The 72,089-nt window shown below is 42.6% G+C and overlaps 1 protein-coding gene across 4 annotated transcripts; it reads left to right on the top strand.

Annotated features, from left to right (window-relative positions):
* The first annotated feature begins 7,697 nt into the window (after nt 1-7,697).
* On the top strand, nt 7,698-42,529 carry spata17 (spermatogenesis associated 17). Of its 4 annotated transcripts, none has more exons than XM_062387595.1 (10): nt 7,698-7,856; nt 8,233-8,322; nt 9,459-9,540; nt 11,032-11,082; nt 13,828-13,931; nt 20,006-20,129; nt 23,531-23,770; nt 27,360-27,508; nt 28,237-28,333; nt 42,387-42,529. In XM_062387595.1, exons 1-9 carry the CDS (start codon nt 7,789-7,791, stop codon nt 28,319-28,321), a joined length of 993 nt encoding a protein of 330 aa, XP_062243579.1. In that variant the 5' UTR covers nt 7,698-7,788; the 3' UTR covers nt 28,322-28,333; nt 42,387-42,529. The 4 variants fall into 4 exon arrangements, with proteins under 4 accessions (XP_062243579.1, XP_062243588.1, XP_062243570.1 ...); XM_062387604.1 differs by lacking the exon at nt 7,698-7,856 and adding an exon at nt 7,882-7,981; XM_062387586.1 differs by lacking the exon at nt 7,698-7,856 and adding an exon at nt 7,994-8,127.
* The last annotated feature ends 29,560 nt before the right edge of the window (nt 42,530-72,089 follow it).

Here is a 72,089-nt window from a genome sequence, read left to right on the forward strand (position 1 = left end):
CTCTACTGACAATGGGATAGAAGTCAATCGTCTTCTTGTGTTGTGTTTTTGTGCATTTAAACAACCCGTGTAAACCTGCTAATATTTCTGTAAAAGAGTTATCAAACTGATGGGATCCCTTTGGTCACACTCAATATTAAACGACATACAGAGACAAACAACCACTCACTTTTACACTGACCATCAATTTAGAGTCTAATATTGACTGCAAGTCTTTCGACTTTGGGAGGGAGCCGAAGTTCTCCTCCTACTATAACACGGGAAGAACATGCAGACTCCACACCAACCAGGATTTAAAGCAGGACAGTGCTCACCGCCCTCTATCCATTGTGCATCAGCCAAAGTATTACATTAAATATATGAAAAAAGAAAACAGAGTCAACATGTCCTGTATCAGATGTCCTTCAACCCAGCATAATAGTATTTACTGTAGACATGATGAAAACCTGTGCATTTCTCTGTATAGTATTCTTCAGTCCTCGGGGAACTACACATCCCCAGAGGAGGCTGAACACAAGTTTAGAAGCGTGTGTAAAAGGAACTTTGACAATAGCGACATATGTAGGTACAGATGTTCACACAAGAAGATATTCAATGAATCATTAAGTCGCTCCACATGTCACTGCCTCAAATAAACAAGGTCCAATGTATCCGAGCCAGTGCACGTTCCTGTGTGTGCGTGCATGTATGTGAGTGTGTGTGTCCCTGTTTGTGTGTCAGGGCTGATTGCTCTTGACTTCATTAATCTCTGCAGTGTGGTTATGATTAGTTCTCTGAGGCATGCCAAAGGACATCTGACACACAAGCGCGTGCTCCACACTCACTGTCAGGTCCGGCCGCCTCTCCAGCCGATCTCTCTCACGGTCCAATTAGCTGCGAGCAAAGAGACATGGACCGGCTCCTGTGGTTTACAGGTCACACACACCACACAAACACGCATGCTAAAGGTTTGTTACGCTACACGCAGGAGCAACACATACGTATGTGTGTGTGAGCCAAAAAAAATGGGTGGTTTATGCAAAGTTGTGCTCCAGGAATGAGCCATCAGGAGTGAGCCAACTGTGGCTACAATGTAACACAAACTAACCAATGGAGTTAACACACACACACGCACACACACACACACAGTCAATTAAAGTTTAGGTAACCAGTTTAAAGGTGCTAGTTGGAGTGAGTGCAGATATAACAGCAAATATAGGATTACTTTTTCCTCTTTGAATACTAATGATTACTATTTATCCAAACATTTTCACCCATCTTGCATGTCTCATTGCTTAGACTTACATATGTGTTATTATATATATTACTAAATTATTTATTGATGTTTTTAGGAATTATCTCATTATATCACATTTGATTTGGTTTTATTACATCAAGCAGAACAATATTTTTTTCATGGATAAAAGGAACAATGCTGATGTTGGTTAAACATGGGAAATGAACATAAGTGAAAGTCCTGCGTTTCATCAACCCTTCCCCCTATCCCATGTCTTTGTATTCAGTCGCATGATAGTGCTCTCTTCATAATTACAGTGGTTGCTAGAGGTGGCCCTAAAAATAAAATTGTAACTATATGATAGGCTGCACACACGATCTTTATAGTTGTTTTCCACAGGAGGACAGACCCACCTGAAACAAAGAGACTGAGGTTCCAGGTTCAAAGAAAAAGAGAGAGAGATGGTGCCAAACATTGAAAAGCCTGGGAAGACAGAGATAAAGCTGGTGTGCAATGCAAACCAGACAGGAAAAACTATCTTTTTCCTATCTGACAGGAAAAACTATCTTTTTCCTGTCTGAAAGGAAAAACTATCTTTTTCCTGTCTACAAAAGATAGACAGGAATCAGAACAAGAGAGCAAGAGATGAACGTATTAGCAGATGGGTGTGGGGTAGATGAAAAGAACAACTGAAGTGTAAGTGGTGAAGTGCTACAGAGACAGAGAAGATGGGAAATCCTCAGATGCATGCCTACTCCCTGCCATGATCAGAGTGTGCTCTGGATGATTTATTTTCCCCCTGCAATATCGAGTCCATGGAGGAAAAAAAAATCTACATTCCATTAAACTACTGAGGATTTTATTTTGAAAGGAGTAACGTGATCGCTGGTGTGGATGTGTGGGGTGAAGGAATGGACAAATGATGTGGCGATCGTGCTACAAGAACAATCGACCCTCTTTCTTCTCTTCTCCTTTTTGGTTTCTATTGTATTCTTCTCTTGTCCCTCATTTGTGTAGAGAATAATAATAATAAAAATAAAGAAAGTGACAAAAAATTCCTGTATCCTTCTTTGTTGTCTGGATTCACCCTGAAATGTTTTGGTTTCTCTTCTGACACATTCAGCATCCTTCCACCAAGTTGGGTTTAAATCCGCTCAGATGTTATTGTGTAATCTTGCTAACAAACCAACAAACGGACGGGGCAGAGGAATTCTTCAGAGGAATTATTGACAGAGAGAGAGTCTTATTTACTAATCATTCAGTACTGATGCTAACTGCACAGTTGCTCGTGTTACAAAGCAAACTTTCACATCATCCTTAAAATTCTCGGATTTGGGATATTTGAGAGAGTTTATGGTGCAAAAAAACTCAGGTGGTTTGCAGGTTGCAATGTTTCATGGTCACACAATTTGTGAGATGGTGTGCGATACTGGAGACTTTGTAATTTCATCTGTTGATGATCCCTATTTTCATATCACTACAATTAGATTTTTTTCAAATCCAATTCATTTTGGTAATTATCGTTTTGACCCTCTACACAGAAAGCACATTGCTACGGATGGATCTGTGTGTGTGTCAACACAGACAAAAAATGACAAATTGTTGAGAGCAAGAATGAGAAGAGTAATGATGGAACAATGATGCCACATGTGTACTGTAGCCTGCGCGTTTGTTTCAGTGTGCGTGTATATTTGTGTGTGTGTGTGTGTGTGTGTGTGTGTGCGTGTGTGTGGTGATGAATCTCTCATTGTGACAGTGGGGCCGGCAGCAGCGAATGTCCTTCTGGGTGGGACACACACACACACGCGCACACACAGACACACGGACACACACACACACATACACACACACACACACTGAGACGCGCATACACAGATGGAAACGACCACACTAATGGATCACCCCTGTCTGCACGCAATCCGCCACAAATAATGATGAACCACCCCTGCATTAAACTATTTTACACAATGCTCAATTCATTATTCTCTCTCTCTCTCTCTCTCTCTCTCTCTCTCTCTCTCTCTCTCTCTCTCTCTCTCTCTCTCTCTCTCTCTCCCTCTCCCTCTCCCTCTCTCTCTGTGGGTAAAGGTGAGCTAATAAAGGTATGATATTTCTCCTCTACTGGCACAATCATAGTTTTTATCCATTAGTAGGATATTAGGGTGGGGAATGAGGAAGGGAGGGGATGGGATGGAGAGGAGAAAAAAGAGATGGCTTCAATTGGTTTAAAAGCATTGCCACTGTAAAAAGTAACAGCAGCCCCAGGTGGGAAATATGAAGGAGCAATTTGCATAGTTTTGGTAAGAAGAGCGGGACTAAACCCTCAGGCCTTTCCGAGCTCTAGGTGAGCCTCTCATTCTGGTTCTATCCATATTCTCTCTAACGTTTTTGTCCCACACAGATGACATCAGGTCCGATTGGAAGAGTTTTAATGTGCAAGGGGAATTGGAAATGTCTGTGAAAAACAAATGCATGTATCTTAAAGTAATTCAGTAACAATTGGTTGAAATGGTTGCAGCAGACTCTAAACTAAATTTAGAGAAACACAGAAGGTGCAACCAGCATTTGCATTTGTTCCTGTTGTTAAGTTTAAAATAATAATTAAGGTAATTTTTATATATAAAATGAATGCGACCTTCCAGGAGGTGCTCTTTTATAGAAATTTGTGAATCAACAGAGAATTTTTTTTTTTGCCATTTAAGATTTCTTCTCAATTGATATCTGTATAAATTCTCTTAAAATGTAAAAAATTTAGTCAGTTACTGAGATAGGAGTTTAAACTGGCATAATTTGGGCATATTTACATTAAAATTATGGAATAAGATGAGAATTAGAAGACAGGCCAAAATGTTTGGGTTTTATTTGATTTGGATTTTTTTATTTGGAGATGAGCAGAGAGACATAAGTATAAAAGATGAATATGTAGGTTTTTGCTCACCTTTAATCTAATAGATTCTTATACAAAATGTATAATGTAACCTGTCAACTATGTCCTTCACAACTCTTTTTTTTCTATTCGTTTCTTCACTTATCGAAAGGACAGAAATAAACATCATTCATTTTGTACTAAATCTAAATACTGTTTGTGTTTCATAGTGTGTAGTGTATCAGGCTGTTAAACGGTACAACAATAGGTTAGAAAATAGTTTGACAATAGCTGGTACAAACCTCCTTTTTTGCTGCTTCACTTTGCTCAGTGTGGGAGAGAAGAGAAGAAAGAGTCATTATGGATTTCAATTAAGTGATCCCTGGGCAAAGAGGGATGCGTCAGAGTGGGGGAATTAATGTGCTGCGGACAGATGTTTAATAATAATGGCCGAACTGGCCCTGCCGAGGAACACACATTCCATCCGCCGCACCCCACTGTGGCTGTGTAGGAACACACACACACACACTCACACACACACACACACACAGGCCCACATACGCAGACACTAACATCTAATCACTCATACACTGACACACACAATAATGATTTATACACAGACACAGAGCGACACACACACATACTCAGGCGCACACACACACACACGCACACACACGCACACACACGCACACGCACACACACACACACACACACACACACACTGGTATCACCATTGGCACTGGCAAGTGTATCTGTGTGTGTGTGTGTCTGTGTGGGAGTGCGTGTGTGTGTGTCTTTATGACCAGTGCTGGCCACAGCGCATATGGCCCTCATTTAGGAACAATGGGCATTGAGAATGACTGGTTGGATGAGCTTCCTGACTGTGAGAGGTGACTGAAAGCATGTTAAATGACATGCCCCGTATGGAGAGATGGAACGAGAGAGAGAGAGAGAGAGAGAGAGAGAGAGAGAGAGAGAGAGAGAGAGAGAGAGAGAGAGAGAGAGAGACAGACAGAGAGACAGAGAGGTTTACATGAATAATCTCGGTTAAGGAATCATTGCCTCACTGAGCAGCAAAAATGTTTTGATTGAGGAGGGGATGGGGAAAAGGGAGAGGGAAAAGTAGAGTGACAGAAGAAGAAGGTATCAGAAGAAGTGACCTGATGAAGGAGTGTACAGGTGTGGAGGGATGTGCAGAAGTTGATGGCCAGGCTGGGTCTAGAAGTGGGTCATTAGACAGAGTGTAAACAGCGTGTCGTTTTATAAAGTGCTCTCACTCGCTGTTCTGTGTTGTTCTCGCACAGACACACACCTGGTGACACCTAATCAGTGTTGTGGCAGGACGAATGGCTTCCAGCCGTCCTTATACTGTCTTGTCAAAAACAACACTTCCCTAAGAATCTCTCCGTCTCTCTCTATCTCTCACTCACACACACGCCTGTCACAACAACATTTCTCCGGTAATTACCAGGGTGGCCTCTCTCCTGCTGGCCCTCGATGGATGGGCAGAGCCACCACGGGTTCACCCCTCCAGCCATAACTCTACCGAGGACGTCTGCCTGCCGCTCCTCGCCACTGTGGTGGCCCTCAGACGGCAAATTGGCCTCAGAGAAAGACAAAATATGATTTTCGACAAACGCAGAGGCTTACAGAGGAGCAGGCAAACCTGCATCCAGACATGAAAGCGCACGGAGACAGATACACACTCACAGGGAAACACTCATTCACTTTCGTTTTTCTGTCTCGAGGGAGTAATCTATAATACAGAGAGACTTTTCCTCTGACCATTGGCCAGACAGATACACACACACACACACACACACACACACAGACAAACACACACCCTGATGGAGCAATCATTTTGACAGGTGAATATGGCTGACGAGGAGCAGAGGAGTGGTGAAGAAGAGGGGGAAATGGGGAAGGAAGAGTGGGGAGAAATAAACTGATAACTGTTTGATGAAAGGCGATAACGTCAGGTAAAGGGGGAAATAGATGGAGGGATGGATGGAACGAGTGAAGGCAGCTGGCAGATCAATACCCAGATCCACATCTGCATCCAGAGTGCAGGTATTTCTTTAGGTGTCTTTTCTGGGGTATTTTTTCCTTCTATCTTTTTACGATTAGCAATGTATTCCTGCCTCAGTGTGATGGAGGAAGAATCTAAGGTCAAAATAAAATAAAATTTGTGTTTCTTGCAGCAATAAATTCATTTGAACTTGTAAGGACACTAAAAACCTTTTTTTTATCTTTTAATTTTGGTGTTTACTGTTGAAATTCATCATCATAAATGAAATAAAGGCCCTTTTGTACAATTTTATAGTTACAATATTCGTGACCCAGTGTTTTAACATTTAAGAACTACTACATTTGTGTTTTGTGCATTTTTTTAAGTAGATTTATTATTATTATCATTAATATTGAAGAGAAAAGAAACCATCAATCAGATGAAATATAATAAATAATTTACAGAAAAATAACTGGTGGAGGATCAACATCAAATGCTTGTAGACCAACAAAAGACAACACCAACAAACCAAGGGAACATTGCACAACACTGCATGATGGTTGTTTTAAGTTTTTCTAAAACCTCAAGATACACATTGTTGAGGATCTAAACATGCAAGTTAAATAGTTTGACATATCAATGGTGTGTGTACACGTCTATGATGTCATCGAGGACAACGTACATGAATAAGCCATTGTCATTGTTTTGTTGTAAATAAAGTTATTGTTTCCTAAATGACAGGGAATGCGTCTCGGAAGTGTTACCAAGACAACAGGTAAACTCACGACTGACAACAGACGGAAGCTCTCGTCGTGGCAGCTCGTAGAGCCACTTCCGGTGGCAACAGACTGCCACAGATTTGTAAAGGCAGTTGCCAAGATTTGAGGCAGCTGTCAGTTGCCAGCAGCTGAGACCATGGAAACTCAGCGACACAGAATCAATTACATCATTATATTTTTGTCAAAGCCAAAGAAATCCAGTCTCCATGAAGTTGACCAGTCAGCACTTAATGCAGATGAGAACACTAGGTTTCCCTAAAGATCAAGGAGAACAAGTTAAATATGTTCTTTTTGTGCTCTTAAGTAATGTGACCTCATATTGCTTAGTAATTGTGCATTTTGAATATGCATTTAAAATTAAGTTATATTACTGTTACATGACATGTTCTGCTGTTAAAACATTTTGGAGGACATATTTTTTACTTTGCAGTGTAATAATGTGAAACAAGTGACATATGAGATGTGTGACGTGATTTAGGTGAGACTATCGGTACAGGAGAAAAATCCATGCATATTTTTAAAATGTCCCAAAATTGTATTAAATCATATTTTCCCCAAACTAAGTATTGTTATATAGCCAACAGGAGACCCCGGATGTGTGATTTTTGTGAGAATGCACAGTATTAGTGTGAAGTTATTGAATATTTGTTTTATTTCTCTTTTCTTTGTTGAACTGGTTCCTGCGCACTCATCTCACGGTCGCTCATGAGTCTGATCCGGGAAGTTCGAATCTGTGAATATGTTTCCAACTTTACGGAACTCTTCCAAACAGCGTGGCCCAAAGGGCAGCTGCCCTTAAACAGTGTCGCATCAGAGGCAGCTGCTTTTACATCAGTGGCAGTAGCTGTTGCCACCGGAAGTGCCTCTTCGAGCTACCGCTGCCTGCCACGACCTGAGCCTGTGTCCTCACCGTGAAGACATGGCGCAGCTGGTGAAAGCAAAGAGTGACGCTGAGGAGTTTCAACGGGACTTGTTCTGCAGAATAAGGCACGTGTCTCATGTGGTAGCACAGCGCGGGTAGATCACGTCAGCGGAATCGAACCATCACGTTACCTGAGGCGTCAGACGTGCGTTGGGTTCACGTCAGGTGACCTGCCATAGGGCATGTTAACGTGAGCGCTGCTGCTCTCCGCTGTACAACCCTGCTCGCTGTGTATTTTATGACACTGTTGTATTTTAGAAGTTCACAAGGTAACTCAACTGTAGCTCTAACACCACTTTGGAGCCACGCTGCGTGTAACCGTTGGCAGTGCAGATGGTATTGTTGTGTGTGTGGATGGGGTCTGAACGGACATATAATACACAACAGTGACACAACGCAGCTCTGGTGCACAGTTTTATTGTTGCGCCTGGTGTGTTTCAGCCAAGCGGAGGAGAACAGGCAGAGGGAGAACCAGGCGGCCACCAGGATCCAGAGCTGGTTCCGAGCCTGTAAGGTGCAGGCGTATGTCAGGTACAAGATGTGTGGGGGGTGGTGGGGGTGTATTAGCCTAATGACACTTTGGTTCTGTGTGCCTCAGGCTAAATTAAAAAAAAGAAGAATACAAGCCATAATAAACAAGTTACATATACCAGTTTAATGTTTGCTTTTCCCGCTGGGAGTTGGACAAAATTCCGGCCCGGACTTAAAGAGTTCATTTTAAGGGAACCCCTGGTACTTGCTCACTCCCATAATCATCCCACTTGAAGAGCTTTGCAAATGGCCTGGAGGAATAAGTGTCGCTTGCACTCTGTGCTCCTTTCACACACACACAGAGAAATAAATGTCTCTATCTCCGCGCCTGTTCCTACACTGTGACCCCGGCACCATTCTGCAGGGTCCGCAGACAAACGTCCAGACAGTAGGTTAATTCAGATTACTTTAGTTAATTGATCAATGCGTTAAGTGGATAATTAGCAACAATTTTAGCTGCCTAAGTGCAACTCCAGGGTTGTGCTATACCCACTATAAGCATTGATTTCCTGGGCATATAAATGGCCTTTTGGAAATTGATGGCCTCACTGGAGGCCGGGGATCGCAGTGGACTTGCATTTAGAGTATGTTTGAGGATGAATACAAATTCGCGCCACCCACTAAACGGGGTGAAAGGCTCAGTGGACATGATCGAAAAGCCTGGAGGATCAGGAACGTTCTCTGTGTGTGTGTTTGTGTGTCTGTGCGTTTGTGTGAGAGGGTGTATTTGTAAGCATAATGTTTCCCTGATCTTTTAATTGAGGTCCTTTACAACCTATTCATTGTTTATAGAAATCACTCCTTTCTCCATTGTTTCCACCCTTGTAAAGAGATCACTTTTTTTTCTTTTTTTTTTACAGCTGTAGTATTCTTTTGGTTATATTTTGCTTGAATTAATTCAACTGTATATCCTATTATAAAGAGGAATTTAGTTCTTTTAGCCTTTGAATTTTAACAGGTTCAAATTTTTAGGTTTTTCTTAGTTTCTTAGCATAAACTCCCAAATGTTCAAATAAAGAAACACACAGTTAAATTTACATCCATCTGCTTCTAAATAACTTTCTCCAGTGTTTTGCTCCATTTAAACCACAGAAAAATAACCATCCAATCATCTCCCCAATATGACTTTATTACAGCCATCTGCACAAGAAAGCAATCATTATCCAGAAGATGTGGTGGGGCTTCACAGCAAGGGCACGTTTCAGACAAATGGTGAAGGTAAGCCAGAGCCTGGAACGGCTATAGATATATTGATTTTGTTATGATAGCATGCATTAGAATTCAATTGCTGTATTCCTAAGTCCCTGCATCTGACCTTAAGAAAATATAATTCACTCATTACACATTGGGAAATTAGCACTTAGGAAATATGATGCAATATGATAAGGAATCCCATCTATATGGCAACCGCTGGGGTTCATATATAAAAATTGTGGAAAAGAAAGAGGGCAGGAAAGAGCGGGAGAGTTTGTGTGTGTAATGCATGTGTATGTTTGTGTGTGTGTGTGCTTTAGTAAAACCCCAGTTTTTTTTGTTTTGCATATTGCCTCCAACTGCTTCTTAATTGAACAGATTGTTGATACCGGATCCAATACCCAGCGCTCTCATGTATAATTTTCCCCTGGATTGAGTTTTGTAAACGTATCACAACAAGCTATTTATCATGCCTGTAAATTGACTGTTTGTTAAAGCATAACTGCCAGCCACTGTTTGGGAGGCGTTCAAGAACTGGAAGTGGTGGTTGGGGGGGTGGGGGCTTGAAATAAAGGGTGAACGATGTGTCTCAACACACATATGGGCTAAAAAGAGGCTGTTTGGTCTCATTTGGAAACAGACGAGCGCTAATTTGAATCACTCAAAATTGCCACAGTGCACTGTTTTGAATTAGCCCCGGGAGATTCAGTTTCAACCCCTCCTCTCTCTCCCTTTCTCTCTCTCTCTCTCTCTCTCTCTCTCTCTCTCTCTCTCTCTCTCTCTCTCTCTCTCTCTCTCTCTCTCTCCTTTTTTCCCCTCCCGCACTCTTGCAGACCCTATCATGTGTAATGCGACATGCACAAAGCCTCATCTCCAAACATCAAGCTGAATTTACAGCCTCCTTTCAAGTCTTTGTCTCCCTTCGCCTTCCTCTCTTCCCCCTCTCCCTGTCGTTATTAAAAAAGACATGTTGCGATAGGAGCCCCTTTTATGGCTGACTGTCCGGTTTGCTCCTGAAGTGTGCCCCCAGTGGTCGGCCCCGGAACGTTTGGTGTGCGGCGGCTCGTCGGCTGCGCTGCTGAATATCCTCTGGCCCTTTTGTTAGTCTCTTCTGGCAGCGCTGTCATTGATTATGAAATCCAGAGGAGAGCGTTTGGCCGTCATACATCTCCATTAGCTCGCTGCTTGACTACCATAGATTTTCTTGGCCCTTGTCTGCGTTGGTGTATTAAGAGAGTACCGTCCTCCCCTTGATACGGAGTCCCACTAACCACTCTCTCTCTTTCCCTCCTCTCTCTCTCTCTTCCCCTCTTTCTCTCCGTTCTCCTGGCTTTTCACCGCTCCCCTTGTCTCTCTTGCTCTCCTTTTCTGCCTCCCCCCCTTCATTGGCCCTATATGTGCTGCCTCTGTGCAATGTATTATGTATAAAGTACTCTTTATCTTTGACGCCTGCTGTGGACAGATCAGAGGGCTGGGAGACAAGGTGTAATGCCATCTTTTCCTTTGTGTTCACAGGCGGCATATTTTATCATGAAGATGAATTTCTACGAGGAGATGGCGGTCAGGGTAAATATCCCCACAGTGTCTTGTTTTAGCAAATGGAGTGTCGTGGTGGGGGGACTCTCCGTGTCTCTGTGTGTGCTGGGATCGGTTGGCCCCTTGAATATCAGCCCTTCATCACACAGTTTCATTGCTTAAGTGTTTTATATATAAATACTTTAATCTTACATACTGTTATTATTTTTCAAAGGCTTTTAATTGGAGTCAAAACAAAAGCAGAGACAGGAGCGAGGTTTGTTATAATGCGACTCGCAAATTTGCAATCTGACCAGTTCACGTGGCGTTCTGCAGTCAGTCAGAGCAGGCAGGCGAGCAAAGCTTCAGGCTTCCTGTTACGGCGCAGGTAGTAATAAACTGGCCCAGTGTTCTGATGAGACAGCTGGGTGTGAGTGAGCAGGCAGGAGAAGGTGATCCTCAGGTACAGCGATCAGGTCTAAGACATGAGGCTGAGGCAACAAACCAAACGTACTCCAAATGAGACAGGAGTTGGCTGAATGATCTGGCAGAATCTTGTTGAATGAGTCTGTTATGGATAAAGATAAAGAGTGGTGGCCTTTGCTGCTGGACGAATCCCAGGTATGCATGTGAGGTGGCGGCAAACCGGTCGATTGATTGCCACACCCAGCAGGGAAACATACGACACACTCGGGGCCACGACTGAGATCAAAATGGGGACAGACCACACACTCAAGGGCAGTGGGAAACCCAGAGGAAACAAAAGGATCAGGCACTGGGGCTTCACATCCCAACACATGCAGCTTTACAGAGGTGTTCTGTTGTTTGCGTTGACATCCCTGACCCGTTTCATTTGCGACATAATCAAAATCAGCAATAAAATGAAAAAATTCTGAGAATGCTAAATTATGCTTAGTTGATCCTTTGTAGTAACAACAGTGTTCACTTTTTATAAATTACCTTAATCATTCTTTTTTTTAATGCACGGTGCTTGGTAAGAAGCCCATTACAAATCAGATCAAATAATAACAAATGTATTTTTCATATCAGTGCTCATGTTCGTCATGGTTTCCCCACTCAGCTGCTACAACTCATAAATTACCGCACCATGGCTGCGACTGATTCTTTGGCATTTTTACACACGGATATTGCACAGGAACCTTATATTTTTACAATTCCTTATAGCCTACTCTTTTGCTAAACAGTTTCATTCGGCCTAAACCATTAAAGGGTTTTATAGGCCAACAAAAAAAATCCACTAGTGTTTATTGAAGACAGTGTGTCCCTGTCCGGTTGGTCATATTTTCACATCGGTGGAAAAGTCTGGAATTTTAAGGCTCAAGGTTTTACACTTAATATAAATCCAAACAAATAAAGCTGACCACCCTGTTGTTGTGTCACATTATAGAAGACACATGCATCCAAGAGTGATGTGTGACCCAGTTGTTTTAAGTCAAAGCATGAAAGGTGATATTGCCATGGAGAGAAAAGTGGTGGCTTCTGAAGTTAGAGGTCTTTTTTACCAATACAGATATAACCACAGTTTCCTATAGGAATTTTAATAAAAAATGAAATGTATGAGAATTGGATTGCAAAGTGGCTCGGTGCTTTGCAGTGGCACAAGATCCAGGTTTTGGTCCCCATAACAATTTTCTCTGCAGTTTGTGCATTTTTTTCTTTGTTCTATAGGCTTTACAAATACTGTAATAAAACGGTATAGGGAAAATACTGCTCCGATGATTTCTCATATATCCTGCTAAATCTTTTTTACTGTGTGAGCTACCCTTTGCCAGCTCTGACTCTAAAAAGTCTGAGTCTATAGTCTTTGTTCATGTGTATGAAAATTAATTATATAGAAAGGGAGAGGAAGACCCTGGGCAAAAGTAAATGAAGGACATCTGTGATCAAGAAATATTTAATGCGTAAATAAAGAGAAAGTGGGACGCAAAGGGAGAAACAATCATCTCAGATCCCCCTCATGACACTCGTCTTGAATCAATTTTGTTTCTATTCGTTTTTTTCTCTCCTCTCCTGTTGTCTTTATCACGGCACGGCCGCTAACAGAGGATAATGTATTAGGGCCGTAATAGAAACCAGTGTTTACATAGCGCACCCTGGATTTGTATTAGATTCAACAGCATTGATTTCACTAGTCAACAAAGGTCAGCCAGAACTCAGGAGGCGGCAATTACTTTATTTAAAATTATCTATTGACTGGCAGATCAATGCTAATTCTCATTTTGCTCTTTGTCGTTCTTTTCGCCATCCTCCACTCCCTCTCTTCTCTCCTCGTCCCTCTTCTCATTGTGTGATTATTCTTTTACCTGCCATTGTTTTAATCTCCTAATTAGTCTGAAGGACATCCGCCCCCTTGCTTTAAAATGGTCCACCGGTGTGTCTGGGTGTGTGTACTAGCTAATCTGCAGCCTCCACAATCAATGTGAGCTCATACAGTTAAATGTATGAGGCTGTGACAGCTGTCTGTTCCACCTTGGACTGTCCCTCCATCACTCCAGAGGGAAAAACATAAAGTAGCTCCATGTGTTTGCATGGTTCAAAAAGTTTTATGATTCTTTCTGTGATAGAAGAGAGGGAGAAAAAAAGCACAAATAAGGTCTTTGACATGAAAAGAATGCAACATCCCCATGACATATTTTTTTGATTTTGAATTTAACTTAAGTTTGTGTTTCTTGTTAGTCACTGGAATTATTTAAAATGTGAAACAATGGATTTCTTTCAAATTAATAAATATTGAAGTATATAGTTGCAACCCTGTCATACTCTGATTCCTCACAGATCCAGCGGAGATGGAGAGGATACTTTGTGAGGAAATATATCCACAACTTCTATGCACGCCGGAGATATCTGGAAGGACTCTCCAGAAAAAATGAACTCGTCAGGTAAAAAAACAAAACAACCCAAATCCTTCTTTATATGGAAGAGCAAACAGTTTACGTGTGATTGTATTGCATTTTTAAAATGGATGTTGTACAAGTAAAAACAAAATGCTTCACTACTTCTCTTTTTCCCATTTCTCATCTCTCATTTTTCATATGGTCGCTGTGTCACTCTGTTTAATATCATTTCACCTTCATGTGTTTATTTAAAATATACAGCGTTACCCATCGTCTACTATATGAACTGGAAGGGAGTCAGCTGCTACATGTCAGTCAGGATTGACCTGATTAGTGTATAGGCAATTGGCTAAAAGGTGTACTTGTGTACCCGTAACCTTAAAGAGTGTGTGGGTGGGTGAGGGAGAGAGGTGTAGGTAACATCTGCACTTCCATAGTGTTACCTAAGAAGGAGAGAATGGGGACAGGGGGAGAGTTGAGACACATAGTGGTAGAGTGGAATGAAGAGAGAGAGAGAAGTCCTCTAAAGCGCTCGGGGCGAAGAGAGAGAGAAGTGAACGATGTGAAGAAATTAAAAATTAGCCTCTGATTTGAACCACAGCTCGTGCATTAATAAAACACCCCGTGCTCCAGGGCTTACTACTACAGATACGCCATCTTTTATTTTTGACAAAAAAAAAAACCTATCACGTTTATCTAATAGTCACATTTTTTATGTTCCTAATATATTTTACCAGAAAATATCTTTAGGCCTCTGCTAAAATTAAATGTAAATTTGTTAAAGTGCTCCTTGGATCACTGACTTCTCCCTCATTTCCCCACAAGCGTTCCACCTTTCCTCCACACTCCTTGCCCCTTTTAGAGGTTGGTGGCGGGGGGGTAGGCTGTTTAAGTCCATTAAGTGTTGCCACCTCAGTTTTATGTCACACAAAAACAAACACACACAAGGATTTAGAAATGATACCACTGATGAAAGAAGCAAAAATGATACCACTGATAAACAACATAAAGGTAGTCCAATTTCTTAATCAAACGACTCATTACAAAGCTTTTACATTTGTGAGCGTAAAAAATATTTTTGTGGATTATGTGTATTTGAACCAATGAATACACATTTTATAAAAACGAGAACATAAAGCCCTAAATTGGTATTTAAAAATATTATTGTACGTCTCAGCTTAGTTTTGAAGATCAGCTAAAATACTGCAGCCCATAACAATAACATGTCCAGGCAAATAGAAATGTATATTTCTATAATGTCATCCACATCTCTTTCCACCTCCTCTACATGCTATATTTCTAGAACAGCTAGATACAAAGAGCAGAGATGAACTAGATTAGACCAATGTTGGAGTAAAGAGCAAATTCGAGTTTAGAACGGAATAGAATTTTACCGCTTTTGTTGTATAATTCCACTATGAATTGCCTGACACCTGCAGTCTCTTCATATATATATATGTATAAATATGTATGTATGTCCCTACACACACGCCCCTCCTCCACAGCGGTTGGGGTGTGGAGATCACTTCACTTCTCTAGTTAATGACATGTTTATTTAGTGCGGCTGGGGTCACGATCAATTAACGCTGTGCTGGTATTTATTTAAAATATCCTCTCTGTGTTAGCCGCTAAGCCCTCGGATCGCACGCTGCCTGATCACTCACCCCGCAAAGGCCCACTTTTTAATCCAGCAGCATGCTGCCTCCCTCTGTGGCTCTGTCTCTCTGTCCGTCCGACCCGCTGCATAAATTATTCAAAGTTGGACTAATGGTTCCCATTTAGTGCAGGCTGATCGGCTGTGCATGGTAATGATATAGGAGTAATACATAGACTGCCGAACCTCTCTCACGCTCTCTATCTCGCTCGCTCTCGCTCTGTCTGTGACTCTCTGTCTCTCTTTCTCCCTTGTGTCAGATCTCCCCCGCACAAAACCATCTGTGTCATTTCATTAGGTACAGCATCCAGCTAATATGTGCTACTTACCCCAGCCTTTCCTTCTATCCCCTGCCCTCACCTCACCTCTCTCCTTCAATCTTTCCTCATGTCCTCCTCCATCCGTTTTGCTCTATACCTTTTTCTCCCTCTCCGCCACCGGTTCACCGTGTCTCAGTGTCCATCCTCATCCATCCTTTCTCTCCTTCTGCATAGCCTAATGAAGTCAGGACCCCGGCGCAGTCCCCACTCTGCCACAGTTTTTCCTTGATACCCCAACAATTTATCACTTTGTCAGGGAGACAGTTAAAGTTCCTGGGCTTTAATAAGGGCATTCAGTGGGACCAGGGGGGCAATTAGGGAAGAGGAGCGAGTCGGCTTTGCATATTTTCTAAATGTGCTGGTGTCATCGGCGCCGCCACCAACACGGACTGTTGACTGCATGAATTATTCCTCTATCTGCAATAAACAGCTGGGTAATTATTACTGCCATAATCAGATAAATAATTCTTCCTGTGATGTCGCAGCGACGTGGCAAAATCTTTTAACTTATCCTAAAGAGCGGGAAAAGGGGAAGCTCAGGGATCATTTATAGACTTGGTGTTGCTAGGCTGAGCAGCGCTAGGGTTTTGTTTTTCCTTTTCTTTTCATTCCTCTCTTCTCTCGCTACGCTGTCTCTCTTTCTTTTTCTACTTTTTTTCCTGTCTCTTCGTTCCTCCCTCTCTTGTGTTCCTCTCAAGGACATTCATGAAAGGAGAGCTGCTGTGGTGGAGAGAGTGCGGGCCTGCCTGTATGGCTGCCCTGCGATCACTCTCCGCTTCTATGCGACAGTCTTTCTTTTTGCTGCTCTTTCTTTCTGATCCAGTTTGGGTGGAGACAAGTTCACTCCTTCAGTCTGATTGGATTTGTATATTCAGTGTGTGTGTGTGTGTGTGTGCTTGTGTGTGTGTGTTGAAGTATAATCTGGGTGCTGTGCTCTCGCTGCCTCTTTAGGAAATTACTTTTGAGAGTGAAACAGTGAAGAAAAGTACAGAAAATGAATGAAATTGAAAATCTTTCTTTCTTTTAGAATATTAGAAACATAGTTTGGGCATCATTTCAACACTGGATTGGTTGTTTGCTTCCTCCTTTATAAGTGGCACTAGTTTGACTACTTGAGTGAATTAGTTAATCAATCAGTAAGTCACTTAAATGGAAACTGTGTGTCATGAGGGTGTTGAAGGCTCAATACATTGAGCTGGTCACTGTCTAAATTGACTGGCTGACTTCCCCCTCTTTGCCAGCTATTGAATCATTTAATTGGAGCAATTAAAACAGCCAATCAGGTCAAGTCTCCATTAAATATTTAGAACCTGGCCAATTAGCTGCTCCGGTGCTGGACCGGACGACCGCAGGTTTGGCCTGCTGTCCCACAATGCCTCACTTTCTGATATCCCATCAGCCCTTGACCCCCCGCTGTGAACCAGGGGGTTAATAATTGAGGAAGATGTGACAAACGTAGCTTTACTGTATTAGCCATTTTAATAAGTCAACAGTGCAGGGTGAAATGTCAGTTAGGATTCCAGTTATTTGAGAGTAGTTCAAGTGAGCTTGATTAGCTTGTCCAACAGTTCAGCAGCCATCTAACGTAATCTGTAGTCTGCACGCACTGCCTCATATCGTGACTTTATCAGAATTTAAAGCAATGAACTCTTACAGGATAATGTCCACATTCTCAGTGTGTAATTGAAAGTAAACTTGAAAAAGTAGTGGATTACAGTCGGGTTGTAACTAAGAACGGTTTTGTCAAATCCGATTTGAATGTTCAATACATTCAACAATTTATTATTATCTTCCGCTTTTATCGAACTGCCAGATTTTTGAACAGCATTCTACAGGATGTTCAGGGTGACAGCTTCATTTGTGCAATTTAGCAAACAAACCAATTTATCCTTTCCAGCTAAAGCAGGCTAACTTACTACCTTACAATGGATTTGCAATAAGCTTATTTTTTATTGACACTAGATATCAAACAATGAGATATAGAGACACAGAGACTTTACTGTATGAAGTTGCTATAATTTGACCACTACGCAGAAGGCAGGAGATAACATTACCTTGGACCCTGAATTGTCAGTTACCTCTCTCCTGCTCAGTCTAAAGTTGGACTTGAAGAATCACAGTTGTCTGACGTGCGTCCAACTCACAATTCAATTCTTCAAAAGCAAATGGAAATGTTTTGTTTCTCAAATTTGTTTAGTCCCCTTTCTTTCTGTTGTCTTTTTTTTCACTCAGTCAAACACACACAGAAACACACAAGCAGAGAGCACTAGCGGCGTGCAGAAGAGGGCTAATGAGGGTTGTATGTTGTGGCGGCTGGTTGGGTCGACACAGATCGAGGTGCCTTCAGCCGTTACAAATCTGTTTGGCTTTTGTCCACTACACAGCAATTAATAACACTGGGGCTGGGGGCAGGGAAGCAAAGGTCAGCCATTCAGTCAGACAGGCACACGCACACACACACATACACACACACACACACACGAGTAGAGGTGTGTGCACATGATGCATGGACATTGATACACATACATGAACATACACACTGATGTAATCTCACTTTAACACTGCATACATATACAAACTGGTTGTGACCTCTGGAAACTGCCTGTTTTGAAACAGTATGAATGCATGAACCAGCAAAAATAAACACACTTAATTTATATTTTAATTTACGTACGCACAATTTGGTTTGTGAACCTGAATGTTGCACAATAAGCCAAAACTTAAAGATATAGACATAGACACAGAGACATACAGTACAGTCCCAGATCTATACACACAGTCTTAAATAACTGTGCTTTATATTAAAGACACGCACAGAGGCACATTTATAGACCTGCTCTCATTCTCACACCCCACACACACAAATACATGCACACACACACACACATGCACGCACAGCGCTTTGCATATTTAATTTATTTTGGAATTTAATCTGGTGCTGAGGAAGGAATGGGAATGCAAAGGCAATGACAAGGGTGTTGTGATTTCTTTATAAATGTCAGTAGCTGCAGAATGTGTTAACCCCACATTACAGACACACGGTGAACACTCCGATTTGTGATTTGAGGTTTTTAATTGAAAAGAGAAGTTGGGCAGAGAAAAGGGAGAGTAAAGAAAAAGGAGAAAAGGACTAAGGATTGTTGATGAGCTTTGACTAAACTCTTGTTGGAACTGCTCTTGTTGAATTAGATTGGTTTTACTCGTTGTTTTGTGTGTGTGTGTGTGTGTGTGTGTGTGTGTGTGTGTGTGTTTTCACATTACCATGGCATGTGTGTTTTAGTAATTGTTTCCACTTCCCTTTTTTAAGTTATTACCCCCCTGCAACAATAAGGCTGTGTGATTGCGGAATGAAATTGCTGTGTATGGGCTTTTAATGCATCCCATTTAGCCAGATTCGCTTAACAGATGTCACAGACAGACCTGTCCTGGCTGCTGTGATGAAATGTATCCATCATCCTCCCACTTACAGCCTCTCGCACTCTCATTTAGATTTTTTTTCCATCCCTGCAGTCTCATTGCCTTGTTTTTCTACCACAGCTTCTCTGTCTTTTCATGTCCGCACCAGTGTCTCTGTAACCGTTTGATAGTTATTTATTCATTCTAAGGAATCTCAAGGGAATTGACAAATTTATGATTAAAAGTGTGTTTTAAATACACTCTCACACATGCACAAACACACCTTAAGTTTACATTGTGCACATGTCTCTCATTTTAGTATACAGTTTTAAGATGTAGGCTAATATGCAATATATCTCTTTAAGTTATATGCAGTATTTGTAGTTATATTGCATATTACTTGGACTTGTTTAAAAACGTTTAAACAAAAGGCTTAGTCTTCTATTCTTATAGCAAGTGATGTAGAGTTTAAATTAGGTGCAGTATCCAATCAATCATTGTTATTTAGCAAACAAAGATGTGTTAAACAGGGAACTGTAACTTAAGCATGATTTATTCATTTAGTTTATGTTACTATAAAACAATATTTAAGTGTAATTATTACTTACTGTTACTTATTCATCGTTTTTGTGCTATAGAGTTTGTAATTATTATATTTATATTTTACTTTGATGACTTTGCCATCATGTACATTGGACATTTTTTTAAATTTAAATTGCATTTTTGTTTATTGTGTGTTTTGTCTGTAGGAGGGACCTGGATGAACTTGAGGAACTTCAGAAGAGAGAGAGAGATTGTCTGCAGGTCGTAAAAGAGCAAACAGACAGAGTTTACCAAGCGCACCGGTTACATCACCTCCTCAGTACAAAGCAGGTTTGTTCGCACACAAATATCTGACCAGAGGCCAATATCTGACCCCATAACCCTAACCCAACCCCCCCCCCCCCCCCTTTTTCCATTAGTCTTGTGGACCGGATGTAGCTTTGAGGCTGGATGTTCCCCACCACTGCTTTAAACCTATCATAATTATACTTATAATTTTTTTCTAAACTGAACAGTAATTGTATAGTTGGCTCATGTAGAGTATTCATTAGTAGTTACTCATGTTACAAAATAATATCCACTTCATTATCCGTAAGTGTAATATTTAATCTCAATGGTGAATGAGAGATCATGTCAGATACACACTTACACTTGCAGCAAATTTGTCGTTATCTGGTGTCACGGTGGTCGGTTAAAACGTTTGATCTCGAGAACTCAGGCAACATCACAGACTCACTAAACTTTGTACAAGGGCAGTCATGTAGACATGACAGTACGTACGTGCACATGAATGCACATGCGCAGCTAAACATGCAGCGACTTAAACAGGTAATGAGGTACAACTAGGGAGTTGCTTCACAAACGGGCTGTAGTTTTGTGTGAGTAAGTGTGTGTCTTCATGGCTCTTCTGATGTGCTGAGTGGATATTTCAGTGATTCCCCTGGCACAGGTGTGTGTGTGTGTGTGTGTGTGTGTGTGTGTGTGTGTGTGTGTGTGTGTGTGTGTGTGTGTGTGTGTGTGTGTGTGTGTGTGTGTGTGTGTGTGTGTGTGTGTGTGTGTGTGTGTGTGTGTGTGTGTGTGTGTGTGTGTGTGTGTGTGTGTGTGTGTGTGTGTGTGTGTGTGTGTGTGTGTGTGTGTGTGTGTGTGTGTGTGTGTGTGTGTGTGTGGCATCCACACATCTCTGTGACTCCCTACTGGGATCATAATGAAGACAAAGCACACTGGTCACTGTTGATTCAGCACCAACACTCCTCTCACTTTCTTTATCTCTCTCTCTCTCTCTCTCTCTCGCTCTCTCTCTTCTGCATACCTATGCAAACAGCATCGTCATCATCTGGCTCACTACTTTTCTTCCTGCCAGTATCCTATGTTCTTCTGAGATGCTCACAGACTCACAACTTTAAAATGGTCAAATATGAAAATAGTGTACGCTGGAGTGCAGCAGAGTTTGCATTGGTTGTGTCATTGTTTGATACTGCAAGTGCTTTGGATTGGATCGGTTTGTATAATTTCGCATATGAGCTATTTTGGGTAATTTATGAAACGTGGGAATAAAGAAATAAAGTAGAAAAGTTTGTCTGTTCTTCCCCGCCCTCTCTTTCTCCCTGTATATCTCTCTCTCTCTTTCTCTTTCTCTGCATATGGCAGGGGACTCTTTCCCTTCGTAGCTTTGACCTTGTCAGCAGTGAATAGATGGCTCTCCCACACAGTTCATCCTTCCTCACTTCTCGAACCCAAGCCCACACACACATGCACGCAGGCTCGCAGACACACACTTACACACACACACACACACACACACACACACACACACACACACACACACACACACACACACACACACACACACACAGCTTACCAAAAGGCCCCAAGTCCCTCTGACAGAGATAGAGAAGGTGTGTTCCTGAGGTCAACATCATTGCTCTTCCCGTAGCTAGGTTGGTACTCTTAGGCATGTGCGTGTGTGTGTGTGTGTGTGTGTGTGTGTGTGTTTGTGTGAGTGTGTGTGCCTTTATGAGTGGTGAGATTTACGTTTGTGTATGTGTTTGTGTGGTGTGTATGTCCCCATCCTTCTGTCCTCTCCTGTTTGAGGTGGGTCTGTGCACTCATCTCTATTGCATAATATAAACTGATAGTGAGCAGTAAAGAAATTGAGTCTTTTTGGAATATGGTGGTTATTCAGTCACTACACAATTTGGAAAAAATCCCTCAAGGCATTTCAGAATATCCCATTCCCAAAAATATGATGGAAATTAGAATTGGCAAAAGTTTTAAGAAGTGATCTGCCCATCATGACACATCAGAATGATGCGTTAGCTCTTCTGTCAGCTTCATAAGATTGAGAGGCATCAGTAAGAGATCAGCTCCTCTCATTGTGTCTACACCCATTGGGGAAGAAATTAGGGTCAGTGGAGTTGAATTAATATCTTTCAACTCACTTGACATTTAAAGTGCTCATTGCCCAATAATGAAACATGTACTAATTAACCAGTCTGTTAATATGTTATTTTAAAAGAGTGAGGTTTAGGTCGATATGGTGGGAGTAATTTCCCACTTAAGCCTTTTCTCTCTTCTCTCTCTCTCTCTCACTCTCTCTCTCTCTCCGGTGTCCGAGTCTTTTAGAGTGGCCTAAATAGCAAGCGGTGTTATTAGCATATAGAGTAGATACAGAGTCCTCCAACTCAAAGCTTTGGTCTGGTAATTAACTTACAGCCAAGAATCACTGTGGTTAGAAAAAGTATTAATGAGACTGTCTGTGGCAAATCTCTACCTCACTTCAGAACAGCGGAGGAAACGTAGTAATTGAACCTGTGTACACGTGTGTACTTGTGCTTTTGAGAAATGAGATACAAGTCATGCCACATTTGAGACAGATGTAGTTATCCCTGTAGTATTTTAGCTTCGGTTGGACAAGTTCCCAGGTGTCTGCTTTAAGGCTCAGACATAGGCTGATGTTGATAATGCACCATAAAGTTGATTGTTTAGAACGTAAAAGTGATAAAGATGTTCAAATAACTGTCTTTAAAGACCCTTACAGACACAGGTGGATGACAACCTTTTTGTCATGGACTCCAAAGTTTACTAGTATGTGAAGTTCCACAACTGTTGTCAATGGGAGCACATCTTTTTTTTTCACAGTTTCCACAGATTTTGGGTAATGTGGTTAATATGAAGGGCAATAACAGGTGAACCATACATGAAAAACTGCATGAGGAAGTTATTAACAAAACTGATGTTTGAAATTACCTCAGAATATTGACCGTAACAGTTTAAATGACAAACTGTTGTCTGTTTCATTTTAAGCTGTCCCAGGAGCCGGCTGTTCTATAATTTTGCCTAAAATGGTTCCCCTGACAAACGAAATTACTTTGTGGTTTTCCCAAACTCCAAATGGACTTTAACACAATGTTGTGATCAGGGAGTAAAACACCCAGGAGCATATGTAGGAGTCACAAAATCCAGACTTTACAACTGCAGTGTCCTTGGTTTAAATCTGAGTTGGAACCTCTGGTTCATCCTTACTCTGTTTTACCTGATACTTTCAGTTTCAGTTATTATTTCTAACATGAATATAGCATAGCCAGTGAGAAATACTTGTACACATCTAATCAAACCACATTGCTCATACTGATACACTGTCTCCCTCAGTCTCACAATGTCTGTGTTATACAGGGTTAACGTCTCTCCCTCTCTTTCTCTCTCTCTCCCTCTCTCTCTCTCTCTCTCTCCAGTGCCCAGGGATCTTCAACTCTCCATCCAGGCGAGCCCCCCATGAGACAGAGCTGCTGCTGAGGCAGGTCAAGTACCAGGCCCCCACCAGACTTGTTCCCATAGGCAGGGCTGGTCTCTTGGGCATGCCGGACTCGACAGCCCCAAGTTTCCGTGGGAGTCTTGGATCCCCGAGGATCAAACCCACTAGAACCTGCTCCTTCAAGCCCATTTTGCCCCCCATTGCCAACAGGAAACAGCAGGTGAGATGTTCAGAGCTATAGGACCATGACAGACACACTCAGGTGGAGATAGGTGACAATTATATAAATGAGAAACTAGAATGACAGATTGTAGAACCCCTTGCAGATGCTTTACTCCTCCTCCTTTCCTCATTCTTCCCCCTCACAAAGTAATGCACTAATTATTAGAGCTCTCTAACATTCCCTTCTTTCTTTATGGAGGAGGGTTCTTGATGAAAGCACGGAGCCTTTAAAAGTCCTTTTAAAGTAGAATGACATCATTAAAACATGGCAGACAGCTCTCTTGGGGGCTACAGCTCAGAGGCGTTTAGTGTATTTCAGTGAGCACTATATGTGTGACTGTGTGCCTATGTGTCACCCTCAGCTGTAGCTTTACCACAGTGCACACACACAGCTCTCATTTGTGTTCCTCATCAATACAATGTCACCTATTCCACCGGTATGTTCTGTGCTGTGATAGGCACATTTGGAGGTAATATTACTTTAGTGTGGAATTCTGTAAGTGTATTGCCTTCTACCAAGGAGGTCATGTTTTTGTTTGCTTTTCTTTTATCCAATCGTATATTTAGCAGGATTATGCAAAAATCTGTCGGACAGGTTTGGGTCAGGAAAGAGCCCATTAATCTTCTGTGCAGATCCGGATCAGGGGGCGGCTCCAGGATTTTTTTTTTCACTTTAACATTGTGGGATTAGGTGTTTTTTCAACATGTTAATTCCACAGATAATAATTCAGGAATCTTGATGAGAAATTCACGCATGTTTTGAGGACTGATATTTATGAGTGATTGAAATGTGGTTTCATAAAGGGACTGTTAACTGTTGGCTGTTGGCAGAGGTATGCACTTGTACTGAGTGCCCTTCTAATGTTAATATAGAATTTATTTTTAAGGTACTGGCCAATTGAAGCATACATATAGTGTATAATATGCATCAGAGAGACAGACATTATAAAAAAAAAAAAAACAATAGTATCTAGTTGGGACTAGACAGAGCACCATGTGCATTTCATTGAAGTTTTTTGTCTTGATAAGTGTTGGATGCATTGTTGACTCACAACTCTCCTGGAATGAATAGAACTGTTATTGTTAATGTTATTGTTTTCCCAACAATGACCTGCTAATTAATTCAGTCTTAATATCAAAACCTCTGTATGTTCAGCTGGTGCAGTAAAGTGTTGTCGTCAGCTTAGTATTTATCTTATTACAATTTACCATAGTCCAGTTGTGCATCTGTGGTGTTAGATTTTGTGCGTACTCGTGTGTGTGTGTGTGTGTGTGTGTGTGTGTGTGTGTGTGTGTGTGTGTGTGTGTGTGTGTGTGTGTGTGTGTGTGTGTGTGTGTGTGTGTGTGTGTGTGTGTGTGTGTGTGTGTGTGTGTGTGTGTGTGTGTGTGTGTGTGTGTGTGTGTGTGTGTGTGTGTGTGTGTGTGTGTGTTTTCGATGAGGAGTCACTTCAGCATTTGTGTTATTTACGCTCTATAGCTCTTTATGGCAACGTGCTTTCCCTATTATTAGTTTCTAACAATGTAAAACATACAGTAAGTGAGCAGAAATGAGGCATGGATTTGTCTAATTTTATTAGCTGCACTTCACACACACACACACACACACACACACACACACACACACACACACACACACACACACACACAGGCAGCTGGCTGTAGTTAGAGCTAGTTCATTAATGATGTCAGGAAAGTCTCCTTGTGCTGACATGGAGAAGAATAAATCACTTACGTTTTTTACACAGAGGTCTTCCTCCGCCTCGGCCTCCCTGTGTTTCTTTTGTTTTATGTCTGTGACTCGTGCAGGAAGTCCCCTTCTCTTTCTTTCTTTCTATTCCCCTCCCCTCCCCGCTCTCCCCCTCCGCCTCACCCCCTCCCTTCCCTCTTGTGATAACTATCTGGTGGTGATGGATAAGGTTGAGGTGCTGGCTGTGGAAGTGGTCAGGCCAGGCCACCGATCCTGTGGCGATAGGAGCAAGGACAGGGTCCCTGTCCCTTCCTCTTCACCCCCCCCCCTCCTCCCCACCAAACCACTCCCCTCATCCTCCCTCCTTTTTTAACAACAACAACTGAAGGTCACCTCAAACAAAGCAACAACATTTAAATTAATCTTAACTACACAAAGTGTAGGCATTTCTTTAAAAAAAAGTGTTTACACTGCAACTACACAAGGTTAGAGGATGCAGTTTGTTACTTATATTCACCAGACAAATAAAAGTTTCAACATTTGTTTGGTATTTTAACTAAAATGTCTTTACATTAAGGATTGTTGCCATTTCACACAGGCTGATCTCACCAATGGAAAACAAGAACACCATCCCTGCTTTTTGTCCAGAAATAGAATTAATAAACATAAGAAGAGATAAGAAGAGGAGATTTGCATTTCTACACCTTTCTTATATCAGTGGCAATGTCCTCAGCTTTCCTTGACTTATTTAAAAATCACCACCTGTTTTTTTGAAATTACAAAAAGCTTTCAAAGATTTCAAATTGTTTTTTCTTTGAAATCACTTTAACATTTACGTTTTGTGACAGTAACCATAACATGTTTCACAAGTGGTCTGTGTCTTAAGAGCAATCGTGTGACAGTCACAATGGAGTCCTGGGGGGATGCAGCGGGGGAAGCGAGGTTAGACATGGATTGGCCCCAAATCGTGTTGCTAAAAACAACCCTTCTCTGTCTTTGTAACTTTGATCTATCAGGAGGCATCAGAAACATCACTCCAGGGAAGGAGTCACAATGTCAAGAAGACGGAGGAAAATGACAGACAGCTGTTTCAAGTTTAACTGACGTTTTCTGAGATTTGGTCCCAAAACTCTGTGTGGAAGTTAGAGAGGAAACACAATATACATGTTTTGCATCTCCAATTCAAGCACTCAAAGAAAGAATCAAAGATAATGATGATGTTCTTTTATCTTTGTTATTTTATTATTAATAATTCAACATAAAATAACAGAACCAACGATGTGTTTAGTCTTTTAAAGTCTAATTTATCCCTGCATCATTTAGCACCTGTTTGTTGTCAAAGGTTTTTGAAACACATAAAAAACAATGTAGGTTACATATCGTTTAACTCTTCTCGTGGGATATTTTTGAAGCACTAAGTAAACTACACATTCACTGACATTTTCTACTTTTTGATGAGTCTTCTCAATGAGCTCAGTGCTGTGATGTTGACAGAGCAGAGGGGATATAAATGAAGAGACAATGACAAAGAATATTTGAATAAAGGATTTTATCAATGGGAACAGGGACAATTAAGTCTTATGCAGATATGCAGCTCAATGTGTATTTATTTCCTATTTTCTCCATCTTTGTTCATTCCCCTCCCTCTGCAACCATTTCCTCTGACATGCTTCGTTTGACTCTATTTCACTGTCTCTACATATCAGTTTCCTTACTCTCTCTACTTCTCTCTTGGAGAGGTGCAGTGGATTGGCCCCTGGTTTAAGCAGTAAGCCATCACTACCTGTGGGAGAGGGATCAGAGAAGGAAGGAGGCGGGGTCTGAAACAGAAGGATACAGTGATCATTATCTGATTCTTGTGTTTCTCTGTGTGTGTTGGTGTGGTTGTGTGTCTGCACAGGGTCTGTTCCAGCAGCCAGGGGAAATGTGGGACCAGTGCGTGCGTTGTCCTGACCTGACACTGCGTCTACAGAAGTCTTACACTCAACTGGAGGAGGCCCAGAAACAGCTGCAACGTCACAAGTCCACAACACTCCAGGGTGGCACACTGTGAGAACGATGTACACACACACACACAAAACACACAAATTGTACTATAAAAGCAGTTTAACATACATTTAATGAACATACAGTAAGGGTTTAAAAGCTTTTCTTCAGTTCTGCATTTTTTCTTGCATATGAAGCAAGATATACATGCCTGTGTACACAATATATGAACTCAACACAGTCACAGACAAATTCATACAACATTAATGGACAAATCCTTACTATGAAAACTAATGGGTGTCTGCCAGAGGATTATTTCCAGACTGCCTTATATTGTTTTTTTAACAGGGCCCTAGTCTATCCATGGTTTATTTCAAGGCTTGGTTTTAATTAGGGATTGTGCATGTGAATGTGTGTGTCCTCACTAAAACACTTGACTATAGCCTAATTACCACTCACAGGCTTATCTATTTTGTGTGTGTGAAGTGCTGTTATTGACCCTCCATTTGATCTGTCTCTCACAATAATTTCCCTGACTACAGTATAAAAGACCACCCAGCTATCTAGCCACTCCAACATTTATCAGTGATTTGTCACAGAAATGATTAAATGAATACATTTACATTTTATAAAGAAACTTGCATTTCTGTGTTTTAACCATGACTTTCCTTTTTTTTCATTTTTTCCATTTTGTGCCTTATAGATTCATGAGCAACCTGTGGTGATTAAAGACTAACCTGAACTTCAGCCTTGAACCTTTTGTTGTTTTTTTCTTGTTATTCTCCGATCAGAGAAACGGGACAAAAGAACCACAGCAACGATTCCTTCACACACCCAGCCTTCGCCAAGCGCTTCAAATCGCAGATAACACACTGACTCCAACAGGAGGTGGGTTTAAAACTACACACACAGAAATTATTAATATTATTGTTATTGCACATTTAGTTATTGGATATACCAACGAAAGTCATAATTACAGGCCATTTACCCATTTCTTCACATCTAATGTAGATGTGGTCCACCTGCATTAACGGTCCATCTATAACCGACCGCTGTCTCATATGGTCAAGATTGTTGACTGAAGACTCACAACAACACATTTTGTCTAATGTTACAATCGTTTTGCTTGTCAGTCTATCTAACAGAGCTATTGTGAGTCGCTTCATTTAAAGTAATTTAGCTGAAAATCAATTTTACTGTGTTGGGATTTTTTTTCTCTCATTGTCATCTCTTGTTAATGGAACAACCTCAACCATGTGATCAAAAGTCTGATAGAAAGTTAGATAGTTAGATAGATAGTTTAGTGTCTGCTCTAGGTTCGTAATAATCCTAGAATAATTTAAATTGGTTACACAGTTAATAAAGATGCTGGTCTTCATCTTTTTGCATCGCATTCATCAGGATTACTTTAAATCCCTGTCTGGAGCTTGGTCATGAGGTCAGCTCATGAAGCACCTTTCAACCTGAGGCAGACTGATAGCAGTCGTGGGTTTATCCAGGGGGTTGCCTGGGATTCGCTCTGAAAGGTTTCTTTTCTAAGAGAAAAGAGGAAACACTGAGGCGGGTCGGCCTAACCCTTTCAACTTGAGTTGAACAAATTTGTCAAAAGTGACAGCAATTTAATAAATCGCCGCTCTCCATCACACACATATGCACACCCAGTCACACACATACACACAATTCCCACTCATGCCCTCCACTGCCCCCTCTCCATGTATACGTAAATGAGGTATATGCATGCATGTATGTGTGTGGTAGAGGGAGAATGTGTGTGCGTGGGCCCTGCAGTCTGGTCCAGGCATTAGGTAATTGACTGTGTCTTTGCTCAAGGCCTTTCATGGATCACCGTCCTTTATTAGCTCACTTCCCAGCACTCACACACACACACAGCAAGTTTCCCAGCAGCTCCACCCCAACCTCTTACCACCCACTGCTAGCATCCAGAACCAATTGCCTGGAAACGAGGAGTGAAACAAGAGAGAGAGAGAGAGGAGCAACGGAAAGGGGAGAAAGCGGCGACAGGAGAATGAACTAACACTGCCCCAGGAAGTGGAGATAAATAAGTAAGGGGAGTGAGTGGGCGGGTGAATGGGATCTCCTGCAGCTGACAACAGTGGTTGGGGGAGTTGGATCAGTTTGGCTCAATGGATCTATGCTGTTTTTGTTTAATACACTATTGATGGAACACTTGTAAGGTATTTGAGCATGTGTGATACATGAATATTTTCAAGGATGCCGCTAAAGTGAAAGGCAGTAGGTGTAATTTAGCTCACAGAATAATAGTCATTGTCAATCAAAGTGAGAAACTTTCTTTTAAAGAAATGAGCACATAGGTTAATACGACCACTAGTTGGGTTATTTTTCATCGGTGAAACTTTAAGGAAGTACCTTAGGTTCATGCCCAAACAGAGCTATGACCATTATGCTGTCATTCTGTAAAATGTATGTTTAATTATGTTTAACCTTGACATACCATGACTTGACATCGAAGGTCCTGTACATACGCCTGCTGCTGCTGGGCCACTTTTTCAGGAGACGGTCTTAAGGGTTGTATCAGAGACTATAGGGACAATAAACGTATACCTTTCTTCAGGTTCCTTGTTCGGGGAGATCACTGCTCAGCCAACATGCGTGCAGACACTTGCATTGTATGTCAGGCCACAAGTCAACCCATCAGTGGACCCTGTTTAAGATAATGGCAAGTAGGGTGAGGGTGGACCAGAACATGTGCAATTCTGACCATGTCTGACATCAGTGAGAACAGAGGGCTTTGGCTTTGATCTTGAAGAGTTGTAGCATTTATTTACAGACAGTGTAAACTTTTGATAAATTGTGCCGCTCGTTCGCAGCTAAACCATCATTTTAAACATAGTGAATTTGTTTGCACATAGAGACATTCTTGATTATTTGAGTCTCCCTGATAGATGTCACAAAATCACATGTTCTTACTCGACGTAACAACATCTGCACACACAAATGACAGGCCACCCCCCTCACTCCCTGTGCTGGCTGACCTCTATTTCCTCGGTGATAACTTTGCTGCTGCGCAGGAAGTTGTTGAAGAAGATAATCAAGATAGTTATGTCTGCTCTCAGCTCAGTCATGTCATGCTGCTGTCACTCAGAGCTCATCGGAGTTCAGCTCCCTCCCTCTTGTTTCTGTCTGTCGCACATTCTTTCCGTAGCCCTCTCTATTTACTCTCTCTTTTCTCTCGCTCTGGTAATTAGTGCATTAGTCCTATCGTTGGCATCACCCGCAGCTACAGCAGCAGCCAGTAGAGCTTCTTGTCACAGCTCAGAGGGCCAATGGAGTGGACAGCTCAACCCTGGTACTCATCAACTTCTTACCGTGCCCAGCCAGCCTCCCCCCAGCTACATTATCTAGCTGTGTTATCCAGCCATGCTCCTAATTATTTCTGAGCCCAGCCACAGCCCTCTCACCCAGTCCCTGCCACATTACCTAGGCCTGCTTGTAATCATCACCTAAAGCTGTGCTTCAGCCTTCGACACAGCTCGTAGCCTCATCATTAGCATACCCATGTTTTTTCTAGTTTCAGTCCATAGCTCTCTGGCTTGACCATCACAGCTCTTGGCAGTATGTACACGGCACCCCCACTCCTAACCAAGCCCTAACAGCCCATGAGTCCTGGACCCCTATTTACCTTAGCCATCTGTGTCACAGTAAGAGAGTCTGTCAATGCCAACGTGGCCCAGCCGGTCAGGACACACACGTTTTCACTCATAATCACGTAACCAATCCCCATCTCTCCAGAATCCCAATGGCCTTAGCCAATTGCATGGTACCGACTGAACTTGACCCAACTCTACTCACCCTTTTTAAATTCACCGTTGCCAAACACTGAGTGCACTGCCTTGCCTTGGTTTCCTAGTTCCCACAGCAAAGCTTCATAGGTCTGTAATCAGCTGTTTAGTACATTAACTGATATGTACAATGGCACATTAAGGCTATGGTCAATTAAAGCAGAAAACCTAAACTTGAAAATTCTAATCAAAGCCACAAATGTGTGAGATTTTCTGCATCAGGAGCTACAACACAATAGAAAGCAAGTTCTATACAGTTTTTCCGATGGTTTTTGAATTTCTCTTTGAGTATCCTATATTTCCTCAAGCCTCTGAATCAGCTCTTGTTTGCAGGTTTGTCCCCCACTCTCTGCCTGTCATGCTCACAACACGAAACATCTCTCCATGTACACTCCTGGTTTCTTTTCTATCTTTCTTTGATATGGTCTTCTTTCTATATTTAACGTTTTTTTAATGCTTCCTCTCAAAACCCTGCCCTCTCTTTAAAATAGTCTCTGCTCCTGCTCAAAACTCTTTGCAAAAATGTCCTGTACTTCAGGTTGAGTGCTTCTCTTCGCACGCAGCCTGCCTCTATGCACTTGAGAAACTTCTGCCGTCCTCTTGGATTTATGTAAAATGATCCAGTCAGAATTCCCCCCAACAACAGAATACGGCAGATATGACGTTGACCGATAAAATAATCACCGCCTGATTGCAGCCGAGGTTTCCTTGGCTCCGTCCTGCGAATGCCATTCCCTCTTTGCCCTCAGCCTTTGCCTGCCAAAACCTTCATCTCGCCAATAAATCTTTTTCACTTGTACGTACGTTAGGGTCACCCATTTAACCATAAATGATTCTGGGCTAAAAGCACAAGCACATTTCCTTCTTGTTGAATCCAATTGCAGTAGAGGAAGTATGCTCGTAGGATTAGATCATCTACTGCAGGTTGTTCAGTGGCAGCACAATTATTTTTCTTGAAAATGAACAGCTTTTTTCTTGTAATAGTTTTCCCGTTGCCCTGCTGCATAGTATTTTTTACCTGCATGGCCCTCTTATTGTTTAAAAGCAACCAATAACTTTAAATGTTCAGGAAAGTACTCAGAGGTTTTTAGCTTCTGCACTAACAATGACTAATTGAAATGTGAATGTGGGAAAGCCCTCTCTGTCCATTTTGTGGTTGTGTTACCAGCTATGTCACCAGCAGAACTGCCTGTAACCACAGAGGATTGCTAATTAAGGGGCTACGTGCTAATCAAGTACACTACAGTGAGGGGTCACGTCTGTGTCTGTCTGTGCTCCGAGCCTTTCCTTCCCCTCGCATTAGACTGGCACCCGTCACGGCTTTCAGAAGCAAGCATCTGAGCAGAATCATCTCTAGCTGCCACACACCCATAGACATGTTTGCACAGGCATCCCTTCCATCCTCAACACATGTACATAGACATATACAATGCCTGCCCATGAATACATGCATATACACAGACCACTGAATATATATATATAACGTTGCCTCAGGATTGTCCTTGTTACCGCCTCTCACCACAACACACACTCAAACGCACACACCCTCTCACACCATGGTCTCCTCCCAGCTACTCTGGTGTGGCTTTATGATTGTCATTATTGTGTTGTGGGTGCGAAGCTTCAGGCAGCAGGGACAGGAAAAGTGTGTCCACATTTTTTGCACGCACACACCGGGCTCACTCTTAATGGCCTCAGCCGTAATGTTTCAGAACGATCCATACGACTGATGTATGAGGGATCTATTTAATGGGAACTGTATTCATTAGCAGTTAATACCTTAACTTAAATAGGCCATAAGTAGAGACAATGGAAGTATGGGCAGGGGCAGCAAATGTGTGAACCCGTATGTGTCCAACTTTTATGTGTGTGTCTGTGTACGTATTTCATATGTTGTCATGTCCTTCCATCTATCCAGGTCTTCTGCATTAGTGTCTAGGTAACTGCAGTAAGAGAGAAAGAACGCTAATTCTCCATAACCATTTTATGGCATGTGTAAAACTCTGCAGCCCCTTCATTTGCACAGCCGTAAAACATTCCCCCCGCCGCACTCCTTCCTACTCAGGACCTCAGATTTATCAATTAGCACCACACTTTGCTTCCATTACAGTGGCATTTTGCACCGTGACGCCTGCATGCAGCGTAACGATGAGAGGCGAGTGCACACAGCATGATATTAAATGGACAGTCTCAATTAAATGATTAGCAGTCATATTTTGGTGTGACTTAAGATAATTAATCACATTAAACTATTTTATTTATGTTCAAAGCTGTTGCACCTGACTCAACCAAATTAACTTGGGTCACTTCAGACAAATTTTTGTACTTAATTGTATGAATTTGTGTCAAACGCCTGTTTAAAACCAATAAATAAGAATGGGGATGGCAAATTAACATAAAAACAGATTCAAAACTTCCGCCTTGTGAAAGATTTAGTAGAAGATTATGAAAAAATGTTGGGGCCTGGATGCAACTTTTAGGCCCAAGTCAATGCTTTTCCAGCTGGAGTCTAAAAGTAAATTATATTAGGCAATGGAGTTCTATAGGGCAAATCCAATGTATGCTTGGAAGAGAGAGAGTTTAGATGTATTGTACTAAACTGTGTCAAATCATAACAAGTAAATTAAAATCCTAATTATGCAATTATTGTTTGTTGAGATTTGATTGTCTTAACACAATGATTAAGAAAACAAATCCCCAGTCAGAGGAATGGACAAAAATGTTGCGTTAAAATACAGAGATGGCATTTCAGTCAACCTAACAAAAAATTCTCGTGTGATGAGAAAATATGCTATATCAGGATACAACAATAACCCAAGATAAATAACTTAAGATAAATTTAGAAAATGCTTTGTTGTCATGGATATTCTGAGGCGAAGTCAAGATATAGATATTTAGATCCTCTCCATGTGTACGTGGATGTAAGAGAAGGCAGTCAGACAAGCAGGATAAGGATGTCTGTGCTTTATTGGACCGCCTGTCCCTGTGCAGATATGCTCCACTGAACCATACTGTATGTAGTGCGGTATAATCACCACCTCTCTCTATCTCTATCTGCTGCCATCACTCTTTCTTTCCCTCGCTGTCTTGTTTATTTGTTCTCCTTTTCTCAGCCTTCATCTGCAGTACCTAGCTGCAACTTTTTCTAGCCCCTCTGACCCCCACCCTGTTTCTCTTGAACTAAGTGTGTGTGTGTGTGTGTGTGTACACGTGTATCTGTGGGTGTGTGTGCGGAGCCTATCAAATAGCTGAGTGCACAATACTCATACACAGACACACAGTCTTAACTTGAGGAACATGACAGCCCTCTCATACAGCTGTGTGTTGGCGATTGAAGTCAACACTGCTGTGAAATGCAAATGGGTGTGATGAAGCTGCCATGCAAACAGACCCAGAGGATGCAGCAGACAGCTGATACACGGACTTATGTGTACGCTTCGCCATCGGAAAAACCTAAAGAATACATTTTCAGATTGCAGGTAGATGTGCTTTTATGCTCTTGGGCTGCCTGTGTGTGTTACACTGTTCTGTTTGTCCTGAGGAATCAATGTCCATTGTTGTTCTGAGAAACTCTTTTTATAGTTATTGCAAATAAGCTTCCCACTCCTAACTGTAACTGTGGACATTATCTATCCATTTTAACTCTGTGTGTGGGAACCGTGTCTCTCCCATTTGTGTTTATGTGTGTCTGTTAGCAAACTCGGTTTTGTACACCTGGTAAACAGCCCGATGTTTATGTGATAACCATACCTCTACCTATGCTGTTAAACGCTTGATATATGGGCATGTGTGTCTTATTGCAGGCTCATGTGCTCACTGGCCAGCACAGGGAGTGTGTGTGGGGGGTTGGGGTGGCAATGGGATCTGGAAAGGGAAGCAATCACAAACACTTAAACCTGCAAATGGCCTTGATGTCCTGCGCTAAGCAGCCTGTGTTGACTGATGAGCCTGTTAACCCTGGCTGAAACAACTCCAGCACGGGGGATTAGACAGCAGCGTTGGTCCCGGCCGTTCCTGGCCCATTTTGCATGGGAATTGTGCATATTTAATCTAAGGTGTGCTGAGGTGCAAAGACAAGCCCCCCTCTTCTCCCTTTCTCATTATAGATGTGTAATAGCACCCTGAGGCAGGGGGGCCTTAATTCACCAGCCCCAGCCCCAGTCTTAATCTTACGCTCAGCCCCCACCTTCCCCCGGCGCCTACCATCAACCCAAATCAAAGTCCTGGTCCCAGCCCTCTTCCCAAGCTTTGTCTCTCTTAGTCCTGTCATACTGTTTCCCTTAAGGTGTCACCATGCTTCAACCAAAGTGTGTCAGATGATCACACAATGTGTGTGCCTCTCCACGTCTGATAAACGGCAGTCTGGCGATGTTTGTAATTTTTCATAATGGCCATTTGAAACTCTACCCTCTTGTCTCCAGAGGAGTTCGCTTCATGAACACCTCAGGCTTTTAGCTCATATCCTGAGAAATATGATCCATGAAGTCCAGTTTGAGTAACAGATTAATCATTTGAAAGATTATTAGACAGCAAAACACTGCACAGTTTGTAATACTCAAAGATAGGATTCCTAACTGTGGAAAGTGAACATGGCTGCAGCTTTTTCCTCTGCTGTTGCAATAGTTTATTTAATATTGCCTTCACTTTACAAACTAATGCAACAGGAATGTGCCAGATGACATCACATAGTTGCAGCAAAAGTTGAGCCTGGTGTCCCTATGTTTTTATTAAAGTTTCTACATAGGGGCCCTGACGCACCCGTCTGCACGGCAGCGAGTAGCTCAGTCAGTCCCAACAGAGGAAAACTGAAACTTATCTACAGGCAATGAGAAAAGAGTCAACTACCTATTTATAGCTGGATGACCCACATTTAAACCTGTAGCCCTCTTTTTTTTTATCGATGCAGTTTTGAAAGTAACCTCAGATGAGTAGATTAAGATGCATTTATTTATCCCAAACACCTGCATAGACATGCACAGGCACACTCATGCAGGTAGGGAAATTTAACCTCTGCTTTTAACCCATCTGGTGCAGGACACACAGAGCAGTGAGCGACCATGTACGGCGCACAGGGAGCAGATGTTGGGGGAGTAAGATGCCTTGCTCAGGGGCACTAGACAGGGTAGGGAGAATCCTCTTGGATTTCTGGACAGATCAATCCAGGTTCGTCTTTTTGTTGTTTCTCCGTGGAATCGAACCAGAGACCAACCAGAGACCTTTTCTGCCCATAGTCCAAGTTGCGGCCACTAGTCCACCGCCTCTCTGGACATGTCATTTGTGGCATTTATGTCATCCCCAAATTTTCTGCATGGATGAAATACAATTATAGCCTCAACTATACAGCCCCACATATTGACTGTAATCAGACTGGTACATAGAGTAGACAGGTATCGCTATCTGAGACCACGTCCTCCTTAGTTAGCTAGCATTCAATGCCATGTTGCTTGGTTAGCTAAGGCACCAGACCAAAGATTCTAGCATTAGCGTAAAGTTGCTCACCGTAAGCAGCTCGGTGATGCTTGCTTGTTTTCGGTGGCAGCGACCTGAATAACTGTTAACCAGTTAGCTTTCATTAACAAAGTAGTGATTATCCTTTAGCTGTCACCATCACCTCGGCCCGACACTTACCAACTGTAGCCACTCATCCCTTCTGTTTCTGTGTCCTCGTCTGGAGAGGCGGTTGCTTTCTGTTGAAACAGAGTCGGTCCTGTGTCCTCATGTTGCATCGGGCTAGTTGTGAATTCTGCATCCGTTCCCTGATTAATGCGATTGAGTGTCAATGACAGGAGCTCTCTGAAGCATCTCTCCGTCTAATTCCATCTATCACTCCATCTCACTCTCTCTTTCCTCTCATCCCCTTTCTAATCCAGCCAACACTTCTCTCTGCAGGACAGAACAATTAATGTGCATTCTCATTTACTCGCTCTCTTACCCTTATGTCGTCCCCCCCCCCCCCCTTTCCCTTCATATTCCTCTTCAAACAATGTGGCTTTTCTGAAGCATCTCTCGGGCATCATACTTCCACCTTATGAGAGAAGTGTGCGTAGGAGTTGGTGTGCATGCAAGAGGGACCCCAAGCTGTGTGTGTAATTTCTTGTTTGTACATGGTTCCAAACATCTTTGGCCACTGCAGAGCAGGGGGGAGATATATGGAGAGACAGAGAGGTTGAACAAGACAGAAAAAGATTGAGAGAAAAGGAAAGAGAGGGGGGAGATGGGAAAAACAGGATGATAACAAAAGCAGCTCGGATTTCACAGACGCATATTTCATCAATCATGTGAATAAGTCGTGGTGATTATGCATGGCGGTGGCAGGCCGAGGGGGGGCTGATTACCATACACCATAAAGGCTGCTTTCTTATCTCACACACACTGATTAGTTTCTGTCTGCAGATAGCCTCTCACTCCTTGCTCACACACACACACACACACACACACACACACACACACACACACACACAAATACACTCTTGGGGTGCATCTATCTCTGGAACACACACGCACACGCACACTCATACGCACACACTGATAAACACATACACACATAATACGGGTAAATTCCTAGGTAGCCAACATCGAGTTTAGCAGTTGACCAAACCTTAAAACAAGAGCCTCACGTTGTTAATTGGTTTGACTTAATGAATTGTGCGTTATTGGTGCATTTGAGTTCAGAATTGCACAAATGACAACCAAGCAATGTGACATGAATGCAGTCTAGCGCATGAACAGTTTAATGAGATTAACCAAAGAAGGACTTGATGTCATTGTGGCTGTATTTCAGCGATGCATAGTCAGAAAGGACTCAAAACAAAGTTTGATTTGCACTTCTACAGGTGACATGAGGAATCTATTCAACCCCCTTAAAGGGAAGCTTCTGAAAGATCATGTCAGTACAACCCTACTCTTCTCATCCCAAAACATAAAACACTGATGCATTAGATCAGTTGAACTAACGCATTTAATATGATAACAGCAGCAACGGCAAAAGACTATACTTTTTTGTAAATCTCAGTTCTCAATTGTGTCATTTATTGACTCTTGATAAAGATGCTGTCTGATTTTGAAAATCAAGATTAAATCAGGGTTTGATGACCATTTTGTGTACGTCTTTTATTTAATATTCAGTTTTTGTTTTTAAGTCTGTAAGTCTGGTTCCAGTCTGTATATTTTCTCCAGTGCATTTCAAACAGAGAAACACGACAGCAACCCACATCACAATTGTTTGTTAAAAAGAATGCAAACACATTTGATTTACTTTAAGAAAAGGTTCTTTCAAAAGAGAAGAATGTTTTCTAGAAAAGCCCTTTTCCCCATCTACAGCTTAAATTTATACCAACAAGCATATTGTCTACCTTTGTTAAATACTTGTTTGTGTGTGTACCGACAGATCTCTCTGAAGCTGAATCCAAATCATCTCATTATCTTATTCTCCAGCTGATTAATTGTGCACCTGCACTGTAGGACATTTTCTGTGAACTGTGGCCTTTACATGACGCAAAACAAGAGAAGGAAAAGTGAGACGGGAGGAGGTGAAGCTGGGGCGAAATTAGCTCCGTATGAAAGGCCTCGCTTTGTGTCTCAACCAGGGAATTAGAAATTACTCTTTTCTCTGGTGCTTCCCTCTCTCTCTCCCCCTCTCTCTCTCTCCCTCGCTCTGATATATAATGTAAACTAATTTGGTAACCAGGCTGGAGCTGCGTTGTGCTGTCTGAGTGCCTGCATGTGAGAAGTGCGCCTGGGACGCATTAGGGCCTCCTGACAGGGGCCTGGGTGAAATAAGTGAAATTAATGGAGCTCCTTTCATGTCGGACAAGGCCGCGGCACCCCTTTCACGCCGCGTACAGTCACAGAAAAGTCAATACTTTTTTATTACTCCTCGCTTGCCCTACATTCCCCGCTACAAGTGCTCTGCTCACTAATTGGTTTCAGTTTGCAGTGAAAGAGAGAGAGAGGGAGAGAGGGAGAGGACTCCATCCCAAAGAACACTGAAGCAAATAAATCAATCTCATATTTTTTTCTCCGCGCTGTCTTTTTTCATTGAGCAACATCATGGCAGAGAGAGGGAGAGATAAGAGAGAGAAATAGAGGAGAGAGGGTAAATGGTTGGTTAGAGCACGCCTGGTCCCCAGGGAGCATAATGATATCTGGGAGCCTGTTAATGGAGACGAGTGGTTAAAGTGGTCTGGGGCCCTGGCCAGGTCACCCCTGGGGGTTTCTAACCAGCAACTTCACTTCAGTTGGCGTCGTGTGCTGCGGGCTCAGAGGCACAATGGAGCATCCCAATAATATACAACTGACAGATTGGTGAGATGACATTTATCTCAGCTCCTGTATGTGTGTGTGTTCAGGTGTGTGGTGACGTTGGAATGAGTTCAAGTTGCATAAAGGTGTCTCTAGCGACATTTGCATTTTGTTACGTTCCCTAAGCCACTGACGTCATTAGTTTCAATGCGTTTTGTCACCTTTTATGGTGCTTACTTATTAGGACATCTTTTTTTAAATTAATTGATTTGCATTAAAATTCTAAAACAGTTGTATATCAACAAGAATATATTTGTAAAAGTTTGTGTGTGTGAATGTGTGTACTATATGGGTCTTGTCTTTCAGTGTGGTGTTCACTTTTGTACTAAGCTTAAGTGGCAGTGGGGTTAGCCTCTTTCAGAAACACACAATTCCAAAATGATGTGACGCTTTGAAGCCCCCTCTCCCACCTTCTCCCCCGCCAGCCCACCACCTTCTATACAGGCCGACACACATACACACACACACACACACACACCCCAATCGGCCTCGAGTTAAAGGGAGGTTCCACCAGTCTCGTTTTCTTTCTGTGTCCCAGCTTTCACAGCTCAAGAGTGCGGGCCAGGGCAGGTTTGGGGGGGCTAAAAAAATGTGTGCACGTGTGTGTACGAGTGTGTGCATATGTGTGTGAAGGAGCTGTCACAGTGGGCTGGCATCACCGTCCACTTTGCCGTCTCTTCCTCGGCTTGACAAGTCCCTGCTCCCTACCCTGTGGCCAATACACACACACACACACACACACACACACACACACACACACACACACACACACACACACACATACACATAAATGCAGTCACACACATTATCTCCCTGTGTCTATCTCTGTCTCACTCACACTAGTATGATACATGAACACACAGATTGCAAACTCACATGTATTGTTCAAATAACTAAATTCATAAGTACACTAACACCTATCCAGATGTGTACACAATGACATGGTGCATATTACACAGTGTGTGTTTGACAAAACATGCAGTGAGCTCTGGTCAGTGATGGTAACACATCACGTTCACGTCAATATTTCTGTAAAATGAAGCTTTCATTTCATATTCAAACTGGAATTTAGTTCCTAATCATTTGTGTGGCAGAGTTTCTATTTGTGTGGCATCACTGTGGTCGTTGTGTGTGTGTGTGTCTGTGTGAGAGAGAGATCTTCCCTGCGTCAGATCGCGGAGGGTTTTGTTTGTTACAAGGACAGGCTTGTCCCCGCCCCCAGGCCGCGGCATTACGATGATTGTCATGGCGATGGAGTGTGAGTGACAGGCGGGATCACATGTGGTAGCCGGGGAGAAGGAAGCCCGAACCGCCCCAGTCCCTGACATTAGTTTGTCCTTCATCAAAACTTTACACTCGTTTATAACTACTCACTCCCACTGTTGGCAAAATGTCTCTCGTTTTCTTCTTCTTTTTTTCTTTTTTACCATCTGTGTCTCTTATCTTCTCAATTCACTTCCTCTATTTTGTTTCTATCTCTCCTGCTCTTTTTCTCTCATTTACATTTCATTTAATATCGTAATTCTGTATTTCCACTGATCTCTCTCACTCGCTTACTCATTTACTTCACATCGTTCTCTTCGTCTACCTCCAGTGCCAAGTTTTATTCATATTTACTGTGTGAATATATATATAGAGAGGAAGACAGGGAGAGAAAGACGGAGAAATGTGTTATTTTTATTCCTCTGGCTATCATATATACAGGGACACACAGGGACAATACATTAATTGAGCAACCACATATAGTTTTTTGTGTGTGTGTGTTTGTGTGTGTGTGGGTGGATGGGTGTATATGTGTGCTTTTTGGTGAGAAAGCTGGAGTTTTTTTGTGCGTTGCAGCAGAAAAGGAGGTCAGGGTTTGCACGGAGACTCGGGTATTCATCATTAGTCTGCTGCCGCTGCTGGTAATGCTGCCCGTTACAGCCGTGATTAAGAGCCCCGCTTAGTTCCAGCAGCCGGTGCAGATGCACAAACACAAGCGCACTTGTGTAGTACCGACACAGCTTTGGTACCTTTACAGAAAACTCCCTTTTACACCATCGCCCAGGTCAGTGTGCATTCATGTATGTGTGTGTGTGTGTGTGTGTGTGGATGTTGTTTGTACCGTGTGTGGCCCTGAGCAGGCTTTAGGGTCTGATGAGAAACCTGTCACAGTCACTCATGAAAAGAGCAATTCACACACACACACACACACACACACACATTCGCAGCAGGAAGTCGTATTTGGGAATCATAGTAGATTAATGTACAATTCTATTCCCATTTATTAAAGCAAGAAACGTATACCACACACCACATTGCATCGAGACATCTCCACTAATACCAACCAATTCAACCTGACCTGATATATTCACAGTGATTAAGAATATATCAAGCATATAAGCTCCAGATCCAGCATGTGAAGGCGACGGCCACGGAAGTAAATGTATTCATTGACAGACCTACTGATTGATAACATTATCAGTACCAATGGCTCTGTTCAGTTCATGTGATCCGGCAACACACGTGTAACACTGACCCATCACACACTGGACCAGGACCCTGAAACTGAAGCCGCTAAATGAAGTTCTGCCTTCATTCATGTTGCTATTTACATTTGTGCTTTTCCTCATCTCATATAATTGTTTTGGTCTTGTGATTGGTTTTGCATATTTTCAAGTTGGGGACAGCTTGGGTTTGAACAATTAGACCAAACAAACAAAAAGATTTAATGTCCCTCTGTTTTCATTTTCTCTCCTCCCTCCTCCCTCCTCCCTCCTCCCTCCTCCCTCGTCCTCTCGTCCTCTCGTCCTCTCTGCTTTGCCTCTCCTCCCCTCCAGCCGTTCAAGACAGTGTTCGCCACCTACGTCTGTGGTAAGTTCACTCGTCTGCAGCATCACAAGGAACGGAGTGCTGTGCCTCCTGCTGGCCAGAGAAAATGGAGGACGAAGTACAAATAAAAAGAATGTTGTTATTGTCTTAATCGTATTGTTTTTTATTAAAGTGTGAGTTTTAGCTTTGACCCATCGAACACAGATTGTCTGTGTTGTCCTGATGACACGCCACTGGTGTCAAGGACGGCAGGAGCTTGAGGTGTCATCCAAGTGTCCGTGAGCTCCGACTATCAAATACGACATTTAGCAGCGTTACATTTACACACACACTGCACAAAAGTTCTCACCCAAGGGTACGCACAGGTTGCGGTAGCGTCGCACCTTCCAGTCGCAGACATTGAGGCAGAAAACATGGTGTAAGTGATGCGGCTTCAAGTTGACTGTGAATGTCGGGGCTTACAGACACTTGGATGACGCCACAGGAGCAGCCAAAGCCAAGTGAGAAACAAATAACATAAACGGTTCTGGAGATATGATGAGCCACAGGCAGAGACAATTTCTGGGATTATTAGACTAATGGCATTGGTGTGCGTCTTTGAGAACCATAATTATCAACTAAGTATGAAATCAGCAGTGGCTGATTATGCAGGGTAGCATAATAATCCATCCATCAGTGTACTGACATCGGTCATTGGTGTGTGGGTGTACAGGTCCCCAGCCTAGGGCTTTAATCTAGAGACAAACATTTGTGTCAATGGGTAATTTGGAGTCACCAACCCTGAAGGAATGCAATGCAGGCACAGGGGGACATGATAAGTCTACATAAAAAAGGCCCTGACTGGACGGGGATACATACATTTGATATCTCAGAAGAGTCAGGAAACACATTCAAGTTGAAACCAGTGAATTTCCGCCATGTTTGAGGACTTTTATTCACGTATCAATTGTTATCGTTCTCAAACTTATCTTGAAAATATCCTTCACAAACGTACATCGTCCTTTTTATACTGAAACATTTATAAAGACTTTTGAAGCTTATGTAAAGTGAGAAACTAAATTATTTAGACCAACGCTGAACTTGTGTGAAGACTACACATGACAGCTCCTCCTCCCAGGCCCTGAGGCACAACTTTGTCATGAAGTTGTCTGTTTTGATGGTGAAGTAGAAAGTGAGTTCAAAGTCTGAACTGTTCGTCACTCTCCATCTCTGGCACAGACCTGACACTCACACATGACGCAAAAGTTTTATCATAAAATCTTGCAGTAAATTCCCGAGCACGGACTCCACTCCTCCGTCCTCACTCACCTGTTTTTTCCTTTCTTTCCTCTGGGCCCGACTCTTTTCTCCCCTCCTCTCCCTCTCCTCCATGTTGCTGGCATTCCCCTGGGCCTGTGCTATAAGGCGTGGAAGAGGAGCAGAGACAGAGCATTTAGTAATGGCTTCTTAATGGGCTTGTCGACAGCCACATTAGAGCGCACAGGCAGCGGGCGAGGCCGGGCAACGATATGCCAAGCCAGATGCCGTGCCAGCTGTGGCACTCTGCTCTCTCACTCATGCTCTCATTTGTAATCACATTTCTCAAACGGATGGACGCCATCCGCGTAAAGGAGAGAAGGCACACAGACAGGCACGTCCCCTCCCTGTTCCTGTCGGCTTATTCTATTCCTCTGCTCGGCTCTGTGTTTCCTCTGCTTGTTTCTATCAATTTCTTCTCCACACTTTTAATTCATAAAAGAGTACTCACTATTTCATTCATTGCAATCTTATCATCCTGTCTCTAAATTGGTTCTTTTATTGAGTTGACTTGATTTCTTACAGATGGAAGTTAAACCTAGACTATAAAAATAAATTGGAAGTAGGGTCCATTATGGGTTGATTCTCAGTCTGATTTACTATCTTTCAAAAGATGTACATCCAAAGAGGACGTGATACATAGATTACATTACATTACGTTACATTTCATTTAGCTGACGCTTTTATCCAAAGCGACTTACAATAAGTGCATTCAAACCCGAGGGTACATACCAAGGACGACAAGAATCAAGAAAGTACAATTTCTTCAAATAAAGCAAAACTACAAAGTGCTATAAGTAAGTGACATTTAAGTGCTACTAAAGTGTTAGTTTAAAAAAGTTGTTATTTTTTTTTTTTTTTGTTTTTTTTTTATTCAAGGTAAAGTCGGAAGAGGTGTGTTTTTAGTTTTCGGCGGAAGATGTCTAGACTTTCTGATGTCCGGATGTCAATTGGGAGCTCATTCCACCATTTAGGAGCCAGGATGGAAAACAGTTCAGTCTAGTTTTTTGAGTGTTTAGCTCGCAGTGAGGGAGCAACGAGCTGATTGGCCGAAGCAGAGCGGAGTGAACGGGGTGGGGTGTAACGTTTGACCATGTCCTGAATGTAGACTGGACCGGATCCGTTCACAGCATGGTACGCAATTACTAGTGTTTTGAACCGGATGCGAGCAGCCACTGGTAACCAGTGAAGGGAGCGGAGGAGAGGAGTAGTGTGAGTGAATTTAGGTTGGTTAAAAACCAGTCGAGCTGCTGCATTCTGGATGAGCTGCAAAGGTCGGATGGCAGTAGCAGGTAGACCTGCAAGGAGGGAGTTACAGTAATCTAGACGTGAGATGACCAGAGCCTGGACCAGAACCTGCACCGCCTTCTGAGTGAGAAGGGGGCGTATTCTCCTGATGTTGTACAGCATGAATCTACAGGACCGTGTTGTTGCAGTTATGTTGGCAGTAAGGGAGAGTTGGCTATCGAGTGTTACGCCCAGGTTCCTAGCCGTCTGAGTGGGGGTTAACACAGAGTTGTCAAAGTTAATAGTCAGGTCGTGGATGGGAGAGTCTTTCCCTGGAAGGAAAAGTAGTTCAGTCTTGTCAAGGTTAATCTTCAGGTGGTGTTGAGACATCCACTGAGAGATGTCGGTCAGACAGGCAGTGATTTGTGCTGCTACCTGTGTTTCTGATCTGGGAAAAGACAGGATTAGTTGGGTGTCATCGGCATAGCTATGGTAGGAAAAGCCGTGTGAGCGAATGACAGAGCCGAGGGAGTTGGTGTACAAAGAGAAGAGGAGAGGACCAAGGACAGAACCTTGAGGGACCCCAGTAGTGAGGGGACAAGGTTCAGACACAGACCCTCTCCAAGTTACCCTATAAGTGCGTTCATTGAGGTAGGAAGAGAGCAGGGAGAGAGCAGAGCCTGAGACACAGAGGTCCTGAAGGGAGGAAATAAGGATCTGGTGGTTCACTGTGTCGAATGCAGCAGAGAGGTCTAGAAGGATGAGGACAGAGGAGAGGGAGGCTGCTCTAGCAGTGTGAAGCTGCTAGAGCAGATTCATTGAACCCTTTTCAACAGTAACAACTAGAAGGCTGCATTGATTTTGCATCACAGGGTTATAAAAAGGCACAACAATCTGATTTAAACACGAAAGAAAAAACGAAAGAAGGATGTGAAAATATGAGTTAAATGTACGATTTTAAGAGCAGGGAAGTTTAGCAATACAAGTTTAGCAGCTAAATGAACAGGAAACTGATGCAGGAAGGAAAGAAGGAAGAGTATGACAAAGTAAATGGGAAAGGAAGCCAGAGAGAGGGAGGAGTGATTAAATGAATAGATGGATGATTGAATCAATTAATGAATGTTAATGTGCCACACTGTAACAAGGGACCAGAATGTCATTGCCAAAGGTCTTATAGGTCTCCAGTAGGGGGAGCTATGTGTCATTGACTCCAGTCTGTGTCAAAGACCTTCATCAGTACAATTGATGTGTGTGTGTGTGTGTGTGTGTGTGTGTGTGTGTGTGTGTGTGTGTGTGTGTGTGTGTGTGTGTGTGTGTGTGTGCGTGTGCGTGTGCGTGTGTGCGTGTGCGTGTGTGTGAGTGTGTCTGTGTGTGTGTGTGTGCGTGCGTGTGCGCTGCAAAGACTGAATAGTCAGAAGGTGGTTCTTTGTTTCCCCATCTGATCTGATCTTGTTGCTACCAAACCAAATTTCCCTGCGTCAGCGATGATCAAGTGTGATGAGGACGCAAAGAGAATGGTGTGTGTGTGTGTGTGTGTGTGCATGCCTGTGCATGAGTGTTTTGTTCATCTGTGCGTGGCAAGCCGTCCATATACATTGTGTGTGTTTATGTATTGGCAGCTGATAGTATTTTAAGAGTTGAAGCCCATATACAGACTGGTGGCCCTTTACACCATATCGACAGCTGCCAATTGTCACTGCTATGACTGACAGTTCTGTATTGATGGACGGGACCTGCTGACAGAGAGATGGAGGACAAAACAAAACGAGACAGAGGACCAATGGTAGAGAGCGTAGAGGAGAGAAGAAAGACTGTCTGAGCACACTGGAACTTTCTCAAGGTTATGGGAAGGAGAGAAGAGAGGAGGAAGGACAGTGTCGAACCTGGGTCTGGATCAGATCACGTTAGGCTCTGTCATGGAGGTTAAGTTCTCCCTAGAATTCCAAAATTGAAAATTGTTCATTGTTCATCACCAAGGTTTCACTCACTTACCCATTGTGTGGATAGTGGTGATGATACTCCATGGCAAGGGCTCGTACCACTAGAGTCAGGAGAGAGAAGAGCCTTAAATCAAGATGAGGAGGGGGGGCAGTTGTTCAGAGGATTTGACCATGGACTACAGGTAAGAGGATGTGAAGAGGATGCACTTCTTTTTCCGGCCTCTTTCCTTTATTGACAAGACTCTGTAAGCGAGAAATGGGGAGACAGAATGGGAAAGACATTCATCAAAAGGCTGGGTCACAACCAAACCTGCAGTCGCTGCGGGAGTCAAGGGTGTGATCTGCTGTAGGCTGTATGCAGTGTGGCGTTAAATCGATTCTAAAGGAGCAATACGACATGTTTTGTCACAAAATCTTAAGATTCACATTTTGACTCACTGATCGTCTGATCTTCTAACAAAAACAAAACTCTGCTGGTGACTCTGCTGAGAAGGAAAACATTGTTAACCTGTTTTTTGTTGTGTCTCATAGTTGGCGCAACGTAGTATTGGACTGATCTGACATCTTTGTGTCTTCTGATTGACCTTCGCAGCCTTTCCTCAACACACACCTCTCCAACACAATATATTGCACATACACGCACATGCACTGCACCCTCACCTCAGGAAACTTGTGGCTAATTCCATTAGTGGGAGGAGAGAGTATGTAAATGAGGGGAGACAGCTGGTGGTGAAGGGAGGTTGATGGAGTGAGCCTGGGGGCCCAGAGAGATACACCCACACACACCGGGGGAAACGGAGGGGGTGGGGTGGGGGGGGGGGGGGGGGGGGCAGTAATGTATTTTATTATTGTACAGCTCCACCTAAATTCCCTTTTTTGCACCAACAAAATAAGAAAAGTTTACATCAAGTGTTAACAGCAGTCATTTGTTATTCTTAAAATAAGCTTTTTTTAAACTTTTTTTTTTAAATTCTGTGTCCAAATCTGATAGCACACGGGATGTGGAGGATGTCAGTCCAGCGTGTCAAAGTGAGATGAGAAACATGATTGTGGCGATAGATGGAGTGATAGATAAAGGGAAGGGAAGAGGGAACCATGACAGATGCTGTGTTTATCATTCAGGAACCTCTTGTGATGCTCACTGTTCAGCACACACGCACACACACACACTCACACACAGACACAGACACACACACACACAAGTGATGGTCATAATCCTATTGTGTATCTGCAGTGACCACAGTACAGGACTCTCATCACCTGTCACCCCACGCATGCGTGCACACACAATATAATCCTCTCAGTAACTGTGATGGAATTTAAAGGGGATTTAATTTTTCATTAATCTTAACAGCACGCTGTTTGAATCATGGGAGCAAAAACTAAGCTCCTGTGTATGTGTATATGTACAAATACACACTTTTTAAAATTCTTTTTCAATACTTTGATCCATCTGTTATTCTGCCGTACCAGTATATACATTCCCTGCATCCATTGTTCTCCACAGAGATATATATGATTCCTTTTTCTCCCGCTGGCATTTTAGCATTATATCATAAAGAAATTAAAATGAAAGCTGCGTATATGGGGCTGGAAAATGGCTGTGGGGGAATGGCTATAGAAAGGAGCTATGAGGGTAAAGGCTACTAAATGGTTGGCGAGCACACGTCACACCGTGTACAGGAGCAGCATGTAAAAACTGTAATTGGGTGGTTTCGCTCTTTAAAGTGAGGTATTGTTGGTTGAATGTGATGTACTGGATGATTGACAGGAAATGAGAGAGGAGGCTGGGCAGTCTGTCGTATCGCTAATGTGATAGGCAATGCCTTGAGGACACACACACACACACACACACACACACACAGACACACACACACACTCAAAACAGAGTGGCTCTCTTTCTGTTTCCCTCCCACACACACCTCAGTTTTCTCAATCTATCTCCATTTCACTCTTGTTCCCCCTCATATAAACACTTTTGTCATTTTTTTCCTCCTCACACACTCTGTGTCATTCTTTAATTCACTCTTTCACACACACCTATATACCTACTCTCAGTGTTTGGCTGTGTGGCGTTTTACTGCTGGTTAATAATGAGAGGAGAGGTGTGTGACCCTGTCAGAAGTGTATAAAACTGACCCAAAGAAACCAGACAGGGGCCAAGACCCCCCCAACCCCAGGGGCATGGAGTGTGGGTGTGTGGTGTAAAAGAGAGAGAGAGAGAAAAAGGTGTGTGTGTGTGTGTGTGTGTTCATCCCCATCTTCTCATGGATGACATATGTGGGATCATTTACATGCTATTACCTTTCTACTGGATAGGAGGCACTGCGCACACACACACATGCTCACACACACCAACACACATAGATCGGTGAATTGGCCTGGTGTGATGCTCCTGTCAGATGTCAGGATGCAGATGGGATGGGATGGAGGGGGGTAGGTCACGTCTGTTACACACTCACAATCGCACACACACACTCACACACACACACCTGTCTTGCCCCCCTTAGGTGCCCAGTTACTAAGAGAGTTGTCAGCATGTCTGCGTGAAGCTTCGACTGTTTGACATCTGCCATCTACCCCCCAAAATACGCACACACACACACACACGCTCACACACACACACACACACACACACACACACACACACACGCACACACGCTGTATCTCCCCTACCACCTCCTTTCAGAACAACAGAGCATCTCCCAGTGATCAACATTTAGACACAGTCATCACTTAGTGGTCCCAGCTGCCAGCGCACATACACACACTCCTCAGGAGAAAGAGCATGAGAGAGACGGGATGTTGGAGAGATTGAACCACAGGCCGGAGACGAGTTGGGACAGAAAGAGAGAGGAGGTATAGCCCTCTGTCCCTGTGTGTGTGTGTGTGTGTGTGTGTGTGTGTGTGTGTGTGTGTGTGTGTGTGTGTGTGTGTGTGTGTGTGTGTGTGTGTGTGTGTGTGTGTGTGTGTGTGTGTGTGTGTGTGTGTGTGTGTGTGTGTGTGTGTGTGTGTGTGTGTGTGTGTTTTGTGTTATCAGCTCTCTGTATTTACACTCACTATGATAGAGAGACAAGTCTACATTTGTCCCACTCTCATACAAGATAATGAAGCTGTCATTTTCAGACAACTTCATTGGAATGGTACAGGAGCAGAGAGTGCTGCTCAGGGACACACACACACAGACACACACACATATACACACACACACACAAACGCACACATGCACACAACGCTGCCAGCTATCCCCCTGGCCCCCGTTAAGCATATGTCAAATATAACCATGTATAGAAATTGAGATTGTGTGACATATGTACAGCTGGCTGAATGGCAGAGACACAAAGCATAGAGCAACACACACACACACACACACACACACACTCACCCACGCTCATATCTTTAACATGCTAACAGACAGACAGCCCTGATAGCGAATAAAATCAAATCAACCTTGAATGGCAAAACCCTCTGTGAGCACTTGTCTCCTCTTTACAAGTCAATTTCGTATCCTGTAGCTCACGACAAATCTAAAGAGATTTGGGAACGAGGTAGAACCAGACGGCAGGGGGAGAGGAATAAAGTGAGGAAAGTGAAAGAGAGTGTGATAGACAAAGAGGGACGGCAAACCTTCAGGGGGATTGTGTGTTAAATTGGGGTTGAAAAGTCATAACAGTACCATCGTCTCATAACTACAAGTGCACTGCGCTGCACCACAAGATTAGATGGGATTGTTATTCTATCCGACAGCTCAGTGGGATAAAGCACACAGCATTACTTAATGATGTTGTGGGTTTGAGCTCTTTGTCTTTTGTCAGGCTGTCAAAATTAATAAGAGTTTGCCTTCTAACAGCCTGTGTGGTTTCTTTGTGACACTCAAGGCAGACGTCTTTTTTTGAGTGTCAACACTAGTTTCATGTCATAAATATTATATGATCAATTTAATATTAGTTATTATTACCTCTGACAAGGAGGTTAGGTCGCTGTTTGTCTGACTTTTAGCAGGATTACACAAAAAACGATTTGACTGAATCTCGGTGAAGTGTAGGCCTAAGGAGAACCCGTTAATGTTTGGAACAGATTCAAATCAGGGGACGGATCCAGGATTTATTTTCTCACTTTCTTTCGCATGTAGAAATAGGAGTTTTTAGTTTTTCGTGAATTTCTCGAGGAACAATCAAGCGACAAATAATCAGGCATACATACTATTTACTTAGGTAAGGCTGTCGCTTTTTTCCAAAATCTGGTTGACAGAATTTGACACGACATGCAATTTGTTTGAATTGTATTTGAATAGGTCTTTGAGTCTATGTCCCATCCACTAACATGAGGGAGGAGAGATTTATGACCTATACTGCAGTCAGCCACCAGATGGAAATCAAGACAAGTTGCCTTCACTTTTGGGGAGCTGTCATGTCATCCTTATATACAGTCTATGGTACAAGCTGATAGTAAGCAGGTCTCCGCTCTCTGATATATTATAAGCTATTTAAATAAAATATTGTCTTTTACTTTGTACCATTTATGTATTGCCACCTATCCTTAAAGAAATAGTTTGACATTTAAGGAACTACATCGTATGTTCTTGCTATGAGATACATGATATGATCAATACCTCATCAGCAGTACAAACAAAATGTGCAGTTCAAAATAGCAATGTTGAACTGCACTACTGTAATACTACCTAGAGATAAACTGCAAAAAGAAGAGCCAAACATGAAGCTACAGAACACTAGATCCTACACTTCCCATCATTTCAAAGTCCACAGCTACTGTTATTAACCTGATGACATCACCGGGGATATTTTTCCAGAATCTTCAAAGAGCTACAGAAAACTGTTTTTACAGGCAGAGAAACACTTTCATCTAGATGAGTAAACAAGTCTTCTGTGCGCAATCAGTACACAGCCCCTTTAATTGTTCTAAATAAACAGGAGACCATTCTGCACTCTGTGTCTTCTCATTTTAACGGACTGGACAACGGGAGGAAACTCCGACCAGGAGAGAAACAATGAGAGGCAGATCTGTTTCATGTGTGAACGTGAGTGAATGAGAGAAAAAAGAAGAAGAGAACAATCAGGGAGGCAGCTCCATTTTTTTTTTTTTTTTATCCAATCATTCTCATACCCACTCATCTCTGTCTATTCAAAGAAGGACATAATTACAGCTTTGAGTATTTAGCCTCATAATTTACTCGTTCTGTCACATTATTTACAACTCCCGCTCTCTCTCTCCCCGTCTCTCTCTCTGCCTCCCGTCTCTCTCTCTCGGCGGGGGTTCCTTCACCCCTATAATCTAGTCTGTTAGGTCCAATCCATATTCCGAGTTATTATCACTCTCATTTGCTTATTAAGTGAGTCCTTGTTTTCTTCAAATAAAGTTATAATTAGAGATTTAGTGTCGGCAGCTTGAAATACTATCTCCTCTTTATGGAATCTTGGGTGGGATGAGAGAGAATCGTGTTTTATCATACTCGAGGAGTTAATGAGGATGTGCACAGCTTGATATTGTGTTTGTATGTGTGTGAGGGTGTGTGCGTGTTTTCTAATTATGTCTCTGTGACAGCTTTCTGGCCTCCAAAATACCCATATACTGTATACCCTCTGTTATTTTGTCTTCCCACTGATTTATGTTAATGAAGCACCGCACAAAAGAGGGAATATATTAGGTTGTGCTTAATGTTTTGCTTGAGATTAAATAAAAGTAATATTATTTAAAGCCACAGTGATTTAACCCCTCAGCATTGTTTTCAATTTTTATTTTGTAAGAATTCTTGCATATAAGGGAGTATATATAATGTACTCTTTAGTAGTGTAGTTAGACTTTATTATATTCATAGGAGAATACTAATTCATCAGACCTCATTCGCAGCTTTGAATATCAATCACCAATACTTCCCGAGGATGATCCACTGATCCATTCTTACCTTCGCGTGACCCACCCCGTGGGCCCGGCCCCGTCTTTGAGAAACCGCAGAGTGGAGTACATTAAGACACGCCCCAGCAACACACTGATTACATATGCTAGCTACGGTAATGAGCTGAGCTGGACACTGGAAGACTGCTGCTGTTTATGGCAACTCATTATCTGGCCCATTGACCAGAACTGTTCCACACATCATAGAGTCCTGTGTCCTCTACATCTACTCGACCATCACTCTCTCTTCTTGTCTGGATGGGGGTTTGTAATGTGTGTGTGCATGTCTCTGTGTGTGTATGTGTGTGTGTGTGTGTGTGTGTGTGTGTGTGTGTGTCAGTGTGCCAGTTGGCGGTTAGTTGAGTGGACTGGTTTGTCTGTATGTGAGAGGTAAGACGTGGTTGCTGGATTGATGGATTGATGGATGGATGGAAGAGGAGATCTGTGCGCTCGTGTGCGCGCATGTTTGCTCACATGCGTGTTTACATAATGAGAAGTTAGATGATTCCTAAGCTAATGATCTCACACCCGCGCACGCAGCATTACACACTCATTTGGGTAATACCTGGTGCTGTTAGTTTAATTTCGGAGTGTGTTTGTGCGTTCCTGTTTTTTGATTATGTGCTTTAGTGTCTCGCTCGAGAGTGTGTGTCTGTGTGTGCACGCGCATGTAACTATGATCGCCTGCCAAAGTAAAGTGTTTGCAGCCGAGAGAGACAGGGGCGCTAAGCTCAAGGGCACATTTGTTTCAAGCTAATGATAGAATGTAAATGGAGCAAATTTCCTCTGCAAGAACAGAAGCTCGCTTGCTTAACACACACACACACCCACACACATACACACACACACACACACACACTTTGATACTTTTGCACATACACTTTTTCTCATGCACACACGCACACACACTCACGCACACACCGAGCGGCATCATGTTGATGGAGTGCAGAATCTCATTACACATCTAATAGAATAAGTGTAGTGTGCGTATGGGGAGAGGAGAGGAGCAGCCAACCTGATTAGCCTTATCACTTTATTATGCCGCTCCGCACGCAGCACACAGGACAATTGCATTAGAGAGGAGCAGATGAGCTGAAGGCAAGGAGAACTCAGCAAACACAGCCTTAATTGATTCCTCACCAAATTAGCAGGGACAGGTGGGGGGGGGGGGCTCTCTGGCTGGGTGGCTGCTTGACTGACTGGATGCTTAGTCGGGTGCTTCGCTGAGTGACGGACTTGTTGACTTGTTCAGCGGTCGGCTGACTGAGTTACGTTGGGAGTGGTCGGCTGTGAACCGACTGGCTGGCTGCATCAGAGGCCTCCAGGCCTAGTTGAAAGTGAGGAGAACTCAGCAAACTGTTTAATGCTCTCATCGATTCCACCGCAGATTAGCAGGAGGAGGTGAGGTGACGACCTCAGCGACCCTCGGGCAGACTGTGACTGAGTGATTGTCGGATGGTGGACTCGTTGACTGACGGGACGACTGTCTGACAAATGTGTCACTAAGCGGTGGTTCAGTAACAACGCAGCCATGTTTGCCACTTACCTCGACAACTGAGGGAAAGATAGCAGCCTATCAGTCTGTACAAAATATTTATTCAGGAAAACATATTTGATTTTATTTAGCTCCTCTATATTCTGATAAATGTTAATTCACGTTTTCTATTTATTTATATTTTTATGAATTCAATGAAATATAAACAGTACGATAAGGATAAATATAAATGGCAAACAAAGCAATTTAAAATATAATATGAGACCAATGTGACTAAAAGTCTGTGCAGTTTTTTAGTGGATTATGATGATGATGAAATATATTCTTGGACTTACAATATTGATAAACCTCTAGAAAAGTAGCCTGAAGAGTTTATATTTTTATACAAGAAGTTGTACCGACATACTTTCTCAACTGTGCTCTGTGTATTTATTCCTGTATAGAAGCCTGGTTGCTGGGTGGGCAGAATGACATGGTGGGTGTTATGGGAGGGGGAGATATGGGGTTGGGTGGGTACACAAGGGGTAGAGAGTTTGTCTTTGTCTCTGTAGGTACGCCCGGGGGGATTGTGGTATAGTGGAGGTTAATGAATCTGATTGGCTGCCGGTGGTTTTTCTGCTGCTGCTGCGGTTTGCACACTCGCAGAACTTCACGTTCTTTATTTTGCCAGGTCTGCCTCGACACAGTGCTGCATGAAGGACAGAGTGGCTGACAAAAAAGTGGGCTAGGTTTTATTAAAAGTGGGAAATGGGCCGGAACTTTGATTCCTCTCTGTCCGAGAGCTGAATTACAGATGTTAATACGAAGAGTTTGCATGCATGCAGACACACAAACAAACTGGCACCTGAAACACGGCAATGCACAGAAGCTTTGGCTATTTTTTTTTTTTTTTTAAATAAAACAACACAAACATTCCCATAACCTTTGACTTGACATTGGAATTTTTTAAGTTATCATTTTCACTAGGATTCACTTTCCTTTCATTTTTATTGATCTTAATCTGTCTATGATCTTTTTTTTCTGTCTGTAGGGTGGATTTGGTAAATCAATAAAATGCAGTTGTAGAACTTCACACACAGCTTTAATATTGACGTGGCTTCAGTAATCACTGTCTGTGTTACTGTGCTTCATGCTCTCTGATTGCAACTCTTCAAATACCCACAAACACTGATCAATATTCATATATTTATTTTTATACTTCTTATTGTTAACATCATTTTTTGTGCTTTTTTTTCATTTATATGTTGGTCAGTTATGATTCGATATTTATATTAAACCTGTGAAGTTTATGCGTATCATGTGCTGGAATCTTCCTTTCATCTAATATCTGATGACAACTTTTAAAGTGGCTGCTTGAACTCATCACACATTGATGAAAGCCAATGTAGGATACAAATAGTATATCTCTATTATTTTTAAAGGAAAAGTTTTATGTTCTATATTTTGTGTTCAGCACCATTATGCCGCCCAGGTCATTGTGAAAAAACAAACAACTCAAAACTTTGTCTAATTTAAAAAAAGCTTTCTGTTTATTTGATTCTAGGAATTGTAATGTATTACTCATATGATAAATAACATATTTCAGTATTTCTATTTAACATCGAAAAATGTAAATATTATGCCCCATACTGCTATAAATTACAGTGCTGCTGACTGCTGTGTGCACCAGTACAACCAGCATGCATGTTAATTGTTCTTCTCTGATCTCTCTGATATCTGGAAGAAAACAAATAAGACAAGTCCCGAACCAAAGAAAAATCAAAGTTTGTGTCTCCACATACATCTGGTTACTTCTCCGTATGTGAAGCTATGTGTGTGTCTACACACAAGTGCGCGTATTCCATCTACGTGTGTGTGTGTGAGAAGCTGTATGTGTGTGTGCTAATGAGAGTAGGGGGGAGCGGGCCGTCGCAGCAGTGCGTCCTCTGCTCTCCCGGCAGGTCACTAGCGACAGATGTTCTCAGCATATGTGGCGAATTAATTAGCCGCTAGTAAACAGAGGGGGCTGCCGCCATGAGCTGCCGGTCTGTGCTGCCGCCGAGTCGCAGTGGGCCGCCTTTTGTCCAAATTCCTCTCCTCTCTCCATCCTCCTCTGGTACATAGTTACAGGGAGCATCATTCATTTTGATCAGTGCACCCATAATGAGTCGGGGCCACGTGCATGTTCGAGTTTTGTGTGTGAGCGTGTGTGTACTTGTGTTTCCAGGGGGTGGGGTGCATGTAACTGTGTGTGTGCTCATGTATGTATGTTCTGTGGAGCAGTGTCTCATGAGTTTGGAGCCAGCGGAGGATGGCGGTTGTGTTTGTGTGCATATGGGTATAGATATCGCGTGTGTGTGTGTGTCAGCACCCCATCATTTGGACATGGCAGTGAGCCTGTTTTTGTGATGAGGGATCCCCTTGATGACCTAATTGGTTGATTGAGGTGCATCTCTGCGTGTGTGTGTGTGTGTGTGTGTGTGTGTGTGAGTGTGAGTGTGTGTGTGTGTGTGTGGACTTGCCAGGGCCTCAGCATTCCCAGAGCTGGGAATGTTTTCAGAGCCTCAGAAAAACTTGGCATAGAGTGGAAACACTTTGAGAGCTGCTTGGATAAACACGCGCACACACACACACACACACACACACACACACACACACACACACACACACGCACAGCAACACATCCATTTCACTCAGCAGGCACCAGCAGTGGATATCCAGCAGTTTCTTAGTGTGAATCACTGAAAACTGTTGGGGGAATGAACATTAACATTCGGCTCTTAATCAAATGTTTAAATACAAAGACATTGTGACGTCTGTTCAAACTTCAAAGAATATAAATAAATCAGAGTCACACTGTAAAACTTTTGAATCAATTATATTTGTATTTTAAACACCGAAAAAAGTCTGTGAGCAACAGTGTTTGTGTTAGCGCATGGTTTGGTGTGTGGGTGTGTGTGTGAGTGTGTGTGTGTGTGTGTGTGTGGCAACAGTAATGAAGTTGTTAGTTAAAGTGGCCCCCACCCCTTGGGACTGGCTTAAGCTGTGTGTGATTGCTTAGGGATCGGGCAGATACACACACACACTCATCATTATCCACACACACACTCACAGACACACACACACACACACACTCAGAGTCATTACTCCATTACGCACATGGACTATTGATTTTCTGCCATCTTTCCATCAGGTGAGAGCTTGCCAGGGAATATGGGAATGAATGCCTGGCTAGGAAAATCAAACTGTCACTCCTCCTTTCCTCTCTTCCTCCCTTCTCTCCTTCATTACAGACAGATGACAGGTCAAAGCTGCTGTCGTTCACTCCGTTGTTTTTCCTCCATCCGTCATCGCTCAATCACTTCCTGCTCTCGTACATCCTCATCCAGCACATCTCCAGATTACTTTGTTGCCCTGATCATACCCCTGTTCCTCCTTTCCCTAAACTACCTTCCCCTGTTTCTTTCTCTACCTTTGCACACTTCTCTCTCTTCCTCCCTTGAAGTGATGGATTCGGTCCTCCTGTTTCTTTTCCCTTTCCCCCTCTTATCATCCTTCTTTCCTCAAGTCTCCAACACTCTGAACAATCAATCCGCTGGCACCTCCTTCCTCCATCCATCCATCCCTAAACCCCTTATTCCCCTCTGTAGTTCCTGTTTTCCCGTATTTCCTCCAGCCCCCCCCCCCCCCCCCCCCCCCTTCCTCGTTCAACTCCTTCCAATCACTTATCTCTTGTTTTAATATAATTTCTCTCCTGCATCTTTCTTTCCTCTGCCCTTCCTTTGGTCCAGTTAAACATTTATGTCACTTTTTAACCAGACAGATCTCCATGCCCTCTCTTCCTCTTTTCCTTTCCTTTCTTTTCTTTTGCATTCCTTCCCTTATTATCTACCTTATTTTCTCAGTTTAAGTCCTCATTTCCTCCTAACGTCCTTTCCTGCTTCCCCTACCTTCCCCATCCTCGCCTCCTATCCTCCCTCCTTACTCTCGCTCTCTTCCCATGCTCTAACCATTCCCCAACCCTTACCACTCTCTCTCTCTCTCTCTTTCTCGCTCTCATTTCACTTCCTGTCCTCCATCCCTCCCTTCCTCCCTTTATTTCTCTCTCCCTTCACCTCCCGTGTCTGTTCCCTTCTCACCTCTTCTCCCTGAGAGGAGGATATGGGATCAGAGGATGTAATTCACTGACAAGGGTATCTATATTTAATATTAATGGGTGCATAGGACCCTTCACTCTCACACTCACACACACATATGGACACACACATGCTCAGTGCCAAATAAAGAGTGATCAGAGGCTGTGTGAGGTGCTGCGTTGTACCCCTCCAGGATAGATGCCTCGTGGACACACACGCAACACACACACACCTACCCGCGTAGCACTCGGCACTCCAGGATGGATGTGGCATCATTAGGCAGAGGAGTGTGGCCGTTCTCAGCAGAAACGGCCACGCTGGCGGTACACATCAATCTAGCACCGCACGCTCCCTCAGATACTGTCTCTTACACACACACACACGCACACACACACACACACACACACACAGCCACTGAGGAACAGAGGAGAACAGTGAGGGTACAAACATATACTCACACACCACGGGCCTTGTAATGTATCTGGCGCTATCTCTCCCGCTTTGTGTTTTTCTCCCACACACACGCACACGCACATACAAACATGTCCACTCACTTACTTTGTCTAATTTATTTACTGTTGGAAAGTGCCACCAAGGAGAAAGGGACAGAGATAATGCTTATCCTCTTTATCATCCCTCTTCTCTTCTCTTCTCTTCTCTTCTCTTCTCTTCTCTCTTCTCTTCTCTTCTCTTCTCTTCTCTTCTCTTATCTTCACTTCTCTTCTCTTCTCTTCTCAGCTCTTGTCTTCTTGTCTCTTCTCTTTCCTTCTCTTCTCTTCTCCTTTGATCAATTTATTGTACAATATATTAGAACATTTTGTAAATACGTATGTTATTGCAAAATATTAAGTCCAAGCAGATGATGAACAGAATATGTTCAGAAAATATCCAGGTACTGTCGACACTGCCTGTTCCACCTGGTGAATTTAACAGTTCAGTTCTTTATGGTTTAACAAGAGGAATTTCTTCTTGCCGTCAGAGAGCTTAAATCATGAAACAAAAGCTCAATGAAATAGAGCAATACAATAACAACTAAAGACACTGTACTGGAACAAAAGCACACAATAGCTCTAAATCTTCATCTATTGACACTTGTGTTATAAGTAGACAAACATGACTGTCTACTTACAGCACAAGTTTACAGTCATACAAGTAAAGCAGTATTGGCTGTTACACTCGAATGTATTAAATCCTCTCCTGTTACAAAGTCATGGAACACGTGCTTGTGTTTCCTTTTCATACAAAAAACTTAAATACACTGGTGTATGAGTTATATACTTTATATTTATATTTCTTTACAATCAAACTTCGAGGACATACTAGCACATTTTGTACAATATGTGTATTCACATCGCACCTTCGTTTTCTTTAAAGAAGTTTTGACAAGTGTATCGAAACATCTCCCTGGTAGAAAAATGTCAAACAAACGTGATAGAGCAACATACTGGAGGAAGTGTGTGGCTACAGCAGCATTTTAACTGCTGAGCACCAGTGATACGTGGCTCAAGGGGAACATAAAGGGAAGCGCTCCTTCTCTCTACATTTATGGTAATATTCAACATTTTGAATGACATTTTCTGACAACATTCTCTCTATTCCCATCAATTTGAATATGTTCATCACAACCCAATAATCTCCATATCTGTTGTTTTTACCTGAGGCGTGTGTGTTCAGTGATTCAACAGTAATATGTTACAGAGGAAAAGTCCCACTCGCGCCCACTTTAATATGGTGATTTCCAAGTTTAAAGTTTCTTACCAGCGTATACGCTTCAGGTGTTTCGGCGTATTTTAGTGTTTTCCGCTGCTAATGATCTCCATATCAGAGTTGTTGAGAATAACAAGCATCCACTACAGATACCATCTGCCTGCAGGCTACACACAGCCTTGTGCTTAACTGTCTGTGGTGTGTGTGTACCTGTGTGTGTGTAAGTGCGTGTGTGTGGTGTCTCCTTGGCTTCCATTGATCTGTGGGTATCATTCTGTATCACGTAATAGAATGTGTTGGGACAAGGGTGATATTTAAATGAAAGGGGAAGTGTGTGCACATGACACAAATATCCACCTATTTTGTGTGTGTGTATGCGTGAATGTGAGCGCGTGTGTGTGTGTGTGCGGGGGACGAGTGCAGAGCAGAGTTTCTCTCCGCTCCTCCAGCCGACAGACGAATAGACGGCCCTATTGGGAATCAATGGTAAAACTCAAGCCATTGAACAACTGTCCGCCTTTTCAATTGTATCCCGTTTGAGAAACAATTTGACAATAACGTCAGCCTGAGAAGAAAGACACACAGTCGATACAAAGGGAGAGCCGTGTGAAGGACAATTTAGAGAGCGTCATCATCTATATGTGAGTGTGTGTGTGTGTGTGTGTGTGTGTGTGTGTGTGTGTTCTTTGTCCCAGTGTGTTTTTGGACAGTACTGACAACAGAGTATTGTATACCCTTCACTGATAAACAGCTTCCAGAGTCATTAAAACAGAGTTAGTGTGTGCATGTATATACACAGACGCACACACGCGCACACATACACTCACACACACACATACACTCACACACACGCGTGCGCAGTGAGGTACAGCGAGATGAAACTGCATGAGACCAAAGACAAATGTTTCAAATAGAAATTTAATCACAGCTCAATGTACAGCTGAAACTCAATTTTCTATATCAAGTTTAAACACGGAATGGATTTATTCAAATAGTGAAATGATGAAGGTATTAAATGAGTATTATTGAACGCTGTAGGTTGGTAGATGAATATGAAATCGCCACACACTAAGAGTCTTTATCTTGTGAGAAACTGCTCATGAAATCTATTTTAATGAAAAATGATATGGGACATTTTTGCCTAACCTGACTGCCAAGTTAAATCTGAAATCCTTTACCAGTCAACAGGATGTGTTTATTTTATAGTTATGAAAAATATATATTTGAAATTATAATGCTCGATGGGGGATTTAAACACAAAATAGTGTATATAGATTTTATAAAGTCGGTAAAAATGAAAGAAAGGGATTCTCTGAACTTGAATCAGATTTATGAAAATATAGTTCATTGTGGATGAGGTGTAATCTAACAGTACAAATACGATCTCAGATGATCTCAAACTTTTTTGGGCACTCTTTATAATTCATGCACAGTTTTCTTTACAGACTCACTGTATTGTTTCACTGTCCTTTTCTCTTGCTGCCGTCCACTTCTCATCCTACACAGGACCTCAAGTTCTAAAAGGATCTTTCATGGAATCACATGCATGTGTGCAGAAAACTGTACATGCCCATATTTTTGTGTCCATATGACTACCTAAGGATGTGTATTTGTGGTTCAGTCTTTGCGTGTGTCTGCGTGTGTATGTCAGCAGTGTTTGCATGTGTGCTTTTCAGAAATGCACACTTCAGTAACCATTAGTCACAGTATTTGATTCTTGACACACTCAGATGGACACATGCACACCGCAGTGTCTTGTCTTAAGTTATTTGCTCAAATTGTGTGTGTGTGTATATGTGTGTGTGTGTGTGTGTGTGTGAGAGGTTGATTAAGGCAGGGGTCCCAAGGGCTCTTCCCCTCTCTCATCCATCAGTTTGATAAGTCCCTGAACAGGCAACATATTGCCTGAGACACAAAGACACGACCAGAGGTATCAATTTACAACTGTCACACGCACATTGACACAACTACATACTGTCAGGTGCATGTAGGTTGACCACCACGCAGGGTGTAACACATACTGTAACACACACACAAAACCGAAGGCATCTGAGTAAAGGGCGGAGGTGAAGGGGGGAAGAGGAGACTAAAGGTCTGTGTGTGTGTTTTTGGGGACGTGCTGAGCTGTACAGAAAAGTGTTCAAGAGTTTTTCACAGTCAAAAGAAATATATATATATATATGAACCTTCCACAACAGTTACATTGTGCAGTTTTTTCAAACTGAGAGAAAGTGTTACACAATAAATAAGAAAGAAAAGGTTAATAATGTAGCTTCGGTATCAGTTTAATCATTTTATTTAATCAATACAATCGTGTCTCCTTCATTGTGTGTTTTATCCGTCTGTCCTTTCACTGTGCATCTTGTTCTTCACAAATAAACCCTCTCAAGCTGTGACCAAAAGTGTAATAAATTAAATCTTGCAGTTCCCTCAGGTATTGTAAGTTTATTTATTGCTCCCTGCACTGTAACACCCAGAGCCAGACTGGTCCTGTTTGTCTCATTAGCTGTGGACAGAGCGGTGGCCCGCGTGTGCGCGTGCACGTGGATCAATAACCTTCCTAGAGGTGTGGATGGTGAGGGGCAAGGCCAGGGTCAAGGTCAGCCGCCTGGTGTTAGGGAAATAAGTGGATAACCAGATGAGAACGAGTGAAAGAGAGATTAAAGTAAATGAATTATGGAGGAGAGACAGAGGGAAAAAGAAACAGAGATATTAAGTGTAAGTGGCATAATATATTCTCATTAGCCTTATTGGATTATTGTGGGAAAAAAGAAATCCATATATGAAAATGTTGAAGAAAAAATATTTAGATGTCGATGATAGTTGTTGATTTAAATGTGAAATATTATTTTCTAAATGTAATGCTAAAAAAACATTGTGCTATACATGTGCTCTCACAGATTATGAAACATACGGTCTGACATTGTCTCACTTTAGGAACAAACACATTTTTGGAAAATTGTAAAATGTTTCAGAAAGAAAGATTAGGTGTTTACGTAATTTAACACTATTAATAATATTTTTTGGCAAAACTAAATTAATCTACATAAAAATGCAGATATATTGTGAATAATCTGTATATTATATACATCTTCAGTGGACCCCACTGTCTGCACACTGTGTGAGAACAAGTTGGAAAATACCATTATTTTTATACTATTGCTTTTTTTTATGGAGCACATCATTTGGGTGTCCGTCACTGCTGACAAACTTCTTTTTCCAGTATAGTTTCATCTGTCAACCACACACACACACACACACACACACACACACACACACACACACACACACACACACACACACACACAACAGCATATACTTCTCGGTTTTGCTCTCTTCGTAATTGAATCAAATTCTCCGCCCAAAAAAAGGGTGTCAGCATCTTCTGTTCCCTTTTGCTTTGCCACTGAATGTCCTTTCTCCGTCACTCTGTTGACTGCAATCACACAAATGAGTCCAGAGGCCGGACGGAGCTCACCACACCTTCAGTCTGCACAGAGAGACGACAGGGAGGAGTTTACATCGTTCTGTCTCTTTTTCACCTGTCTCCCCCTCTGACCGTCTCTCTCTCACATGCTAACTTTGCTTTTCCACATTGCATAGGCACATCAAATGAAGTGCCACACAGAACACACACACACACACACACACACACACACACACACACACACACGTGCACACAGTCCTATTGTCATGATAATGGATTTTGTGTTGTTGGCTTTAGGGTCAGGAGGTCAACATAAGCTTCTTAATGGACTGTGAAATAACCCTAACTGCATTAACCTCCCAGATCTCACATCTCTCTCTCTCGCTCTCTCTCTCACACACACACACACACACACACATGACTTCTCATACATATACATGTATACATGCAGACACACAGACACCCAATCACACACAAACACACACACACACACGCCTTGCTCCCCCTCCACACATAAACACACACTGGAGCTCAGATGCGATTGGATTGGTGTTTAATTGGCGGGGCGATCACACCTTGAGGAGGGCGAGAAGATCCTTCAATCAGATGGAGTGATGGAGCGAGGGATGAAGAGGAGGGAGGAAGGGAGTAATGGATGGATGGAAAACAAATGAGCGAGCCTAAAAAGAGGACACTGTTGAGTCACGCAGGGCCGCGGAGCTTGTCCTGTGCCTGGACTCTGGTGGAGTACACACACACACACACACACACACACACACACGCATGAAGACACAAACACGCACACACACAGAGAGCTTACATTAAGATAATGTGCTGTGCAAATACTGCTTTGCCTTTTAGAGTGTATTAGAAAGTGGATGATGTTAAGTTGGTATATAGGGAGCAGGCGAGAGGCGGCCGCTGGCTGCGTTTGACCTCAGCCCGGTGTCATTCTCCATATGTTCTCCTCTAATACAATTATTCCTCTGTGTCTTTGCAGACGACAAGTGACGAGTGGTGCTATCCATCCATCCATCTATCAATCCATCCATCTTATCATCTAATTTATTTGTTTTTGGCTTCTATGGCCCATAAGTACAGTTCCAATTTTCAACAGCGTGAAAAACAAAAATAGAATAAAAACTAAAAATGTTGGCAGATTTAAAGATGTTATATTGACAACCAGACTGAATCAATTTTAAATTTCCCCTTCCCTCTTCTCTCCTCCCTCCTTCTCTCCTCTCCACTTGTGCCAAATGGGTGTCTCCCTGAGTGGGGATCACAGAGGATTTGGGGGGAGATTTAGCCGCGCGTCTTAAATCAGTCTTAATTTTTGCTCTCTGCCATTAAAGAGCCGCCATTAAGCTTTTCTCTCCTCGCCTCATTTCCCTCTTCCTCTTGTTTCACTTTTTCAATTTGTGTGAGAGGGGGAGTTCACTCCTCATAAAATTTCACTTTGGCCGGCCTATCATTTGCATCTGAGCCAATAAATAGCAATTAGCATTAACAATTAAACCAGCCAGTGGAACCGCGGGCAGCTCCCTGAGATGGCCTGATGGATGGGAAGGTGGTGAGGAAGGAAGGGAGGGAGGAAAGGTTTAGCGTGTTCGTGTGTGTGTGTGTGTGTGTGTGTGTGTGTGTGTGGCGTGTGTATTTGTGGCTACTTACATGAACTCTCACAGGGCAATCCAGTATATCGTGCACTTTCATTTCCTTCCCAAAGCTAATTTATCTACTGTCTCTGTGGCCTAATCACAACACACACATATGCACTGTGGGCAGAAATGCCAAGCTGGCACACCAGTTGGTGCTCAGATATCCTGCAAGTTCTACTTGTTAATTACTCTCATTAAATAACAACTGTTTTCAGTGCTCCATATTGTTTTATAGTTCTGCTCCTCAGAACCGCGTCCATAACTAGAGCTGCAGTCAGCACAGCGTGCAGCTCCACCAAGGCCACTCAATCCTCCACGTCCGTCTCCGCCTTGTAATAGGAACAAAAAGGAAAAGGGAGTTATATGATCATCTCCAACAAACTATTCTAACTCTTATATCTCACCAACATAAATATATATGAGTTTTATTAATGAGACCAATACATGCTTTCTAAAGTAACTGAACTTTTTTTTTTTAATGCTCTGACCTCAAACAGTTGAGGAAAGTTGGAAAAATTCTTGGATCTGCCCCTTTAACCACATTAATACCAACATTTTATGAATTGTTCCCTGGTCCTCCCCTCCACCACGTTTGGGACATATCAATCCAATTTGTTATGTAAAATTAACAAACAATCACATACAGGTGAAAACATAACCTCCCTGAGAGAGTTAAAAATAGGATTTAAGATCAGCCCGCCTGATAGTGTGCGTTAATTCATCCTGGGGTCGACACATATTTATTTATTTGTTTTATTTAACTTGGTGTGTGGTGTGACGTTCTCCTGTGTTGATCCCTAAGGGGAGATTTGTCATTTTGGAACATGTTGGAAGTGTACCAACTTTTCAAGTTAGTGCTTTGCTTACGCTTAAAAATGTCTATTTTTAGTTCAAAACCGAGAGCTCAGTGAACCATGAGACTGGGAAGTCAATAGCATTGCTTACATGCATGTGCATTAAATGCATTTTTTTTAAAGAAAGTAAAATGCTTATAATTATGATTTCTATATTCTGTATTTGTTACTAAAAATTATGAAAAACAGACTTTAGAGAAGTCAAAAATATAACTAAGGAAACAAGTAGTGATAAGTTTAATTACTATATATAATATAGTTATATATATATATAACTACTAATAATCTGCCTTTAATTTTCACCGCATTCATGTCGACCTTAATTGACAAAAACCCCAAAGTGAAATAGTATAATTGCTCATTATGTCCACCCAGCACTCAGAACCCACAAGATGTTAAATATGTTGTTAAATAAAATGTGAGAGTTAGAAATATGTTAGGAGGCCATTTATGAAGGTTAATGCATTCACTTTCAGGTTCATTCAGGTTTAATATTTTTGCTTCTGTTTCTTCGTTTCAGCTCCTCGTACAATATTGAAATAACCATTTACTGTATTTTCATGGCATATTAATCGATTGATCCATTGATTGATTGAATGCAGATCAAGAACACTGTCTCATGATTACAAGATCATTTCCTCATCATTATTAAACCTGCGGATCTTTTTCCTGTTACGTGATACAAGTTTAGAATGTCTCCGATTTTTTTGTCTTTGGTGAATGTGATACGTTTTCAAATACGTCCATGATTTTGTCCCCATCCAAATATAGCAAACAGTTAAGCTTAAGCTGACACCCACATGCAGGCACTCTGTCTCCATGTCCCCTACCCCCTGTGTGCACCTCCGCTGCGCCGGCAGTGAGAATATTGTTGGTGGCTGGTGACGATCAGTCCATCTCCATACATTAATCACCACCAATAGAAAGCCCTGACACAGCAACTACAGCGGTGCCACTGCCCTGCCTAACAAAGCATAGAGCAAGGACACACAGCGCCAACAGCAGAACGACTAAAAAGAAGAGGGGAGAGAAAGAGAGAGAGGGTGTGTGTGTGTGTGTGCGTGTGTGTTGAGTGGAGTGGAGGGCAGAGAAAGAGAAAGAGAGAGAAAGAAAGAGTGGCAACGAGACGTGGAAATATGGAAATGTAGAAAGAAAACAATCACGCTTGACGTTTCCCTCTCTGTCCTAACCTCTCTTTTTCCCCCCTCTCTTTCTCCGTCTCTCTTTTTTCCTCTTGTTCTCCTGGTTTTTATTGTTATTACCACGGCAGCGCCATTAGAGAGCTCTACGTTCTTCTCCACTGGAGCAATAAATGAAGAGGGCCACACTCCTTTTTTTTCCTCCTCATCCTCTCCTTTCTCATCCCCTCTTCAGGTCCCCCGCTCATCTCCTTCCTCACCTCCCTTCACCTTCTCCTCACTTCTCTCCTCCTTCCTGATCTCCGTTTTTCTCCTAATGTCATCTCACGTCTTCTCATTTTGTCTGATAACCTCAATTCCCTCGTTTCTCTCCTCTTTTCTCTCTCTACAGGATTTTTCCTTGATCACTTTTTGGTTTCCCTTTCTTTATTTCTCCTTTTTCTGTGCAAAATTGGTTCCCACTCTCTACCTCCTCGCTTTTCATTGTAATCTCGATCTTTAACACAAACCCGATGACCTTAACCAACTTGGTAAATGTCACGTAGAGAGGATGTAAAGCGCAGTCATACTTGTTAGGGACAGATGTTGCATCCGTGACAAATCACCTGTGATTAAATGCTGTTTTTTCTGAGGACAATGGAAACATGATGGACCATTAATTTGGGGCCCAAACGCACAAACACAGCAGTCAAACACCAACTAAAGAGACCTTGCGTTACCCTTCCTTAATGTCATGAGTGTTGAGGTGCACCACCGTCATTAGCCTGCCATAACCTGCTCTACGACAGGCTGACTGCCTCTTAAAGAAAACCATGGCCTGCACATCTGAGAGTTGGTATTGTTTAAGTGTTGCTTATCATGAGCAAATTTACTCTTTTACCACTTTGATTTTCTGAACGTTGCTGGATTTCACCAACAGCCTGAGACAAGTCAACTGTTCGCTACTTAACAAGCACAAAACTACAGAAAGGTTTAGCAAATTATAGTGGAGTGCTTATCTCTAGAGCTGCTATTTGAACAAATGAGGTGAGTCAATAAAAACTGTAATCATGTGTTTACTTGATAATGTCAACTAATAGAATCAGCAATGAGATTGTGTCTTTACTGAAACTATAGACCTATACAGATGGACGACACTTCTCCACCTCCTCCCACTATCCAGAAATTGGGCCAAAATAAACCAGCTACGAAGGCTGCCATCTTGTGCCGAGGACGTCACTTGAAGCCAGAGCCTGCACAGTTGTTCACCATGTTTTGTAATAATCTAGCAAATAACCATCTAAAACAAACCTATCCCTAATAAGAGCATTTGAACAAACATCAGTGTGATAGCCATATTTCAAGAAAAAAATTATTGGTTCGGTCAATGTCCCATTCACTTACATGGAGGAAGCAGGGTTTATGACCTTTACTGTAGCCGGCCACCAGGTGGTGATGATGTATTGGTCTATATCCCACCAAGTGATAAATGTAGAGATGATCCCGACACTAGCTGGACACAGACGGTTACAGACAGGGTGGTTTCACGCTGAGAGAAGAAACAGCTAAAAGAGACGAGGGATCCCAAAACCAAAAGTTCAACAATCAAACCCCTGAAAACAACACACAGAGATTCACACGAGGACTTTGGAGCCGCCCTAAACCACATGGTATGAGAGGAGACACGGGCCCAGCATGCAGACGGAGAAGGACAGAGGCGTACTGTAAAGTGAGTATAAGAATATGGGGGATGCAATGAAGAGGATGGGGATGGGAAGACATGTGAGAGGGGGTTCACGGAGCAGATGCCATGGCTGCATGACAGTGAGTGTCAAACAAGGAGAGAGAGAGAGAGGGTGGAGGGAGCAGTGGGTGGCTCCAAGGAGAGTCGAGTGGGAGAGGAGACGATGAGAAGACTGGTTCAACAAAAGTTTTTAAGGACGTTGTGTTGAGGAAGAATTGCACATGCTTTGTATTCACAACCCTGTATATTATTGGGTTTGAATTTTACCTCACCGATATTGTTCAGATACTGAAATCTGTGGCAGATAGTAAACAAGTTTTTCTTTATCTTTACAGACTGATGGATTTGTGGGTAGCTTATGGAGTTCAAAATGCGTCGTACCAATCAATGAATCTTGAGATTTGTTTTTTCATGTTCTCTGATTCACAAATATTTGTTGCATTTAAGTGCTCGTCAAAAACTCTCCATGAGATTCAGGTTTGATTTATTTTTTTGTATTTGTGGCTCAGAACCTGCTGCTTTGAATTTGACCGTTATTTTAGTTTGTCTCCATCAAAAACTCAAACTTTATGCGAGTGCAACAGAAATAGGCTATAAGGAAATAAACTTGAATCATATTGAATCATTACAATAGTTACAGGGACACTGAGAGAGTGCTTACCTCCACCAAGGTCCACCATCCTCCAACAACGTCCTCATGAAACTACATTTAAATTCCCTAGATCCCGGTTTCTGTCTGGATCTGCACCAAATCGCACACACTCATAAAAATTAGTCCCACAAAAATACCTAATTGTTTTCATTCGGGTCCAGGAATAATTCTCAGAAATCAATAAAAATGTGGAGAAACAAATCCTGGATCTTTCCCCTTATCTTGATCTGCACCAAAGTTTAACAGGTTATTTCCTTACCCTCTCTGCATCGTCACACAAATTCTCATGGTCAGCCATCCTGTAGTTTCTGCATAATCCTGTTAACAAACAAACATACGCAGAACAAAACATAACCTCCTTGGCTGAGGAAATAATATGTTTGAGCAGCTCAGTGTGTTGCCACTGTCTCTTAAGTTAAACTTCACAAAACTAGACATCTTTAAAAACTGAAAGTCCTTGGATTAGGGAGGTGCAAGAGAAGAAGTGATGGCAGGCTGGAGAGGTGAGACAGAGAAGAATACGTGGTAGCAGGGAGCAAAAAAAAAAAGTTTTTAAAAGTCCCTCCAGTCAAAGTAACAGTTTGTGGCGACTGTGGAGGAATCTTCTGGATGTGTTGGCAACTGCCTTATGAGAACCCAAATTAGCCTTGCGGACAAAATCTAAATAGCAGAGAGCGGTGGCGGGTGGACGGGGGCAGGATTAACAAGTCGGTACCTGCTCTTGAAGACAACGACAATGTGCAAACATTTTCCTGACACATCGGACCGACAGACAAATGGGCGTGAGGGAGACGCCAAGGTCAAGGTCGATGAATCGATGAGAAAAGTCTGAAAGACCAAAGGAAGATATGATATCCACAGATATACAATATGATATCTTTATTCACACTGCTTTTACTTGTCATCTCATCTCATCTATCACACTATAGGCACACTGTACGTCTGACTGTCTGTCTGTTCAGCTGTCTGTCTGTCTGTCTGTCTGTACGTCTGACTGTCTGTCTGTTCAGCTGTCTGTCTGTCTGTCTGTCTGTCTGTCTGTCTGTCTACCGGTCTGTCCATGTGCTCTCTCTTACAAACACTCCACCACTTAGTTATTTTGGGTTCTCATAGGAAGTGCTGCTTCTCACCTGACGTCCCTGAGACATGGATTCATTACTGAGACTGACGCCACTCTGATTCTATGTGTGTGTGTGTGTGTGTGTGTGTGTGTGTGTGTGTGTGTGTCTCGTGTAACTCATCTAAAGGCAATCAGTTGTTTGGGGAAGTTGCTGAGAGAAGTTTAATATATGTTCATGATCATTTTTGACTCTTTTTTGCCCTTTCATTCCTTCTCTCTTTCTCTCTTTTTGCATGTCTTCACACAAATTGCAGGAAACACGATTCTGTATTTTGGGGTGAGATTCATGCAGCAGTGGGTTATGGTTCACTTGGACAGAAGTTTTAACATGGGGGGGGGGGGGGCTGACAGAAAAAGTCCTGGAAAATGTCTGCAGCAGCTGACTGGGACATTTGCATCTCCACAGCCCCTCCTGGATGGTTTCAGGACATTATCCAGGGTCCATGTCTGAAAGCAGCTGGAGGTTGGATTGTAAACCGAGCTGTGTTAGTGTTGTTCTGGACCAAGTCACTGAAACAAGACTACGAGATGTTACAATATTTTGGTCACACATTTGATTGTGAGTGTCAGTGATGATCTTTCCCTGTGTTGCTCCTCTACGAACAGTCGCTCCTGTGGCTGCAGTAAGTTTTCTTAGCTCACCTTCATGCTTCCTCCCTCCTAATCCCTCCTGTCTAACCTTTGTATCTGCACTCGCTCCCCTCTCTGTCTCCATTTCTCCTCCCCCCTCGCCCATGTCTCCTCCCTCTCTCTCTCTCGCTCCTTCCCTCCCTACTCAGTCTCCAACGTCTCCCTCGGCCCCCCCAGTGAAAGCAGCTAAAATTAAGTGGTGCCACTTCTCAATGACACTTTAATGATAGCACCGCTGCTCCGCACACAGAGAGACAGGAGAGTATGAGCATCTGCTAAAGATAGGCCCCTCAGACACAAACACACAACACCACAATACACACACACACATACACACACACACGTCCAAACGAGTGAGCCTCCCTTTGTCTCGCCTGCCACAAGGACCGTGGGGGACGGGTGGAGTCTAATTAAGAACGTCCGCAGGGAGATTTTTGTATGCCTGTGCATGTGTGTGTGTGTGTGTGTGTGTCATTCCGGCTTGGCATCACCATCACCTGCCTGGCACTGCCACTATGGCTGGCATATAGGAGACAGACATAAAGAAAAAGGGAGAGAGAGAGAGAGAGAGAGAGAGAGAGAGAGAGAGAGGGGGGGAGGAAATTGTAGATCAAGACACTGTTTTGCTTTTGGTTGCGTTAAACCAAAAGCAAAGAGAGAGACGGAAGGGAAAATTGAAGTTTTGCCTCTTTTTGGACGCAGTCAAAATAGGTCTTGAACATTGCATATTGAAAAGCCAAAGACTTAAAGTTGACCCTGAATGCTCGCTGAGATATTTCCTGATTTAAGACTTTTGTTATCGAGACAATATCCTTGTT

This window comes from Platichthys flesus, chromosome 1, assembly GCF_949316205.1.
Source record: "Platichthys flesus chromosome 1, fPlaFle2.1, whole genome shotgun sequence".
Classification (NCBI taxonomy): Eukaryota; Metazoa; Chordata; class Actinopteri; order Pleuronectiformes; family Pleuronectidae; genus Platichthys; species Platichthys flesus.

Bases quoted from the DNA above. Each gene is read 5' to 3' on its own strand.
- spata17 (XM_062387586.1), top strand. From the start codon at position 8,030: ATGACACTGTTGTATTTTAGAAGTTCACAAGGTAACTCAACTGTAGCT. The intron at 8,128-8,232 runs GTATTGTTGTGT...GGTGTGTTTCAG, and splicing joins AACCGTTGGCAGTGCAGATG to CCAAGCGGAGGAGAACAGGC. The intron at 9,541-11,031 runs GTAAGCCAGAGC...TTGTGTTCACAG, and splicing joins GTTTCAGACAAATGGTGAAG to GCGGCATATTTTATCATGAA.